Source organism: Osmerus eperlanus, chromosome 22, assembly GCF_963692335.1.
Source record: "Osmerus eperlanus chromosome 22, fOsmEpe2.1, whole genome shotgun sequence".
NCBI classification, from domain to species: Eukaryota; Metazoa; Chordata; class Actinopteri; order Osmeriformes; family Osmeridae; genus Osmerus; species Osmerus eperlanus.
Genome location: NC_085039.1, coordinates 11708546 through 11775286, shown reverse-complemented (window position 1 = coordinate 11775286; position 66741 = coordinate 11708546). Strand labels below are relative to the sequence as shown.

General features: G+C 51.5%; 8 protein-coding genes and 1 long non-coding RNA gene across 12 annotated transcripts in view; 4 read left to right on the top strand and 5 right to left on the bottom strand.

Moving 5' to 3' along the window:
* The window catches only part of adcy9 (adenylate cyclase 9), an 11380-nt gene extending 9653 nt beyond the window's left edge, over positions 1-1727 (top strand). Inside the window, exons 11-12 of the mRNA XM_062448227.1 lie at positions 100-373; positions 562-1727. Of these exons, the coding sequence (XP_062304211.1) occupies positions 100-373; positions 562-1620 (1333 nt within the window). The 3' untranslated portion in view covers positions 1621-1727. The remainder of the gene's footprint in view (positions 1-99; positions 374-561) is intronic.
* A 4307-nt stretch (positions 1728-6034) lies between these two features.
* crebbpa (CREB binding protein a) lies at positions 6035-34144 on the top strand. 3 transcript variants are annotated; one of them, XM_062447816.1, is made up of 30 exons: positions 6035-6882; positions 11858-12507; positions 16444-16741; positions 17538-17651; positions 19430-19660; positions 19838-19940; positions 20123-20260; positions 20405-20522; positions 20623-20803; positions 21035-21097; positions 21218-21339; positions 23041-23208; positions 23701-23814; positions 24607-24774; positions 24928-25099; positions 25291-25409; positions 25503-25742; positions 26023-26111; positions 26554-26634; positions 26804-26860; positions 27144-27221; positions 27706-27773; positions 28267-28417; positions 28756-28902; positions 29326-29439; positions 29692-29857; positions 30016-30183; positions 30412-30573; positions 30834-31115; positions 31354-34144. In XM_062447816.1, the coding sequence occupies exons 1-30, from the start codon at positions 6795-6797 to the stop codon at positions 33592-33594; spliced, it is 6891 nt and encodes a 2296-aa protein (XP_062303800.1). In that variant the 5' UTR covers positions 6035-6794; the 3' UTR covers positions 33595-34144. The 3 variants fall into 3 exon arrangements, with proteins under 3 accessions (XP_062303800.1, XP_062303799.1, XP_062303801.1); XM_062447815.1 differs by having other exon boundaries at positions 30409-30573; XM_062447817.1 differs by lacking the exon at positions 23701-23814.
* Positions 34145-35440: 1296 nt separating this feature from the next.
* Positions 35441-44582, top strand: slx4 (SLX4 structure-specific endonuclease subunit homolog (S. cerevisiae)). Its single transcript, XM_062448001.1, is given in 14 exon segments — positions 35441-36363; positions 36554-36737; positions 36979-37188; positions 37479-37714; positions 37812-37932; positions 37934-38123; positions 38332-38545; positions 38749-39020; positions 39319-39465; positions 39683-39852; positions 40092-42790; positions 42999-43098; positions 43584-43892; positions 44028-44582. Coding segments are annotated over 14 exon segments (5724 nt in total). The 5' UTR covers positions 35441-35861; the 3' UTR covers positions 44398-44582.
* A 115-nt stretch (positions 44583-44697) lies between these two features.
* mcrip2 (MAPK regulated corepressor interacting protein 2) lies at positions 44698-48993 on the bottom strand. Of its 2 annotated transcripts, none has more exons than XM_062448004.1 (5): positions 48559-48993; positions 48273-48342; positions 46984-47117; positions 45995-46120; positions 44698-45326 (listed from the first exon to the last, which is right to left on the bottom strand). In XM_062448004.1, the coding sequence occupies exons 1-5, from the start codon at positions 48611-48613 to the stop codon at positions 45280-45282; spliced, it is 432 nt and encodes a 143-aa protein (XP_062303988.1). In that variant the 5' UTR covers positions 48614-48993; the 3' UTR covers positions 44698-45279. The 2 variants fall into 2 exon arrangements, with proteins under 2 accessions (XP_062303988.1, XP_062303987.1); XM_062448003.1 differs by having other exon boundaries at positions 44698-45341; positions 48559-48992.
* A 560-nt stretch (positions 48994-49553) lies between these two features.
* Positions 49554-52535, bottom strand: gde1 (glycerophosphodiester phosphodiesterase 1). The gene is made up of 6 exons (XM_062448002.1): positions 51936-52535; positions 51545-51720; positions 51227-51332; positions 50655-50747; positions 50213-50424; positions 49554-49945 (listed from the first exon to the last, which is right to left on the bottom strand). The coding sequence occupies exons 1-6, from the start codon at positions 52203-52205 to the stop codon at positions 49798-49800; spliced, it is 1005 nt and encodes a 334-aa protein (XP_062303986.1). The 5' UTR covers positions 52206-52535; the 3' UTR covers positions 49554-49797.
* A 253-nt stretch (positions 52536-52788) lies between these two features.
* On the top strand, positions 52789-54570 carry tmem186 (transmembrane protein 186). The gene is made up of 2 exons (XM_062448316.1): positions 52789-52926; positions 53157-54570. Exons 1-2 carry the CDS (start codon positions 52876-52878, stop codon positions 53853-53855), a joined length of 750 nt encoding a protein of 249 aa, XP_062304300.1. The 5' UTR covers positions 52789-52875; the 3' UTR covers positions 53856-54570.
* On the bottom strand, positions 53993-60543 carry LOC134008786 (4-aminobutyrate aminotransferase, mitochondrial-like). Its single transcript, XM_062448315.1, has 16 exons — positions 60515-60543; positions 60027-60103; positions 59293-59390; positions 58991-59020; positions 58058-58175; positions 57844-57893; positions 57658-57738; positions 57340-57432; positions 57013-57075; positions 56662-56725; positions 56362-56510; positions 55879-56016; positions 55586-55753; positions 55303-55449; positions 54897-55008; positions 53993-54579 (listed from the first exon to the last, which is right to left on the bottom strand). The coding sequence occupies exons 2-16, from the start codon at positions 60094-60096 to the stop codon at positions 54458-54460; spliced, it is 1503 nt and encodes a 500-aa protein (XP_062304299.1). The 5' UTR covers positions 60097-60103; positions 60515-60543; the 3' UTR covers positions 53993-54457.
* A 1456-nt stretch (positions 60544-61999) lies between these two features.
* On the bottom strand, positions 62000-63833 carry LOC134008697 (uncharacterized). Its single transcript, XR_009928175.1, has 3 exons — positions 63443-63833; positions 62843-62960; positions 62000-62429 (listed from the first exon to the last, which is right to left on the bottom strand). It is a non-coding gene; the product is annotated as an uncharacterized LOC134008697 (long non-coding RNA).
* Positions 63834-66270: 2437 nt separating this feature from the next.
* hmox2a (heme oxygenase 2a) overlaps positions 66271-66741 on the bottom strand; it is a 2872-nt gene continuing 2401 nt past the window's right edge. The window contains exon 7 of the mRNA XM_062448194.1: positions 66271-66458. Within this exon, the coding sequence (XP_062304178.1) occupies positions 66331-66458 (128 nt within the window). The 3' untranslated portion in view covers positions 66271-66330. The remainder of the gene's footprint in view (positions 66459-66741) is intronic.

Below are 66741 nucleotides of genomic sequence, written 5' to 3'. Positions count from 1 at the left end.
TCTCTATTTCATGACCCACTCCTGATTCGTTCTCATTCTCCCTCCCTCCCTCTCTCCCACACCTTTCTCCTCCCTCCCTACCTCCCTCCATCCCTGCAGTAATCTCAGTTCAGAGACCTGGCCCGCCCCCCCCGCAGGCTGGTCCGAGCCCGTGACCCCGGTGGATCTCCTGCTTCAGGAGGCCATCTTGGCCTTCTTCCTCCTCCTCCTCCTCGTCTGGTTCCTCAACCGCGAGTTTGAGGTCAGCTACCGCCTGCATTACCACGGCAACGTGGAGGCCGACAAGCATCGCAGCAAGATCAGGACCATGCGGGACCAGGCCAACTGGTTGCTGGGCAACATCATCCCCATCCACGTTGCCGAGCAGCTGAAGGTACCCGATTGGTTCACCGACTAACGAATGAAGTGAACACATTCATCATTATTATTCACACTCGTCCTTGTAGCAACGCTGCTAGTGAACCGGGCATCGAGAGGAACAATTCAACGGTCGAATCCTGTTGGCCCGTCACCTTATCTTTCCCCCGTTTCTCTCCTCCTCCCGTTCCCTCCGTCCGCCAGGTGAACCAGAGCTACTCCAAGAACCACGACGACGTGGGCGTGATCTTTGCCAGCATCGTCAACTTCAGCGAGTTCTACGAGGAGAGCTACGAGGGGGGCAAGGAGTGCTACCGCGTCCTCAACGAGCTCATCGGCGACTTCGACGAGCTGCTCCACAAGCCCGCCTTCTCCAACGTGGAGAAGATCAAGACCATCGGCGCCACCTACATGGCAGCGTCCGGCCTCAACGTCCAGCGCTGCTCCGACTGCGAGGACGACGGCTGCGGCGGCGGAGGCGGCGGAGGCGAAGGTCACCCTCTCGGCCACTTGAGGGCGCTGTTCGACTTTGCCCTGGAGATGATGGGCGTGCTGGACGACTTCAACAAGAACATGCTGGGATTCGGCTTCAAGCTGAGGATCGGGTTCAACCACGGGCCGCTGACGGCAGGGGTCATCGGCACCACCAAGCTGCTGTACGACATCTGGGGCGACACGGTCAACATCGCCAGCCGCATGGACAGCACGGGGGTGGAGTGTCGCGTCCAGGTCAGCGAGGAGAGTCACACGGCGCTCAGCGCCATGGGGCTGGAGTTTGACTACCGTGGTACCGTTAACGTCAAGGGCAAAGGTCAAATGAGGACCTTCCTGTATCCACCAAGTATAGAGACTGGGCTGTCAGGTTCTCAGCCCCCATTGGCTGTCTCGCAAGGGGGCGGGGTGGCTGCAACCTCGACCGTGACGGAGGTGGCCAATGAGGCGTCTGAGTCCGCCGCCAAAGCGCTGGCTCCTCCCATTTCTTCATCCTCCTCTTCCTCTCGTCACGCTCCTCCTCCCCCAGGACAGGGGCTAGATCTGGGCACAGACGAGCCCGCTGGGGTGAAAGCCGAGGGGTATAGGGACGCTCCCAGGCCCTCTGGGCCCACGGACCCCCAGCCACAGCCCCAAAGCCCTACCCTGGACTCTCCCCCAGACTCCAGGGTCACACAGGCGACCTCTCTGCCTCTCAGACTCGAACGGGACGAAGAGGAGGAGGTGGACGAGCTTACAAAGCTCAATGAGGAGTTCTGCGAACGTCTTTGATCCATGGCACCCGTCCTCCATTTAGAGTCTCCCAGCCTCCACCCGAGTCTCTGCCTCCCCTCAGGGAACCCCCAGGTGTGTGTGTGTGTGTGTGTGTGTGTGTGTGTGTGTGTGTGTGTGTGTGGGTGGGGTGGGTGGGGTAGGCCCATCAGGTTTCACAATGTGTCTTATGACACAGTGACACAGATACAGGGTCGAGGCTTTGACTGCAACAAAACAATTACGGCTCAACTGTTTTGTATTACAGTTGGAAGAAGGGGTGGGGGAGGGGTAGGGGGGGATAGGGGTGGTCTTCTCTTTGCTGTGTTGAGCACCGCAAAACCCAAAATGGAGAGATGGCAGGAAGATGGAGATAAAAGGATAGTTTGAAGTATTTTTGACTGTTGATAATGTTGTTTTCCTCTCTCATGCTTTTTCCTTCTGTGATATAAAAAGTGCCTTTAGGACTAGCCTGTTGAAAGAACAAAAGATGATTCGTTCACAAGCGGAAAAAAATACAAAAAAACTAACAAAGAGTTGACAAAACTAACCAAAAAAAAACAAGAAAACTAATTGTTAGTCAAATCTCGGTGCGGCTGTTATTTTTGTATTTTATTGTTAACATTTTGGAAAGGCTAAACTAGGGATAATGCTGTGGTTTCTTTGTGTGTTTATTTACATTGCAATAGTTTGAAATAAGATCAATATCTGTTTTGCTTATCAGTATGTTTTCACTTTCTCAGTCATATAATAGAAGGGACATTGATCAACTTGTCAGAGCGCCAATGGTATTCATTTACATTTTACATTTAATTCATTTAGCAGACACTTCAATTCAAAGCAACGTGAGAATTGAGATTATAACAGAAGTCGGATGATTTGTACGAGTAGAATTGAACAAAATAAATGTTCACCTGATGTATTTTGCTTTGCAACCAGGGCTTATTACAGTATATAGTATTCTGCTAAAATCTTAGGCAAAAGTGGAAAGAAAAAAGGCTAAAATATGATGAAATGAAGATTGAACAAAAAAAGTATCTAAATATTACTCTTTCTACTGACTCACTAATTCTTTATGCAAAGAAAAGAAACATCTAAAACAACATTTGTGTGAAGGATCTGGTACAGGCTCTGATCTGTGTCTAACTTTAAAAACATAAAAGTATGAATGGATCTGTAGAATTGCTCTTTTAAAACCTCAGACAATGAGCAAACTAGTTGGCTTATAGGGAAGAGATGACTTTTTGAAAATAATATTTTCTGTCTCTAACACACACGTGCTCAAAGCACACATTTGAACCAGTTAAGGTAGATAAGGGAGTGATTAGTTTCGAGGGTCAATGACGCTGGTTATAAATGAAACTGGACGGCAATCAACCCCCCATTTATTTGTACAGGGTTCACAATTGCCATGGACAAAGTCAGCTAGCTAATGAGCGATGTTGTCCAAGAGGGGAAGACTACACAGCCAAATAGAACTTGTAGTTCATGTATTATAGTGTGGAAGACCTCAAACCTTCAATTATAGCCAAGTGCCATCAAATGTCTTCAGCCACAGAAACAATTGAGTTGACCGGCACCTGACTCAACCAATAGGGAATCATAGCTGCCTTTAAGGTTTTTTGAGATGCTGGTTAAAAGGGCGGTACATCTGACCTTTTCACCCTATCACAGACTGCATTACGGGGCTGTACTGTATTAATGATTTAACTTTACATGTGCCACTTTAATTGAGTTTTTATGAGTGCAATGCAACTTGTTTTGTTTGAGGTTTAATCTTTGTAGTGCCTAAGGAAGTATGAAAAAACAGTTTTTACTTTTTTTGTGTGTATGATGAAGATGATGATGATTGATTGAGGTAATGAGCTTAGTCATGCGGGATTGACTGTAACTCCTGTATGAGATGACTAATTCCTTTCTATTCTTCCTTTCATCCTTATTTTCTTCCTTCTATTTGTCACCGACTGGTTTACTGGAACGTCTGTGGTTAGAGTTGGTGTTTCCACTCTCTCATTTCCCCCTCTTCATCTTCTTACCTGGGGCCTTACCTCCAAAAGAGCTCACTTTTAATTTTTTAATTTCTTGAGTCAGGGTGGTGTGTGTGTGTGTGTGAGAGAGAGGGAGAGAGGGAGAGGGAGAGAGAGAGAGAGCGAGAGCGAGAGAGCGCTGATCCTCAAACTGAGCAGTGATTGGTCACTTCTAATTGTAGCATCAATGAGAGCCCAAACGCCTACAGGGCCAATTAGGTAGAAAATGTTACGTGTAATTAGTACCAGTGCTGTTATAATAATAGATAACTTTTCCATGACAACCCATATTTAGGAATCACAAATCAGTGACAAACCATTGTGCCTTCAGCAATCTTGTTTTCCACGTCAGTAGGTCTGCTTTAGATGTTTTTTGTTCTTAATTACTAGTTATTTGATTGTAGATACATGCTTTTAAAATGTTGACTTTATATTTGCTATATTTTTCTGCAAGTAGATTTACTATCTAAGCACATTTATTTCCACGTGTGTGGAAACGACTACTCGTGTCACTGTGTTGAACTTTGTGGTGGATAAATTGAAATCATTATCACTGTGGAACAATGGTAGAAAGGTCTACTACCACAGTATTATGAAAAGGGAACTACTCAGATTGGGGAGGAGGGGTTGGGGGAGAAGCACACTAATACACAACCCCTGCCACACACACCCTTCACCAATCTGAAATAAAAAAGGGAATTAAAAAGATGTGAAGAGGATTCTGCTCTCTGATTGGTCAAAAAGCAGGACGTAAAGAACAGGGAGATTAACACCCTCAGTATCTTCTGAGCAAGTCTTTTGAGTGTGTTCATCACTCGTATGCCATCACTGTGTGTGTGTGTGTGTGTCTTAGAGGATGGCCACTCTGTCTGTCCCATCCAGTGGTACTGTCAGGCCAAATAGTGTCCTAGGGCCAAATAGTGTCCTAGGGCCAAATAGTGTCCTAGGGCCAAATAGTGTCCTAGGGCCAAATAGTGTCCTAGGGCCAAATAGTGTCCTAGGGCCAAATAGTGTCCTACCTGACGTCACAATGCCGTTCCGATGCAAGGACGCGTCCGTCGCTATGCCGACCTTAAATTCCTGAGATATCTACGCGTGCTAGCAGGAAACTGTCATGGTTGCTATACTGGTTACTAGGTACGAAGTTTTGTATTTAGGCTTATTTAAACCAGTTTATTCTACTCTACGATTTAAAGTTTTCACTCCTAGCACGACAGTTTCCTGCTAGCACGCGTAGATATCTCGGGAATTTAAGGTCTGCATAGCGACGGACGCGTACTTGCATCGGAACGGTATTGTGACGTCAGGTAGGACACTATTTGGCCCTAGGACACTATTTGGCCTGACAGCACCATCTGTAGTGTCGTGTTTGCTTTGCTTACTCTCCATCTTGGTTTGAGTTTGACTTTATGACTTCATGCACTTCCTTCAAACATGTGCCTTACTCGTCTTGAGATATCCCGCCTGACGGGGTCCGACGTATTCATGTCAACCCGTAGCTCCAGTCACGCTGTAGGAATCATTTGGTCGAGGGAAACTGTGCGTATCGAGCCCACATGTTCTGTGATGCCATCACTCCATTCAGCACAAGTGTCAAATGTATTTGAACTCTTAGATTAAGATGTTAATTTTGCTGAGGATATGCAGTGATGTTGTGTTTTTCAGAGGAAGGCATTGATGACATGTTAGTGGTAGTGTATCTAGCACTCCTTCTAGCGTCAAAAGATGCTTAAATTAAGATCACTCACTAAAGGGTAACTATTGCGCACACATTAATTAATTCACTGCACATGATAAATTAGTCATTACAATGTCCGGTTTGTGTATTTCATTTGAACACGCTGGGGCAAAGGATGTGACATAAGCCAAAGTGTTAGCATTTTGATTTGAGATGTATGTTTTTCCTTGTCTTTGTCAATCAGTTGATAATGTACTATTTTAGTTTTTGTGCACATTACCCATTGAGTCATTTATAAACACATGATCATAATCTGTACACATTTGCACAAAGCACTCACTGTGTTGTACATATGCATAAGTATTGTTTTATGTCACATTTATGATTTTTGTTTTATACTTGTGCATGTGCCAGATTTTGACGTTGTGAAAAACAATGAAAAAGACACTTAATATCAAAATTGTTCTTCACGTTGAGTCTTGTTTCCTTCCAACCTACACAAACGTTTTGTGAATTGACAAAAGGGGTGAGACAACACATACTCTACTCATTTAATCAAGTTTTCCCATAGATATTCGACATCAATTTAGGCATAATTGATTAATTTTAAGCATGCACTGCCCCTAGTGGCATTTTATTCAATGTGCGCACGCCATAGGTTTACGTAGGGCGTGATTGAGCGACCCCTCCCCCCTCCACAGTCTATCTGGAAAAAGAAAAAAAACTTTTTGTATCGAAGGAATCAACAGCCGCCATCTTGTCGTGGCTCGGAATTAGGATTTCTGTTGAGCACTATTTTTAATTTAGAAACGGAGCTTTCGAACCAAGGTTTGACAGCATTTTCCCGTCCGAAAAGAATTACTCATATCATTTCGGAATTATTTTGGGCGAAAAAACGGGGATTCGATCGATGTTCGTCGGCCAGAAAACCTCAGAATATCTGATTTCCCCTTGAGTGCGGCGCTTCACACAGCCCCTATCGCCGTTCCGAGCACTATTGTTTACCGTGAGCAATCGGAGACAAGACAGCGACTTGCAGACACATTTGCTCAAATATATCATTTTCTTGCAGTTTTGCATTTTTATGGAGCTTTAGGTGATTTTTGCATGAAGGAATTTGACGTCACTAAAAACGGGTTGTTTGAACATCCAAAAATAACGACTTGTTGACAGGACTGCAAGAATCCATGTGGATAATTTTAGTTTGAATTTTAACGTAAATTTTCGATGGAAAATATTTTTATTTTATTAATTTAACGATAATAATGTGGGTGTTGGGTGTTGGATTATCATGGGGTGAATGGCGGTGGCGAAGCGGGGCGCTATTGCATCTCTTTTGAAAGACACTTCAATGCTAGCAAGGAGTTAGCAAGCAAAATAGCCAGAGTAAAAAAAAAAGTGGATGCAACGTTAGTCCAAAAAAATTCCTGCAGTAGGATTTCTTTCAGTCTTTGTTCACACAAAATCAGAAACGACTACAAAGTACCACCATGGCTGAAAACTTGCTAGATATTGGACCCCCGAACTCCAAGCGACCAAAGCTGAATTCACCTGCGCTGTCAGCTTCTGATGGACCAGGTAAGGCCTCACCAGCGATATGTCAGCGACAAAGTTGCACTTGAGTCTGTCATGTGATGTTGAGTAAGAGTGGCGTTTGAATGATTCCCCAACACTACGCAGTAATTTTACCAGCTAATGTAGTCTAACATTTTATACCTAGACCAACCTAGGACGATACAGTTGTGGTGTCAAAACTCTGGTTGCTAAGATTCCAGTTTTGTTATGCTAGTTGTCACTAGCGGGAAAGAGCATCATCATGGTGGGTTAGCAAGCTAGCTTTCATAAATGGCCTATGTTTGCAGTAATAATTTATCGTTTTGAGGATTTGGGGCCAACGTCACGTATACTGCTCTGAAAGGCGTCTGAATAGTTGCTGTGTTGCTAGCAACTGTTAGCTTTTCTACAGCTATAACCTACTTTAACTTACGCTCGGTCCGATATCCTATACTAGTCGAACAACTCAAAATGAAACATCCTCTCATGATATATACCTAAGATGCACATGCACCAACTCAAGATTTTGGGTTCAAACGATTGCAACATCTATACAGGATTTGTAACTATACCGTATCAAGCCCCCCTGTCATAGACTGTCCCTAGAACTGCCCAACTGCTGTCAGACCGTGCAAGACGGTTTGGTACATTTAGATTTAGTCATTTAGCAGAGCTAAATTCATCGTTTTTATCCAAAGCGACTTACAAGAAGGAGCAAAAGGTGCATAGGTCAAGGATCATAAACAACGAGATAGCCCCCAAAACAATGTGGGTAAAGTGGCTAAATCAGTTACAACTGGTAGCGGTATTGGTTGTAAATGACAAAAGGGTGTGATTGGTCGCAGAGGGTCTGCATTCAAGCCTGCAGTATCAAACAACATTCTCGGATTGACCTTTAACTTCTGCCTTCTGCCATTTCAGACACAGCTTGGGTTAAACACAGCTGTTCGGAAGGTGTGTGTGTGTGTGTATCAGCTACGCCCACAAGCAAAACACAAAACTTTAGAAAGTGCGTTTGTCTTTGCAAATTCGTTTGTGAACGTGTTCACTGTAGCGAGGGGAAACTTTCTTTGAAGTGACAGGGCAAACACGTGCCCTGTCTTGCTCGTACTCGGACCATCTGTCACCCCAGTAGAGTCTGTTTGCCCCATGACATCACCTCCTACCTCCCATCCCCCTTTTCTTACTTTCTCTCTCGCGCACGCACGCACACTGTCAATCGATATATACTACCTGTAAGCAGTCTCCTCATCAAACCCTTGTCTAGAACCCAACCCAGCGAATCTTCGTTCCCAAAACGGCCCTCGTGTCTGGAAGCCCTTTGTGACACCTCAAGACCCCTTTAATTGAGCTCTTAAGTGCTCGACCCCTCCAGGCTCTTTGAACAAAAAGCAACCCTGAGAAAATGGGTGAAGGGAAGACGGAGGGGCAAAGAGGGTGCAACCCCCCCACCTCCCCCTTCCTCCCCCTTTCCCCTTCTCCAAACACCCTTCCCAACAAAGTGCTCATGACTGCGTCTTTTCCCCAGTTAAGCCCATAGTGGCTTAATGGCAGTTTTTTTTTTTTTTTTCTCGGCTTCCCCTAGTTTTTAATCCAGTCTGGCCCCGTTAGCTCATCTTGCTGTCTGCTACTCCGACTCCCAGCTGTCAGCACTCTCTGGAGGGGGGGGGGGGGGGGGGGGGGTGGAGGGAGGGAGAAGAAGGGGGGGGGTTGGGGGGGGGGGGAAGACTGCTTTTTTTAAATGGATTTTTCTGCCTGTCATAAGAGCAAGATATGCAGGACAACAACAAACTGCTTTTTTCTCATGTGTTTTCTGCTGCCTACCTGGAACCATTTTATTTCTTTCTCCTGATATTTTCAGCCTTTCCCGCCTTTCCGCTGCTTAAATTCTGTTCCCCCAAAGTTTGAATCTGTTGACAGAGCCCCAAATTGGCTCTCGGTCACCCCTCGGGCAAGGAAAAAAAAGAAAAAAAAGCTTGTTTTCCCCCACTAGCTTAAGTCCCGAGTTGTCCAAATACCCCAGAACCTTGAGCCTAGTACAGCCTGCCCGAGGGCGTTTAGAGGGAGAAGTTGTGCATGACTTATTTTTTTGCTTTTCAAGCTTGACATCTGGTTTTGCTGGGTCATTAGCCGTCTACGTGTTTGAATGGACACATGCTCGCTCGCTCTCTCTCCCTTTCCCTCCTCTATTTCTCCCCTTTCCTCCTTCTCTCTCTCCCTTTCCCTCCTCTCTTTCTCCCCTTTCCTCCTTCTCTCTCTCCCCTCCCTCCTCTCTCTCTCCCCTCCCTCCTTTCTTTCTCTTTTGAATGATATAATACAGAACGACTGATGCATGCATGCCTTCCTCCAAATCAGCGTGGAGACTGTAATGGCCCTGGCTGGCTGACCCTCTCTCCTTTTAAAACTGCATCATTGCCTTTTATTGACTCCCCACTCCCTCCAGACCCAGACAGACGCTCTAGACATCAGCATTAATCCTATAGCGTTTCATAGTCTTTACAATTTCCACAACACTTTCGAAGGATGTCTGCAGGCCCTGGCTGGATGTTCTGGCGGAGAGACCCCCCTCCCCCACCCCTGAATCCGCTGGTATCCTCGTAGCAGGAACCCCTAACCAGCTGTGCTCCTCATGACACAAGAGAAGGTCTGGGATGTGTTGAGCCCCACGTGGCGTGCTAGCACGCGTGCTGCGCCGTGGGGAGGACAGTGAAAGCACCCAGCCCTCTAGGGGAAAGACCAGCCAGGGCCATGCTGCACCTGTCTTCCCCTGGGCCTGGGCCAAGGGACGAGGCTGGGACTGGAGGCCAGGCGCTGGGTCTGTGGACAGGCAGAAGGACAGCCGTGGTCTGGGCATGCCGGAGGGGCTAATTATAGTCCCAGACCTGAGCTACGAGGAAAGGATAGCTCTGAGAACGGAGAGCTGAGAGGGAGGGAGGGAAAGAGAGCAGACTGGTATGGGCAGGAGGAACAGGGGGTGAGAAAGTGTGTTGGGATTCTAGGATGTCGAGAGGAGTGGGAGGGCGAGCGAGAATGCAACTAAGGAAGGTTTGTAGATGGGGAAATGGAGAGAGGGGGATGGGAAGATCAGAGGGGAGAGTATTCTTGGCAAGACGAGCCCCCTTGTCGGGGTCGCCTACCCCCCCCCCCCCCATCTACACAGCACTCCCAAATCAAAACGATGATTTGCATCTTGGCCTTGTGCCGAAGACTTAATGTGTGTGTGCTGAATTTATGTTCTTGGCTTGTTTGTGACTGTGCTTCTTTCTCACGCACACACACACACAGGCACCAGGGTCAGTGTGTCAGCGTTTATGGTAAAGCACCCCTGCTCTGTGGAAGAGCGACGGGGGCGAGAGGCCTTCACTGACACCACTAATACGGCGGGATGAAAAGAGAGCGAGGACGCGCACAGGGAGCGGGTCCCCGGCCTCAAACACATGTCCTCCTTCACAGGGAGCACCTGCTGGCCCTCTGGAGGGAGGGAGGGAGGGTGCGAGGGTATGGAGTACATCAGTGTTTACTCAGGGCAGTGTGCAAGCCAAGTGGGCTCATTAAAGGGCAGGACCCTGCTTGCTAACACGCCCTGAATCTCAATGAGGAGAGGGGCAGGACAGGCGAGGGAGAATAGACCAGACTAGGCAAGCAGGTGAACGATTTAATCGCTGTATCGATCCCAAAGAAAATTCAAGAAAACTCCTGCCTCTTATCAACATGGGCTGTACTAGTGGCACCAGCAGGCTGACATGCACGCAGGAAGGACAACATGAAGATGCAAAGGAAATGAGGAAGGAGTTGGACATCCATGGTTCATAGACTGGCGAACGCGTTTTCGATTTATTTCTACTTCACACGCAACGCTGCAATTCCCTGGGTCCTGAGCTATACACTTGCTGAATTGCAACTTTATACAGTTCCCTGTTCTGGAGCTAATCTAGCCACAGACACACACACACAGATACACTAAGATTTATGGTAGTTAGATGTAAAAGACTAGGTCAGGGCCGAGGCTATAGCATTAGGACTAATCCACTGAGAGCATTATGGGTTCAATTATGGGACTCGTACAGTGACAATTAAAACTGGCATTTCTCCACCGCAATTGGCCTCGACCACCAGACAATTAACACCCCCTATGTGGAGCACGCACACACACCGGCATTCTTTCAAATCTTAATCACTCTCTCATCCCTTCCAAACCACAGCTCCCTGCTGTGCGCTTTACATTCACACTTCCTGGGGGCGAGATCGTAATTCCCTCCCTCCCTCTCTCCCACACCTTTCTCCCTCCCTCCCTCCCTCCCTCCCTCCCTCCCTCCCTCCCTCCCTCCCTCCCTCCCTCCCTCGTCCTGCCAAAGGCAACCACAGGAAGTTACCTCAGTGTTTCTCACCCTCATTAGTTTAGTCTGCCGGGGGGACTTAGCAGGCAGGGCGCTAGGCTGGTTAGCGGCAAATTAGCGCCGGCGCGCGCCGCAGTTAGCGTGTTAGCCCCCTAAGCACAGGCGGACACAGTGTGTTTAGCGCATCAGCTCATTAGCACAGATACACAGACTTAGTTACAGCGTCCATTAGCGTTAGCGGAGGGGTTGCTGTGTGGCGCGTTAGCGCGTGATTGATGGAGGCGTTGGCATGTGGGTGAGCAGGTTGTGTTGGAGGGTGCATTAGGGGTAGGTGATACCGGCTGTGGTATGGACCTCTGCGTATGGGATTTCATACATCAGTTGGTTCACACGGACCAGGACAGACTACAGAAATGGTGGCATGAAATCGTTGATTTGCATGCTTCTCAGTGGTGGTCGAAACTGATTTAAAAGACATTCCAGGTTGTAGTTGACGGTGACATTTTTTGATGTTTTTTTGCATGCGTGTTGTGGTCTTAATACTGTGAAATAACCCTTTCTCCCCTCCCCCCCACTTCTCATCCTCCCTTCCTCCTCTCTCTCTCCTCCTCTTCCTCTCCTCCCCTCCTCTTCCTCTCTCTCCCCCCCCCCCCCCTCCATAGACCTGGGTTCCCTCTCCTGGGACGACCTGGAGAACGACCTTCCGGAGGAGCTGAAGAACCTCCCCAACGGCGGCGACCAGGGCCTGACCACCTCCCTCTCCTCCAACGGGGGCTCGGCCCCGCCCACCGGCCCCGGAACCCCGGGAGGCCTGGGCCCCGGGGGGGGCACCGCCTCCCCCAGCCTCATCCTGGAAGCCGCCGCCAAGCACAAGCAGCTGTCGGAGCTGCTCCGCGCCGGCAGCGCCTCCAGCCTGGCGTCGGCCAGCGTCCAGCCCGGGGGAGTGGGGGGTCAGCTGGGCCTGGCGCTGGGGAAGAGCCCCCTGGGCGTGGGCCAGGGCTCCCCCAACCACCAGTCTCCGCAGGCCCAGAAAGCGAGCACGCCCACGGGGGCACAGAACAACAACAGCACGGGCGCTGCCATGGGGCTCGGCGCTGGCTTCAACCAGGCCATGGGGCCCCACTCGGGACTCCTACCCCAGGGAGGGCAGCCCCAGGCCGGGCAGGTGATGAACGGAGGCCTGGGGGCTGGAAGGGGCCGGGGGCAGTACCAGGGGCAGATGCAGGGGGCCCCAGGCGGGGGCGGAGGAGTGGGAGGTTCATTGGCGGAGACGCTGGTCCAGGGGGGACAACAGGCTGGTGGCATGAACAAGGTAAGTCACAGAGAGGGGAGAGACTACACACTCCCACTCACACCCCAACAAACAACATCCGCTGTTAGTCAGACACCCAGAAAGTGTGAGAGAGAGAGAGTGTGTGTGTGTGTGAGAGAGAGAGGGGGAGAGAGAGAGAAGGTGCCAACTGGTCAGTGGGAGGCCATAGCTGTCATATCTGGCGCTGGCTGCTTGTTAGGCAGGCTTGACTCATTGTTTGGTTGGTTCCCTTCTGGAGGCTCAACGCAGCAGGCCAGAGCCTGGTGCTTGTGATGCTCCCAGACTAGCATCTTCTGAGAGGACGCCAAGCGCCATTTGGAAGGACACGCACCCCTCCCTGACAGCCTCCCACTGTGGCACACGGTGGGGTGTGTGTGTGTATACATGCATGTACGAGCGAGCGAGTGTGTGTGTGTACATGCATGTACGAGTGTGTGTGTATGTACATGCATGTACGAGTGTGTGTGTGTGTGTATGTTGCTCCTCGTGCGCGAGGCTGCGGCGCCCGTGCCCTCGGCGGCGGCGGCGACGCTCGCTCGCGTGTTTTCGAAGCTCCGCGAGTCTCAGTTGACTGGAGCCAGCGGTGCTTGGTCGGCCGGTTAACAAGCTGTAACGAGGTCCGGAGCTGGTCGCAGGTCATGGCACACTTGAGATGGCGTGTGTGTGTGTGTGTGGCAGGCTAGTTGTCTTATTGCCCACAGGTCTTTGTCTGAGTTCATTATAGTTTGGACACTGTTGTGAGGCTGGGTAGAAGGCAGCTGGTGACAGGCCAGTCACTGTTGTCACACATTCAGTTATTGTCAAAGGGGATTCTCAAAAGTGGATTTGAAGTGTGTGTGGCGTGTAGTCAGGGATTGTTTGTCTAAGCCACCTGACACTACTGTGGTTCAGCAGGAAATCAATAGGAAACCATCCATTCTGCTGGCTGGCATTCAACACACACATGCATGCATACGTACGTACAGGAAGAGCTGTCCAAAACCACAACACGTGCGCACACACAGGGCAGTCCAAAACCGCAACGTAAAAAGATAAAGTAGGTTTTGTGTAACGTAACCAAATCTGGCAGTGTGTCAGAGAGACTGGCAGTGTGTCAGAGAGACACACTTGTATGTGTGTGTTTTCTCTTTGGTTCACGTTGTAAATCTGTCTCTGGCTGCACGTGTGTGTGTGTTCTCCCCCCTCCCCTAGTGTGTGTGTGTGTGTGTGCTCCCTCGCTTGTCTTCTTCCTGACTGGCTCTGTGCCTCCCTGTTGTAAATCACATTACCAGAGGCCGCTCTAGGGTTCCAGTGTGAAGGGTGGGCGTAAAAGAGGAAGATGGATGGAGGGAATGAAGAGCCTGAATGTACTCCTCTGGTCTGGAGGGAGACGGGAGGGAGGGGAGGAGCGAGGGGGAGGGGCAGGGAGGGAGGGAGGGGAGGGAGGGGAGGAGCGAGGGGGAGGGGCAGGGAGGGAGGGGCAGGGAGGGAGGGAGGGAGGGGAGGGAGGGGAGGAGCGAGGGGGAGGGGCAGGGAGGGAGGGGCAGGGAGGGAGGGAGGGGAGGGGAGGGAGGGAGGGAGGGAGGGAGGGAGGCAGGGAGGGAGGGGCTGGCCGGCAGCCATACAGCCTGTCGCTGTGCGGAGTGTGTCAGGGAGAGGGGGGAGGAGTGAGTGGGGGTATGTGGCTGCGTGTGTGTGTGTTGGCTGCGTGTGTGTGTGTTGGCTGCGTGTGTGTGTGTTGGCTGTGTGTGTGTGTTGCCGTGAGCGCTCAGCTGTGTGCTGCTGGTCCTTGGCTGTCTCAGCTGGGTGTCTTTATCTGGTCTGTTGGAGCGCTGTCAACGACCCTGGAGGAGGGAGGAGGAGGGAGAGGGGGAGAGGGGGGGAGAGGGGGAGAGGGAGAGAGAGGGGGAGAGACAGGAAGACTAATTAGAGCTGAGCAGGACCTGCAGGCTGCCTCCCCTCCCTGGCTCTCTGACACGGTGGCCGTCCGCGGCGTCACCAGGGGAACCAAGGCGGGATTTGTAGTTTTGTAGTTCTTCCTGTGGAGCGGCTGGGCCCGAGGAGGGGACTCGACTGAGATGCTCAGAAGGGGACTTTTTGCTGCTTGGATATTGAACTTGATTTTGATCAACTTTTCTCTCTCTCCCTCCCTCCCTCCCTCCCTCAGATGGGGCTGGGAAGTAATGGGGGTCCGTTCATGGGGGGGCAGGGGTACGGGGGGCAGGGGGCGGGGGCGAGCCCCCAGCACCTCCAGAACAAGGCGGCCCTCTCCAACAGCTTGCCTCCCTTCCCTACCGAGCTGAATGGTGCTGCCGTCACCAGCCTCCCTAACCTGGTGAATGGTGCTGCCGTCACCAGCCTCCCTAACCTGGTGAATGGTGCTGCCGTCACCAGCCTCCCTAACCTGGTGAATGGTGCTGCCGTCACCAGCCTCCCTAACCTGGTGAATGGTGCTGCCGTCACCAGCCTCCCTAACCTGGTGAATGGTGCTGCCGTCACCAGCCTCCCTAACCTGGTGAATGGTGCTGCCGTCACCAGCCTCCCTAACCTGGTGAATGGTGCTGCCGTCACCAGCCTCCCTAACCTGGTGAATGGTGCTGCCGTCACCAGCCTCCCTAACCTGGTGAATGGTGCTGCCGTCACCAGCCTCCCTAACCTGGTGAATGGTGCTGCCGTCACCAGCCTCCCTAACCTGGTGAATGGTGCTGCCGTCACCAGCCTCCCTAACCTGGTGAATGGTGCTGCCGTCACCAGCCTCCCTAACCTGGTGAATGGTGCTGCCGTCACCAGCCTCCCTAACCTGGTGAATGGTGCTGCCGTCACCAGCCTCCCTAACCTGGTGAATGGTGCTGCCGTCACCAGCCTCCCTAACCTGGTGAATGGTGCTGCCGTCACCAGCCTCCCTAACCTGGTGAATGGGACACACACACACACACATATATACACACACACACACATATATACACACACACACATATATACACACACACACACACACACACTAGGTGTGGAACGGCACACTGAAGTCATGGTTCGGTTCATACCGCGGTTCAGACATCACGGTTCGAGTTCGGTACAACGGAGGGAAAAGCAAAACAAACCAGGTTCCTCTGAGTGAATACGGCGCATTGAATATGACATGTAAATTCTTATTGCTTCAGTGATTTTTTTGGGCCCTATTTGTATGTGTATCTAAAGGCTGGCTAAGCACTGTAGGGAGGAGAAGTTGGACAGTTATTTTTTTTTGTCTCGTTCCAGTGATTGGCACACCTGGGTGATGGCGTCGGATATTTGTAGTCATTTAGTACACGCTCTTATCCAGATGCGTTAGCATGTTAGATGTTTTCCACTCACATACCCCACAACTGCTGAACAACGCCGACACAGTGCTTGTCCTATCCACCACTCTCTCGCCTGTACTACTGTAACTGACTGGGAAACCGACGTTTTCACAAACTTGCAATCTTAAAGAGGCCGGCGGTGCCTCTATCTCTCGTGGGTCGCCAGCACTCGCCATACTCGTCCTTAGTGCTGCTAGCTATCTCTGACTCACGGCGGCGCCAATCAGAGCTTCAGAGCTAAAGCGGGGCAACAGATAAGGTGTCCCTAAAGGACACGAGTATCTAACAGTAGTTCCGCATTACATTAATTAATTTGCACGCAAGTTTTATTTATTTTTATACTGTGTATTCTCCGTGTAATTTCAGGCACCGAACCGTGACGCCAGTACCGTTTCGATTCAATACGAATACATGTACCGTTCCACCCCTATCACACACACACACACACACACGGAACTCTTCTTCAAGAGGCGAATTATTCGATTTGTAACTTCTCCTAACCTTATGTTTCCCCAACTTCCTCTGTTTCTCACCGCTCCCTCCTCTACCGCTCCTCCCCCCCTGCTTCTCTCCCCTCTTTCTCCCTTCTCTCACCCCTCCATCCACCACCCCCCAGGCCCAGCTCCAGCAGCAGCCCCAGCAGCAGGTGCCCTCGGTGGGCACGGTCCCAGGCGTACCGGCTGGCGTGGTCCCCGGGGCATCCCTCTCGTCTGCGCCGGCGGCGGGACCCACGGCCGATCCTGAGAAGCGCAAGCTGATCCAGCAGCAGCTGGTGCTGCTCCTCCACGCCCACAAGTGCCAGCGGCGGGAGCAGGCCAACGGGGAGGTGCGGGCCTGCGCCCTGCCCCACTGCCGCACCATGAAGAACGTCCTCAACCACATGACCCACTGCCAGGCCGGCAAGTCCTGCCAGGGTCAGTCCACTTTCTCAATCTCTCCATCTCACTTTCACTCTCTCGCTATCTCTCTCGCCCACGCACACTCTCGGTCGATCTCTCTCTCGCGTGCGCACACGCTCTCGGTCTATCTCTCTCGCGCACACACACACACTGTCTCTCTCTCGTCCACACACACACTCAGTCCACCTCTCTCGCCCTATCTTTCATCCTTCTTTACCAGTCGACTTCCTTCCCTCCTTCTCTAGACGGTCTGATGAGAACCTGAGGTGGCTCATAGCCAGCTCCGCTAATGAGAAATCCCCTCCAGACACTCATTTTGATCTATCTCACACACACACACACTCTCCAGCCAGTCTCATTTAGATCTGGCCGACAAACCGGGTTGTTCTTGGAATCTGAATGCCTTAGTTTAATTTCAAGCCAAACACACAGAGGCCAAGTCGAGAGAGAAATGTGTGTGTGTGTGTGTGTCGGCCAACTCATTTCCTCTGGTCCTCTGTGCCACCGAAATAACCAGAGAAAGTACTGTTGCTCATCAGTGATTGCTATCGGGTTTGCAACATAGTTGTATTTTTTTACATGTCTAGAGATTTGAGTTTTCCCTGGTGTGTGGGGGAGTTTAGGGGCTGTTTCTTGGCCATGCTTGAACACGCCAGAGTAAGTATCTGAATTCTCCTTGCCTTTAGAAAGTGTGATGTCGGCGTTGAGGCTTCCAGCAAGGCATTGTTTTGCAGCAGCTTCTTGCCCCAATAGATCAAAATATTGTGGTGTTTCAACCTCTCCTCCCCCCTCCCTCCCTGTCTCTCTGCAGTGGCCCACTGTGCCTCTTCCAGACAGATCATCTCCCACTGGAAGAACTGCACACGGCACGACTGTCCCGTCTGCCTGCCGCTGAAGAACGCCAGTGACAAGAGGACCCAGCAGCGTGAGTACTGCCTCCTCTGCCCCCACACAGCGCCCCCTGCTGGGGTACTGCCTCCTCTGCCCCCACACAGCGCCCCCTGCTGGGGTACTGCCTCCTCTGCCCCCACACAGCGCCCCCTGCTGGGGTACTGCCTCCTCTGCCCCCACACAGCGCCCCCTGCTGGGGTACTGCCTCCTCTGCCCCCACACAGCGCCCCCTGCTGGGGTACTGCCTCCTCTGCCCCCACACAGCGCCCCCTGCTGGGGTACTGCCTCCTCTGCCCCCACACAGCGCCCCCTGCTGGGGTACTGCCTCCTCTGCCCCCACACAGCGCCCCCTGCTGGGGTACTGCCTCCTCTGCCCCCACACAGCGCCCCCTGCTGGGGTACTGCCTCCTCTGCCCCCACACAGCGCCCCCTGCTGGGGTACTGCCTCCTCTGCCCCCACACAGCGCCCCCTGCTGGGGTACTGCCTCCTCTGCCCCCACACAGCGCCCCCTGCTGGGGTACTGCCTCCTCTGCCCCCACACAGCGCCCCCTGCTGGGGTACTGCCTCCTCTGCCCCCCACACAGCGCCCCCTGTTGGGGGCTCACATGCTGCGCTGTGGGCCAGATGCTCGCTGTTTAAACTGACACTGGTGGAGAGGGAGGGAGGACTGGGGAGAAAGATATGAGAGGAATGGAGGGTGGTGTGGTGGTTAGACTGTCAGGAGGGAAAGAGAGGAGGAGAGGGGAGAGAGGAGAGGGAGAGAGACTGTCAGGAAGAGAAGAGAGTGTCAGGAGACTGGGTACACTGGCATGTCATGCTGAGCGATTGGCTGCTGTATCGGTGACTCAATTCAGTCCCCTGCTGCTTGACTTGACTGACTGCCTGGACCAGGGCTTTCTTCCTCTCTTGCTGCCTCTCTCCTGCAGCCTCTCTCTCTCCTGCTGCCTCTCTCTCTCCTGCTGCCTCTCTCTCCTGCTGCCTCTCTCTCCTGCTGCCTCTCTCTCCTGCTGCCTCTCTCTCTCCTGCTGCCTCTCTCTCCTGCTGCCTCAGCTCTCCAGCTTTCACTCGCTGCATTTTTCTGTTTCTGTTTATTTCTTTACCCTCCCACCTTCTGTTCTTACTTTCCTTCCACTTTCCCTCTCTCTCCGTCCCTCTCTCTCTGTCCCTCTCTCTCCGTCCCTCTCTCTCCGTCCCTCTCTCTCCGTCCCTCTCTCCGTCTCTCTCTCTCTCTCTCTCTCTCTCTCTCTCTCTCTCTCTCCACTTTTCTTTATCAGTAGTTCTATCTCTGGTTTGACTTTTTCACTCTTTGGATTTTGTTACATTTTCCCTCTCTCTCTCTCTCTGTCTCTCTCTCTCTCTCGCTGTCGCTCTCTCCCTCTCGCTGTCTCTCTCCCTTGAGTGTGTGCATGCTGGAGAGCCCAGCGCCATGGCTGACTCTACTGCTGCCAGCACAAACAACACACAAACAACACACACACACGCATGTTTAGCCCTGTCAAATGGCCCGACCCAGGCTTGAACTCACAGCCACACGCACATCAGAAACATCACCCCCCCCCACTCCCCTGAAGGGATTAATGTATTTATTCAGTTCAGCTGTGGGTGAAATACCCAGATTAACACACTAGCCGTTGGTTCACACTGATGTGCTATGCCCTGTGACAGATATCTCGCTCCTGTGGCATTGTTGCAGTGTGGATTCATTCATGCTGTGTCTACGAGCCTACGACCTGTGTGAGACATATGAGTACTATGTGTCTTAACTCTCCTCTCTCCCCTCCCTCCCTCCCCTCCCTCCCTCCCCCCCACAGCCCTGCTGAGCCCCCCCAGCTCCTCCCTCCAGACGTCCCTGTCGTCCTCGGCTGCGTCGGGCCAGCCCGGCGTCTCCTCCCTGGGCACGGTGGCCCCCATCGACCCCAGCTCCATGCAGAGGGCCTACGCTGCCCTGGGGCTGCCCTACAGCAGCCAGAGCCCCGCCCAGAGCCCCGCCCAGCAGGGCGCCTCGCCGCTCCCACAGCAGATGAGACCCCTCAGTGCTCTCGGTAAAGGAACCCGTGGCTCCGAGGCAGCAGGGGGATCTGGGATGATGTTTGATAGACCGGTTGCAGAAATGTGCTTGTTAAAGGGACAGTCCCCCCCCCCCCTCCCCAAAAGAAAAAGATACAAAATGAAAAAGGCTGTAAAATAATGAGAAATGCTTGTTTTCTTTCCGCTCCCAGGCAACCCGATGACCCTGGGGGGAGGGGCCTTGGGTGTGGCCTCGTCAGAGCAGAGCAGCCTTCACACAGACTCCGCCCTCTCCAACACGCTCAACGCCAACAAGTGAGTCAGGGTGCCGGTGGTGCTGGACTGGGATCAGAGGACGAGCTCTCAGCAGCCGTGTGACCGGACAGCATCACACCTGGGGCTCCATTCACTCCACAATCCAACTCATCGTCATACAGGATGAGGATGGTGGTTAACCTTAATCTCCATGTTCCCTCCACCCCCCCCCCCCCCCACAGTCAGCTGCTGTCAGAGGGTCCGGGGCTGGGCTCTGTGGGCTCGCTGCCCACCGCCGCCCCCCTCTCAGCCGGCGGCGTCAGGAAGTCCTGGCACGAGCACGTCACTCAGGACCTGCGCAACCACCTCGTCCACAAGCTGTACGTGTCTCTCTCACACACACACACACACTCGCCTGTATCCCCGGACTGTGGGATTGAGTCTTTTCTATCTTCCTCCCGTCCTTACCCTCATCCCTTTTTTGTAATCCCTCCATCCCTCCCTCCCTCCTCTCCCGTGTGCAGAGTCCAGGCCATCTTCCCCACCCCGGACCCTGCAGCTCTGAAGGACAGGAGGATGGAGAACCTGGTGGCCTACGCCCGGAAGGTGGAGGGAGACATGTACGAGTCAGCCAACAGCAGGGTGGGCGCGCGCTCTCTCTCTCACACACACACACACACACACACACACACACACACACGCGCACACACACACTGACAGTCCTCCACCTGTCCTCCCTCAGGATGAGTACTACCACTTCCTGGCAGAGAAGATCTACAAGATCCAGAAGGAGCTGGAGGAGAAGAGGAGGTCTCGGCTGCAGAAGCAGATCATCAACCAGGCTCCCCTGGCCGCCCAGGCCCAGGCCCAGGCCCAGGCCCAGGCCCAGAACAGCGCCCTGGGGCAAGCCGGCAGGACGCAGAGTGAGAGGGACCAGACGTCTGGGGAGAGGGGGAGGGGGAGGGGGGGTTCCATGAGCCAAACACACACACACACACACAGTGTGCACACTCGTCCAGTCATACGCAGTGCTGGACTGGAAGTGCTGCTGGAGCTTCGGTGGTGGGCAGTGTTCTTGGCCCTTCCCCCCCCCCCCCCAAACTATCTGAACTTGTATTTAGTGTTTCCTTTATCCCTCTCCCCTCCCTCCTCAGATGGACCCGTTCCCATGCCCAACGTGCCAAACCAGATCCTGAGCCGTATGCAGGTCTCTCAAGGTACCGTCCTGACCCCTCTGACCTGCCCCCTCACCTCCGCCTCGGAGGCTTGGTAGGACATGTATGAGCCTGGTGGAGTTCTGGCTTTCTTTCTGACTGTATGTGTGTGTGTGTGTCCAGGGATGACCCAGTACGGCTCCATGGCGCTGCCCAGCGTCCAGATGTCCCAGCCCCCGATGGGAGCCCGCGCCGCCTCGCCCATGACCCACCCACAGCACCTCAACATGGGCTCTGTCCCCTCGGTGAGGCACGCACACTCACACACTATACACACACCACACACACACTATACACACACCACGCACACTATACACACACCACACACACACTATACACACACCACGCACACTATACACACACTATACACACACCACGCACACTATACACACACCACACACACACTATACACACACCACGCACACTATACACACACCACACACACACTATACACACACCACGCACACTACACACACCACACACACACTATACACACACCACGCACACTATACACACACACTCACACACTATACACACACCACACACACACTATACACACACCACACACACACTATACACACACCACGCACACTATACACACACACACACACTATACACACACCACACACACTATACACACACCACGCACACTATACACACACACACACACACACACACTATACACACACCACACACACTATACACACACACACACACACACACACACACACACTATACACACACCACACACACTATACATTCACACACTATACACACACACACACACACACACACTACACACACTATACGCACACACATTACTCCACTTTCAATTATAATAGCCTGGCATTGAAAGTACCTCTCAGCCATGAGTCAGCAGATGGACAAAGGGAGTATTTTTAGTGGCCAATTTGTTGCTGAGAGCAGTGGCCCTTTGTGGAGTTTCTACAGGTGCCCCCCCCCCCCACCTCACAGAGGGGGGCCTCTCTCCCTCCTCAGTGGCTGCTTCAGGCGCCAATCTACCCCCCGCCCTCCTATGAAAACCCCAGTGTTGTGGGAGGAGGGATCCGCTTTCAGCACGTCGCCGCTATTATTTTAGTTTCCTCTGTGACGCCCCCAGGTTTCTACAGGTGCCCCCCCCCCCCTCCTCACAGAGAGGGGCCTCTGTGACGCCCTCCCCCACTCCCCAGGTTTCCAGTCACAGCGCATTGTGTGTGTGTGAGCGTGTCGAGAGATGCTTGTGGTAATTGATGAATTCCACTTCCAGCTGACCTCTGAGAAGGGGCATGGAAATGAGTGACTGGAACAGCGAGCTAGCGCTGCATAGCTGACTGGTTCCTGCCATGCTGTTTTCTAACTAATAGGTTCTTCAGACCTGTTAAACCTGGTGAATAGTCAAGTGAAGTCTTAAGTGGCATCGCTAAATTACTTAGTATGGATTTTCTGTAGTACACTTTTCTACAAAGCAACTGCCACCTAATTACCACCCTCCCTCTCCTCCATCCCTCCCTCTCCTCCATCCCTCCATCCCTCCCCTCCATCCCTCCCTCTCCTCCATCCCTCCCTCTCCTCCATCCCTCCATCCCTCCCCTCCATCCCTCCCTCTCCTCCATCCCTCCCCTCCATCCCTCCCTCTCCTCCATCCCTCCCTCTCCTCCATCCCTCCATCCCTCCCTCTCCATCCCTCCCTCTCCTCCATCCCTCCCTCTCCTCCATCCCTCCATCCCTCCCTCTCCTCCATCCCTCCCTCTCCTCCATCCCTCCCTCTCCTCCATCCCTCCCTCTCCTCCATCCCTCCCCTCCATCCATCCCTCTCCATCCCTCCCTCTCCTCCATCCCTCCCTCTCCTCCATCCCTCCCTCTCCTCCATCCCTCCCTCTCCTCCATCCCTCCCTCTCCTCCATCCCTCCCTCTCCTCCATCCCTCCCTCCCCCCCCCTCCTCCAGATGGGCCTGTCCCCGTCCAGGATGCCCCAGGCCCCGGGCCTGCTGGGGTCCAGCATGGTGGGCCAGACAGCCGGCCAGGGCCAGGGGGGCCAGTTCCCCCCGGGGACCACCTCAGTCACCCCCACAGTGGGGCCCGGACAGTCCCCAGCCCAGGCAGCTGTCACACAGGTGAGACCTGGAGGGAGAGGAGGGAGGGAGCGGAGGGAGAGGAGGGAGCGGAGGGAGGGGAGAGGAGGGGGGGAGGGAGGGAGGGGAGGAGGGGAGGGGAGAGGAGGAGGGGGGGAGGGGAGAGGAGGAGGGAGGGGGGGAGGGGAGAGGAGGAGGGGGGGAGGGAGGGAGGGAGGGGAGGGGAGGTCGCCACCACTAACCCCTCACACTCAGGCTACCTCTACCCTGGTCTTCCTGTCTGATCTCTCTGTGTGTCTCTGTCTGTCCGCTGTCCTCCATGTTTGTCTCTGTGCTTCTCTTTGTGTGTGTGTGTGTGTGTGTGTGGTTCCCTCTCCTCAGCAGCAGCCCAGCACTAACCTCCCCATCACTGCGCTTGGTCCCTCCTCCTCCTCTTCCTCCTCCTCCCAGCCCTCGCTCCACCCTACACCTCCGCCCTCCTCCTCCTGCTCCTCCTCAGCCGTGGGGCCCACTAACCTGCAGCCTCCTCTCCAGTCCTCCAGTCGCAGCTCCACCCCCACCCTCCCCTGCCCCGCCCCGGCCCCGGGGGGCACCCCGCCCCGCCCCGCCCAGCCCCCTCCGGAGACGCTCCTGCCCCCCACCACGCCGGTGAGACTGAGACCGCATGCCCTCTCATCCCCCCCTCCACCACCCCCCATCCCTCCTCACGTCCACCCCGACCGGGTCTCCCCCCATCCCTCCTCACGTCCACCCCGACCGGGTCTCCCCCCATCCCTCCTCACGTCCACCCCGACCGGGTCTCCCCCCCCCCCCATCCCTCCTCACGTCCACCCCGACCGGGTCTCCCCCCATCCCTCCTCACGTCCACCCCGACCGGGTCTCCCCCCCCCCCCATCCCTCCTCACGTCCACCCCGACCGGGTCTCCCCCCATCCCTCCTCACGTCCACCCCGACCGGGTCTCCCCCCCCCCCCCATCCCTCCTCACGTCCACCCCGACCGGGTCCCCCCTTCCTCCGAGTCACCTGACCGTCCATGTGTCCGTCTGTCTGTCTGCATCCCAGCGCTCCGCTAAAGGAATGATGGGACTTGGAGTTCCTCAGGACCAGGTCACCTGCTCTGTTCTGGCCTGCAGGCGAGCAGCCTGACGGTCTCCTCACCGCCATCCCTCCTTCTGCCCCTCGTTGTGTCCGTTCTTCCTCTCGTTTTCACCCGTTCTTTCGTTTTCGTTTGTTCTCTCATTCTTCTCGTTCTTCCACTTGTTCGTTCCTCTCGCTTTCTCTCGTTCTCTTCATCGTCTCGTTGTTAATCCCTCGTTCCGTTTCTCTCCCTCTCTCTCTCTACCTACATCTCTCTCTCTCCCTCTCTCTCTCTCTCTCTCTCTCTCTCTACCTACATCTCTCTCTCTCCCTCTCTCTCCCTCTCTCTCCCTCCCTCCCCAGCTGTCCCAGTCGGGGGCCAGTCTAGATAACCGTGTTCCCACCCCGGCCTCCGCTGCCAGCGCCGACCACCTGCACTCCCAGCATGCCCTGCCCGACCTGCCGGGCCAGGAGCCCAAAGTGGAACGCCACGAGGTGGCCATCGGGGGCAAGACGGAGCCCAAGATAGAGGTGTGTGTGTGTGTGTGTGTGTGTGGTCTGTGAACGGATTCATTTAAGTTCAGGGAATTCAATCAGTGTTTTTGTTGAGGCACCAGGTGTAGCTCCACCCCCTCCTTAACCACCGTGAACACCGGACCCATCATCTTCCGTTTGTTGTTTCAGACGGAGGACGACTGCGGTTCCCTGTCGGTCAAGAAGGAGGAGTCTGAGGAGAAGCAAGAGCCAATGGAGGTGGAGGAGAAGAGAGCGGACACAAAGGCAGAGCCCCGAGAGGAGGAGGAGGGAGGAGCCAACGGCACGGCGTCCTCATCCCCTCCTCTGTCCCGGAGGAAGAGTGAGTGTGGGGGAGGAGAGGGGGAGGAGGTGGAGGAAGAGGGGAGGATGATGTTGTGACTAACCAGCTTCTTCTCCCCCTTGTCTTCTTTTTCTCCTCTCTCTCTCTTCCTTCTCTCCTGTCATTCTCTCCTCCTCTCCTGCCCCTCCTCTCCTCCTCCTCTCCTGCCCACCTCCCCTCCTCTCCTCCAGTCTTCAAGCCCGAGGAGCTGCGCCAGGCCCTGATGCCCACCCTGGAGTCTCTGTACCGCCAGGACCCCGAGTCCCTGCCCTTCAGACAGCCTGTGGACCCCATGGTGCTGGGCATCCCGGTGAGGACACACACACACACCCTCACTCACTGTCACACACCCCTCACACACACAGCAGTACAAACGTTCTAACCCTTCCCCTCCCCTCACCAGGACTACTTTGACATCGTGAAGACTCCCATGGATCTGTCCACCATCAAGAGGAAGCTGGACACGGGCCAGTACCAGGAGCCCTGGCAGTACGTGGACGACATCTGGCGCATGTTCAACAACGCCTGGCTGTACAACCGCAAGACGTCGCGCGTCTACAAGTACTGCTCCAAGCTGGCCGAGGTGTTCGAGTCCGAGATCGACCCCGTCATGCAGGGCCTGGGCTACTGCTGCGGACGGAAGGTGAGGGAGGGATGAGGGGGAGGGAGGGAGGGATGAGGGGGAGGGAGGGAGGGAGGGATGAGAGGATATGGATGAGGGAGGAGGATGGGGGGGATGAGGGAAGAGAACACTGTTATGGGAGGAAAGAGGAGTCTGTAGAGGACAATGAGTGACCTGCTGTCCCCTCTCTCTCTCTCTCTCTCTCTCTCTCTCTCTCTCTCTCTCTCTCTCTCTCTCTCTCCCTCTCTCCCTCCTCTCTCTCTCTCTCTCTCCCTCCTCTCTCTCTCCCTCCTCCTCCCAGTATGAGTTCTCCCCCCAGACTCTCTGCTGCTACGGAAAACAGCTCTGCACTATCTCCCAGGCAGGGACCTACTACAGCTACCAGAACAGGTGTGTCTCCGTGTGTGTGTGTCTCTGTGTAGGTGTGTGTGTGTCCTAGTCACCCAGCCAGCGTGCCTGTAGACAGCCCCGGCTGTGCTGCTGACTCGGCTCCCTGGCGCCCCCAGCAGGCCGAGGCCTGGTACTGCAGCCCAGCATGCAGCATGGACACAACTGTTACACACCTTAGTCCTGGTCCGGCCCAGCCCAGCCTGGTCTAACTGGGCTAAACCTGGTCACACCTGATCTAGCCTGGTCTCACCTGGTCTAACCAGGCTGTTCCTCCTTCCTTCATATATGCCCAGTGCCGGTCCTAGCACATTTGGTGCCCTAGGCAAGGTTTACCTACCCCCATGACAGCACACACACCACTCCATGCGTCTGTGCTGTTCTCCAGTCAGTATGTGAAGGTTCTGAAGTGTGTGTGTGTGTGTGTGTGTGTGTCCGGTTGCAGGTATCATTTTTGTGAGAAGTGTTTCAATGAGATCCAGGGGGACAGTGTGACGTTAGGAGACGACCCTGCACAGCCCCAGACGTTAGTATCTCACACACTACACTCTCTCTCTCTCTATCTCTCTCCTCTCACCCTCACACAGTCTCTCACTCCAACACACACACAACATCCACTCCCTTCTGTAACTCTGTGCTAAACAGAAATGTGGGTGTCGTCATCTCACTAGTCCTTCTTGTTTCTGCCCTCCCAGGATGATCTCTAAAGACCAGTTTGAGAGGAAGAAGAACGACACGCTAGACCCTGAACCGTGAGTACCACACACACACACACACACACACACACATACTTGACCAGTCATAAGTTCTGTAGATCTGTGCTCCCAAGCGCCCCCTGGTGGTGGTGTGGCAGTGCTGTCTCAAGAGAGACATTCCTGTACATGAAGATGCTCCTTATACTCAGGATTCGGACTCTCCTTGTTCTGTTGGGAACACTTCAAATACCTTTCATCTCTCTCTCTCTCTAATACACTTTCCACCCCTGTTTCTCCACCTCTCTCTTCCACCGTCTCTCTGGATGGTGTTTCTCTGCAGGTTTGTTGAATGTAAAGACTGTGGAAGGAAGATGCACCAGATCTGTGTCCTGCACTATGACGTCATCTGGCCGTCCGGGTAACGACTCCCCCACCCCCACCTCCACCTCCACCCCCACCACGATGGAGACACAGCAACACTTCAGCTGGTGGAGTTAGGAAAGGGACAAGCTTTTTAATGGGTCTCTTGCTTGCTCTCTCCTATCTATTTCTTTCTTTACTTCTCTTTCTTTCTTACTCTTTCATTTCATTTTCCTTCTTTCTCTCTCTGTCTCTTTCTCCCCCCTCTCTCTCTCTCCCCCTCCCTCCATTTCTCTCGCTGTCTCTCTGCCTCTCTCTCTCTCCCCCTCCCTTTCTCTCGCTCCCCCTCTCTCTCTCCCCCTCCCTCCCTTTCTCTCTCTCCTCTCTCTCTCCCCCTCCCTCCCTTTCTCTCTCTCCTCTCTCTCCCCCTCCCTCCCTTTCTCTCTCTCCTCTCTCTCCCCCTCCCTCCCTTTCTCTCTCTCTCTCTCTCTCTCTCTCTCTCTCTCTTTTTTCTTCTTCTTCTTCTTCTTCTTCTTCTTCAGGTTCATCTGTGACAGCTGTCTTAAGAAGTCTGGGAAGACCAGGAAGGACAACAAGTTCTCAGCTAAAAGTACGTTCTCCTCCCAACATCCACGTGTCGCGCTCCCCCAGCTTGGGGTCTTGTCACGCAGTTCGGAACGACCAAAATACCTTTTTAAGTTCAAACAGAATGGAGTTTCATCAGCTTTTCCTGTTAACAGAAGCTGTGTTTAATATCACAAACCATCTCCATATGCTAGCGCCACACACAAGGCCTGTCTCACTGGCTCTCCATGAAGCAGACCCTTATGCTCAGCCTTGTGGTTTTCCATGGCATTGGCCTCTGGTATTTGTAGTCCTCGTTTGGTATTTGTAGTCCCAGAGATGCCTGACCTTTTCAGCCTACCCGGCGTAAACTTAGATTAGAGCCGCGGTCTTGAGTTCATACATAAAACATGTGGCGAGCTAAATAAAGGCTTGGTTTGTGACCTTTTTTTGGTTTTGTTTCTCTCTTTCAATCCTTCCTTCTTCTGCGTGCGTGCGTGCGTATCTCTCTCTCTCTCTCTCTCTCTCTGTGTTTGCAGGGCTGCAGTCTACCCGGCTGGGAATGTACATAGAGGACCGTGTGAACAAGTACTTGAAGAGGCAGAACCATCCGGAAGCAGGCGAGGTGTTCGTACGGGTGGTGGCCAGCTCCGACAAGACGGTGGAGGTGAAGCCTGGCATGAGATCCAGGTAACCACTCAGAAGTGTGCACTACCTAGTACACACTTTACAGGCTAGATCCAGGTAACCACTCAAGTGTGCACTACCTAGTACGCACTTCACAGGCTAGATCCAGGTAACCACTTTCAGAAGTGTGCACTACCTAGTACACACTACAGGCTAGATCCAGGTAACCACTCAGAAGTGTGCACTACCTAGTACACACTTCACAGTGCACTCTGCTGGTACGGGTTCACAGCTACATCAAGAGACTCTGTTTCCACGGCCTGCGCGTATGTGCAGCTCTCTAGTTCACTAGTGTCTATTGCTTCTAGCCCGGCTAACGTACGTGTGTGTGTGTGTGTCAGGTTTGTGGACACAGGCGAGATGCCCGAGTCCTTCCCCTACAGAACCAAAGCACTTTTTGCCTTTGAGGAGATCGACGGAGTGGACGTGTGTTTCTTCGGCATGCACGTCCAGGAGTACGGCTCAGAGTGCTCCTTCCCCAACACCAGGTCTGCAACGCCCCCCTCCGCCCCCCTGGCCCCCAGTCAGGAACACCACACCATGTGGTAGACCAGGGGTGGGCTACTCCGGTGGCCCCTGTCCTGCATGTTTTAGATGTTTCCCTGCTCCAACACACCTGATTCAAATGAATGGTCGTTACCCGGCTTCCACAGAGCTTGATAACGAGCCGATCATTTGAATCAGGTGTGCTGGAGCAGGGAAACGTCTAAAACATGCAGGACAGTGGCCCCTGAGGACCGGAATTGCCGCTTTTACCGAGGCGGGGGGTGGGGGGGGAATATGAATCCAGGGACCTCTTGATCTGCAGTCCAAATTCTCGACCACTGAGCTGTATCCATCCCATAATAACAGTGTGGGGTTGTGGTGGTAACGGTCAGTTGTGTGAGGGTGCTGTGCTGGTACTGTTGCAGGCGGGTGTACATCTCCTACCTGGACAGTATTCACTTCTTCAGGCCCCGCGTGCTGAGGACGGCCGTGTACCACGAGATCCTCATCGGGTATCTGGAATACGTCAAGAAACTCGGGTGGGTCGTCTCTCTCTCTCTCTGCCTCTCTCTCTCTGCCTCTCTCTCTCTGCCTCTCTCTCTCTCTCTCTGACTCTCTCTCTTTCCTTCTCTCTTCTGCGGGAATCTCTCTTTCTTTTTCTCTCCCCATCAGAAATCTCTTCTCTCTCTCTCTCTCTGTCTCTTTCGCTCCACCCAGTCAAGCCAAACACCACCCGCGTGTCTCTCCACCAACCCCAGTATCTCCTAACCCCTCCCTCCCCCCTCCTCCAGGTATGTGACGGGTCACATCTGGGCGTGTCCCCCCAGCGAGGGGGATGACTACATCTTCCACTGTCACCCCATGGACCAGAAGATCCCCAAGCCCAAGAGACTGCAGGACTGGTACAGGAAGATGCTGGACAAGGCCTTCGCTGAGCGGATCCTGCACGACTACAAGGTGACTGGGAGGGGGAGGGGCCTGGGAGGGGGAGGGGCCTGGTGACTATGAAGTTAGAGGCTACGTGGTTTGTTTCAGGGTTTTTTTGCGTTCTAGTGCATAGTTTTTTTGTGTCTCACTGTCTCTCTCTCTCTCGTGTGTGTGTCTCCGTCTCCCAGGACATCTTCAAGCAGGCCCATGAGGACCGCATCACCAGCGCCAACGAGCTGCCGTACTTCGAGGGCGACTTCTGGCCCAACGTGCTGGAGGAGAGCATCAAGGAGCTGGAGCAGGAGGAGGAGGAGCGCAAGAAGGAGGAGAACACGGCCTCCTGCGACACCCCTGAGGTGAGGAGAGGGAGAGGAGAGGAGAGGGAGGGGAGGGGAGGAGGAGGAGAGAAACCAACCCCTCTCCTTTCCCCCCTAGTTTAACACTTCCCTGGTCACGGTTGGTCTGCCAGCGTTTGAGTTCCTTCCTCCTCAATCTGACTCCTGACCCGGTTCCCGCTTCCCCTTCAGACACATGGTGACCCGAGTGTAAACAACTCACACCTCTCCCCGCCCCCCCTTCAGCAGGGCACACCCGGAGACAGCAAGAACGCCAAGAAGAAGAACAGCAAGAAGACCAGTAAGAACAAGAGCAGCGTCAGTCGAGCCAGTAAGAAGAAGCCGGGGATGCCCAACGTAGCCAATGACCTGTCCCAGAAGCTTTACGCCTCCCTGGAGAAGCACAAGGAGGTGGGTGGGGCCTCGTGACGGAGACATGCAGTTAGTCGCAGGATTTAGAACATGGTCAGATTACCGTAACTTCGTTACTGTAATTTTACTAAACTCTTTCTCTCCCTCTCTCCCTGACTCCCATATCTTCCCCCCTATTCTCTCTCTCCTACCTCCCCTACACCCCCTCCCCACCTCCCATACACCCCCCGCCCCTTTTTCTCCTATCCCTCCCTCCCCCTCTCATACTCCTCCCCTCTCCCACCCTCCTCCTCCTCCAGGTGTTCTTTGTCATCCACTTCCACTCGGGCCCCATGGTCAACACCCTGCCCCCCATCATGGACCCTGACCCCCTGCTGACGTGCGACCTGATGGACGGCCGCGACGCCTTCCTGACGCTGGCGCGGGACAAGCACTGGGAGTTCAGCTCGCTGCGGCGCTGCAAGTGGAGCTCCATGTGCATGCTGGTGGAGCTGCACAACCAGGGCCAGGACCGCTTCGTCTACACCTGCAACGAGTGCAAGCACCACGTGGAGACGCGCTGGCACTGCACCGTCTGCGAGGTGAGACCAGCGGCCACGCGGGTCTACACACACACACACACACTTATGGTGTCTTTTTTTTGTGCTTTGGTTTGGTCTTGCTGTGTTAGTGTGCTTTATAAATACAATTTACTTACTTACACACACACACACACACACACACCGTACCCTTGTTAAACCCCTCTGTCTCCCTCCCTCTCTTCCCCCTCTCCTGTCTCTCCCTCCCTCCACCCTCCATCTCCCCCTCTCCCTCCTCCAGGACTTCGACCTCTGCATCAACTGCTACAGCGCCAAGGGCCACGAGCACCAGATGGTGAAGTGGGGCCTGGGCCTGGACGACGACAGCGGCAGCCAGGGCGGCGAGGCGTCCAAGTCGCCCCAGGAGAGCCGGCGCCTCAGCATCCAGCGCTGCATCCAGTCCCTGGTCCACGCCTGCCAGTGCCGCAACGCCAACTGCTCGCTGCCGTCCTGCCAGAAGATGAAGCGCGTAGTGCAGCACACCAAGGGCTGCAAGCGCAAGACCAACGGCGGCTGCCCCGTGTGCAAGCAGCTGATCGCCCTGTGCTGCTACCACGCCAAGCACTGCCAGGAGAACAAGTGCCCCGTGCCCTTCTGCCTCAACATCAAGCACAAGCTGAGGCAGCAGCAGCTGCAGCACCGCCTCCAGCAGGCGCAGATGATGCGTCGCAGGATGGCCAGCATGCAGGGCAGGACGGGACCCCAGAGCCTGCCCTCGCCCCCCGCCGCCGCCACCCCCAGCGCCCCCGCCTCCCACCCCCAGCAGCCCGGCGCCCCCCAGCAGCCCCTCTCCTCCAGCCAGCCCGCCACCCCCCTGTCCCCGGCCTTCCCCAACCCCAACGGCCCCGGCCGCAACGGCCAGCCCCAGGCCTCGCTCCAGGCGGCCTCCCAGGGCAAAGGCGGGCCCCAGGCCTCCCCGCTGAACCAGCAGCAGTCCCCTCTCCCCCAGCACACCCCCCCACAACAACAACAACAGCAGCCCCCCCCGGCGGCGGTTAAGATGGCGCGGCACATCGAGATGATGGCCCAGGCCCAGCAGAACTACCGGGTCAACATGAACGGCCTGCCCATCAACCCCCAGCAGCAGCAGCAGCAACAACAGCAGCAACAGCGCATGGCTGGTCCCATGCAGCAGCCCATCCAGATGGTCCCGGGTCCCCGCGGGCCCCAGGTCATGCAGCCCCTCGCCCCAGGACAGTGGCCCGGAGCTGGGGGAGCCATGCAGGCCGGCCAGCCCCAAGCCCCGGGCCCCGTGGTCCAGGGCCAGCCTCCCCAGCAGGGCCTGCCCGTCCAGAGGGCCATGATGCCCCAAGTCCAGAGGATGCTGGTTCCCCAGCAGGGCCCCAGGCTCCAGAGCCTCCAGCGGCCGGGGGCCATCGCCCCCAATGCCCTCCAGGACCTCCTCCGCACCCTCAAGTCTCCCAGCTCCCCCCAGCAGCAGCAGCAGGTGCTCAACATCCTCAAATCCAACCCCCAGCTCATGGCCGCCTTCATCAAGCAGAGGACGGCCAAGTACCAAGCCAGCCAGCCCCAACAACAAGCGGGTCAACAGCCCCAGCAGCCCTCGGTAGGGCTGCCGGCCATGCAGGCTGCCATGGCTGCCGCCTTACAGGGAGCGGTGGTCCAGAGGCCGGGCCTGCCCCCCCAGCAGGCCCCCCAGCCCCTCAACCCCCAGGGCATGGGACCCCAGGGCCAGCTCCTCAACCCCGCCCACAACCCCAACGCCAACCAGATCCAGGAACTCTACCGGCGCCAGCTTCTGCGACAACAGCAACAACAACAACAACAACAGCAGCAGCAACAACAACAACAACAACAACAACAGCAACAACAGCAGCAACAAGCGTCCTACTCCCAGCTCCGCATGCAGCAGCAGCAGCTAGCCCTGCAGGGGGCCGGGGGCGGCTCAGGGGGGCCCATGGGCCAGCTGCCCCAGATGGGTCAGCCAGGCCTGGGCATGGACACCTCCGCCCAGAACCTGCTCCACCAGCGCCTCCTCCAGAAACAACAACAACAGCAGCAGCAGCTTCCCCAGCAGCAGCAGCAGGCCGTCCTCAAGCAGCAGATGGGCTCTCCGGCCCAGCCCAGCCCCATGAGCCCCCAGAACCACCTCCTAGCCGGCCAGGCCCAGGCAGGGACACACCTCCCCGGCCAGCCGGCGCTCGCCAACCCCCTGGCCAACCAGGTCCGCTCCCCTGCCCCCGTACAGTCCCCCTGCCCGCCTCCCTCACAACAACAGCAGCTGCCACATTCCAGCCCCTCGCCGCACGTCCAGCCCTCGCCCCACACCGGCTCCCCTCGCCCCGGCCTGGGGGGGCCCATGGCGGGGGGCTCGATGGAGCAGGGGCACATGGGCACGGGAGAGCAGAGCGCCATGCTGCCACAGCTGAACACGCCGAACCGCGGCGGGATGGCGAGCGACCTGGGGCTGGTGGGGGACTCCACAGGGGACACGCTGGAGAAGTTTGTGGAGGGGTTGTAGCGTTTTTACACACGCCGCCAGTCGCTTGCTCTCGTTGTAAGATGCACCACAGTCCCCCCCCCCGTTCCTTTCCAGATCTACCATCCTCAGACTCTAATCTTCTCCTAATGCCGAGAACTTTCCGGAAAGGGGGAGGATTGTAATTGTTCTTTTTAAACGTGAAAAGAAAAACTTTTTTTTGTTTCGTTTTTTTTTTTTTTTGTACTGATGTGTAAAAAGTTTCAAGATGTGTAAAGAGAGTGTGTTTGTGGGAGAGGGAGGGTACAGATGTCCTACGCTTCTATGGAATGTCATAGTCCTTAAAATCAAGGGCTTGAGGGATATTGTTGTTAAAAAGAAATTTAAATCACAAAGAATATATTTTTTGGTTGAGACCAAATGTGCTTTGATACGTTTTATTTTGTTTGTTGGTTTTGTTTGTTTGTTTGTTTGTTATGGTTTCATGTTTTTACTTTTTTTTTGTGAAAATGTACAATTACATTATATATTATTCATACCTTTCTGTTTTGTACCTTTTACAAAAAAAAAAAAAGAAACTTTTTTTTTTTTTGAGACAGTAAAATAATTTGTCTGGAAATGTGGGTCGCTTTGTCCTCCTCTTAATGCTCTCCTCATTCCTGGAGATTGTAATCTAGCAATGTACCATTTCTTTTCAAAACGTGCGTTCGATGATGAGAGGCTTCACCTCTTCTCCATGTATGAAGAAACCTCCATTTGTATTAAAAGTAGGAATTGGACTATGGCAAGTTTGTGTACATACACACACACACTCGGGCATGTATGCAGAACACACTTGACTCACTTACCGGCGCGCACACACACACACACACACACACACACACAGACAGTCCCTCAACAGACACTATGCCGACACACACACACCACCCTTGAAGGACACCCTATCAGAGAAGGCCTCATCTTGCAGGTGTTCAAATGTTCAAATGCGTTGTTGCTTTGTCATTAAACGTTCTGTCATACAGTTATTTTTTTGGTCATACAGATGTTGTAAAGTGTAAAGAGAGAGGGAGAGGGGAAGGGAGGGGGAGAGAAAGGGAGAGAGAAGTACTCCCTGAGTAGGGGTAGAGTCCTGATCGCTTGTGCACAGGCCAGGTCTCAATATGCATGCTATTCCCTTGGTAGTACACAGGAGTATTGTACGACATGCGAAGTATGGTGCTGTTTGGACCCCCCCTCTTCTCAAGGAAGACTTTTACCTATCAACTCTCATTCCTCCTCTCGCACACAAACTGGGGATAGGGGTGTGTTTACTTGTTCTTCTATTGTAAATCATGCAAGTTATGAGGCGTAATACTATAAATATAAGGAAGAGAGAATGAAATCACTGTATAAACTGGTTAAAGACTCATTTCTTACTTATATACCATATTGTTAAAATAAACTGTGTGGAACAGACAGTTTGTAGTTACTGTTATGTCTGGAGAAACGTCTGTGGGTGTTCATCTGTGTTTCTCAGAAAATATGGAGACATGAATTATTAGATTGTTTTATTAATTGAATTGTTCTTGGTCGAGTTCTTTCAACATTAATGTGTTTAGCGGAACACTGACGTGGTGTAAAACACGTCACAGTTGGGGGTACCAGCATCGCTGTCAGGTGAGAAATATTGATTAACTAGATGAATTGTTTTCTTTTTTCACTGGCATCACAAAAGTTCGGTATTCATACTTGGCAAGAGTTTGATTTTCTAAGAGTAGGATATCAAGTCATCAATGAATTCAGAAGTTGGAGCGTGCTAAATGTATTACAGCTAGACATCAGAAAGAAACATTGTTAAAGACAACACGCAAGAGGTCTATTTGAAAATGTTAAAGTGGAATTACGTGTTTTAAGGCTTTAATATTCGTTTTGCAAAAAACAAAACGAGCCCTGTCATCTAACGACGGAGAGATTTCTTACGTCGTGACGTAAGAGGAAGTCAAACTGAGGCGGTCGAACGTAAGCGTCTTTGAAAACTTTTGAGAAAGCTTTGTCGTTTTTCGTGCAATATGCCACTTACAAGGAAACATAAAACATGTACAAGCGCGTTATGAGACAGTAACTACACATGCTTATTTTTAAGACCAAATGAATCAAGGCCACGTCTCAATTTGCCAACATCTTGGTTGCTAGCTTGGCTAGGTCTAGCATATTTTTAGCACTAGCCTACTAGGCTAGCTAACATGGACACACAGCCAGTGCAACGAGTAAAGACTAGCATACAATCTTTGTTCTGATTGCTGACAAGTCCACAACACATACAGCTAAACATGGACTGTTCAGATCAAGAAGACTTCGTTGACCTCTGCTCCAAGCTGCTAAAGCGAGTACGTAAAAAGGTGGGTGACCCCGGAGAGCAGAGGAACGCAGAGCCCCAGCCCGTCATCACACAGACCAGAGCCACAGACCTCCCCAAGAGAAGGCGGAGGAAGAACGATGTCGAGACGGCAAGCACAAGCAAGGCCACCGCGCAAACCGATTGCCCAACCGCTACTTCCGAACCTAGCCTGGTTGACGGGAACACAGCATATCAAAAGCAACACCTTACTAACGGCGGAGCGGAGCTCTGCGCTGGAGTAAGCGGTCCATCGGTGTCCGGTGCGGATGACGAGGCCGTTGAGAGTGGGCTGGGGGCTGCACAGAAGGTGGTTAGGAGAATGCAGCAGTTCAAGAGACGCAGTCCTCAGAAACTGAGCCACGGTGAGATGAACCAGTCTTCCGAGACCAGACAGCATCACCAAAGTGTTCCTACTCCCCTGCCTCTATGTCAAGGTGAGGTGTTTTAAGTGGAAATGCAGCCTCCGTGTCTTGTGATCGGTCAGTAGTTTATCTGTACTTTCATCCCTCTATTCTAACCCAAATAGCCTCACCTGGCTCCACACTGTAAATGGAGTGTATTAATTGTTCTTAGTACAGAGTATTCGTAGTTCCTCTTAAGTACCCTCCACCTCCACCCCTCCAGACCCCCAGGAGAGCGACCAGGCCCTGGCTGTGAGGCTGCAGGAGGAACTGGACAGGGAGGCACATCTCCCCCCCAGAGGAGGCCTGGCGGTACACCTGGAGGAGGGAGGCCTGTTCCTCTGTCAGCTCTGTCACCGTGACCTGTCCCACATGAGCCCGGCAGGACGCACACAGCACACCAACAGGTGTGGGGACAGGACACACACTCGCACACACACCTATACAAGCGCACACACCCCGCTGAATCCTGGTGGTCTCTCACACACGCTGGTCTGCGACGCATGAACAGGTTGTCTACCATCACCAAACCTCACTGTGGTGCTAAGCTGAAACTGCACCATCTATATTTGAATGTCAACCAAATTCTTCTGTCTTTCCTCCTCCCCCCTCCCCTCCTCCTCCCTCCCCTCCTCATCCCCTCCCCAGGTGTCTGGATGAGAGTGAGGACAGTGCCCCGCCCCCTCTCCCCGCCATCCCAGAATGCCCTATCTGCGGGAAGGTCTTCAAGACCCTGAAGAGTCGCTCCGCCCACCTGAAGCGTTGCTCCTCCCACATGGGCGTGGCCCCGGCCGTGCTTCTGCAGGCCCTGCAGAGACAGGCTGCCGAGGCGCCGAGTGACAGTTCAGCCAGCCAATCGTGAGTCAGCCTCAGCCGATACACCCGCCTCCATAGATCCTAGGCTATACAAATATGGTAAATAGGCTAGGTAAATAATAATAATGATAAAAAATAAGAATTCGCTTTTATCCAAAACAACATGCGGTACAGGGGGAATTTGAACCTGCAACCTTTTGATCTGCAGTCAAATGCTCTAACCACAGTGAGCAACACCAACAGCAGATATCTACAACTATCTTTTACGTAATCTGCGCTTTTTTATTGATCCTTGAGTACAGCTGACATGTTCCCCGTCTCCCGAGGTGCAGAGTGCAGACTGGGGGCTCCAAGAGGAAAGGCCCCAAGTCAGACCCCAGCCTCCCAGTGAGGAAGAAGCCCAGGAAGAGAGCCTCCAACCCAGATGAGGACACCATGGTGGCCCTGGCCCTCTCCTCCTCCCTCCTGGAGCAGGAGAGGGAGAGGGAGGTGGAGAGGGAAAGGGAGGTGATTCCTGCTGTACCTCCTGGTTCTGTGGCTGCTCTGTTGAGGTGGCAAGCCCACGAAGGTAAGATGACGTTTCGGTCACATCCTGACTAAACCTCACAGTGTAAAACTGCCCTTCGCTGAAACGCCTTGGTGTCTGTCGTGTCCCTCCGCGGCAGGACGCGGGGGCAAGAGGAGGAGGAGGAACGGCTGGGCCCCCCGCCCCCCTCCCCTCCTCCTGGTCCAGGACCCCGACGTGGCCCTGCTGAGGCTCCAGGACAGGGTGGCCGCCCTCCTGCTCCGCGCCCCCTCCCCCCCCCCCGACCCCCACCCTGCGCCCCAGCTCCCTGCCCGCCCGGTGCTCGGCAGGGGGCGGCGGAGGCGCCCCCCTGTGGAGGAAGAGCGCCCTGCAGGACGGAGGACCCGGCTGCACGGCGGAGTTCTACACTGCTGAGCTGAGAGAGTTCATCTCTCCGCCCGAGTCGACAGAGGTGCGAGAGGAAAAAAATAGAAAACAGAACTTTAGTACGGTTAAGAGGTGTATGAGTGTTGCTACAAGCATTTCGCTGGACGATAATATGTGTTTCCCATATATTTACTTATTTGTGGCGGCCAGCCACACATTATGTGGGAAACACTGTGTCTGTAAAAATGCCTTGAAGCTGAAAACTATCACTCACTAGTTTCTCATCTCGACAGCCTGAGGTGGCCAGCTCGGATCCTTCCACCTCCACCTCCCATACAGGCCCCTCTCCTTCCCCCTCCACCCCAGACAGCAGCACCCAGGCTGGGGCGGGGCCAGCACCAGGCGGGGAGTCCCTCCCTGTGGGCAGCCAGGCCCTGGCTGACCTACTGGAACTGGCAGAGGAGGGCATGACCCTCACCCAGTGGGGGTACTCCAGCTCTGGGAAAGGTGAGACACCAGAGGGTGGAGTAAACTGGGTCTCATAATAACTAGAGCACACTCAAAACTAAGCAACAGCGTCTGGTGTGACCGTCACTATCACACAGACGGTTAGTGGTGGTCTTTTTGCTGTTGTTCATCTCCAACACGCCAGTTAGAAACACCGTAGATGTCCTCCTCCTCTCCCTCCTCCTCTTCCTCCTCTCCCTCAGGGAAAGAGAGCGGCGTCGCCCCCGAGGCTGACCTGTGCATGTGTGGCTTCATCCCTGACGACACACACACACCCTGTCAGAGGGACGCCACACACACACCCTGTCAGAGGGACGCCACACACACACCCTGTCAGAGGGACGCCACACACACACCCTGTCAGAGGGACGCCACACACACACCCTGTCAGAGGGACGCCACACGCACTGGAAGACCCGACCTGCACACCCACGGGCCTCAGCAAAGGGCCGTCCAGACGGCGGGCCAACCTTCGGTGAGTCAGAGGGAACGTTTCGGACCTGTTTCCTGGCGATAAAATCCCGTCCCTGGTGTGTATGTGAAACCAGACCACATTTACATTTAGTCATTTAGCAGACGCTCTTATCCAGAGCGACTTACAGTAAGTACAGGGACATTCCCCCAGAGGCAAATAGAGTGAAGTGCCTTGCCCAAGGACACAACGTAATTTTGCATGGCCGGGAATCAAACCGGCAACCTTCTGATTAATAGCCCGACTCCCTAACCGCTCAGCCACCTGACGTTTGGGTGCTGACTGCTGTTCCGTCCTCTAGGTGGCGCTGTCCAGACTGGGCTCAGACCTGGGCAGCATGGTGAACAACCCCCAGCTCAGTGACGTGCAGCTCCAGGTGGACGATGGCGAGGTGTTCTTCGCCCATTCGTTCATGCTGTACGCACGCTGCCCCCTGCTGGCCCAGATGGTACGGTGCAGCTGTGTATTTCAAGCCCCGTGTTATCCTATTTTCGGAGTTCATCAACGCACAGAAATGTGATTCTTTCCCCAGTTTTCTGTTCGTCCTTTCTCTCGTCGATCGTCCTCCTGTTCCAACCCCACCTGTCTTTTTCTTTCTCTCTCTCTCTTTCCATCTCCCTATTTCTCTCTCCACCCATCTCTCCACCCTCCTCCTCCTCTCCCAGGTCCATGACAGTGGGTTCGGGGTGCAGGAGGAGGGCGTGCCGGCGGCCCGGCGGGTGCTTCTGATGGAGGTGCCCGGCCCGGCCGTGGGCGTCCTGCTCCACTACCTCTACACCGCCCACTGCCCCCTCGCACCCACCCTGCTGCCCCACCTCCAGGAGCTGGCCTGCAGGTCTGTCTGGGCGGGGGGGGGGGGGTCTAGTGTTTCAGATTGTGGTTGTGCATAGTGGTGGTTAGTCTGTTGAATATTATCAGATAGTTAGCATATACAGAGGACGTATTATCGGCCTATCTGATAGTAGCATTGATGTAAAAGGATCTCTGACAGGTTGTTTTGGTGATGTTTGGATTTGTTTCTTGATTGAGTCTCCTGTTCCTCTCCTCTGAGTCTTTGGCGTTCTGTCTCTCCAGGTTGGACCTGCCGGAGCTACAGCAGCTGTGTCGGGATCACCCAGGACCCACAGAGAACCAGGGAGAGGGGCAGGGAGAGGGGCAGGCCTGGGAAGACAACCCAGACCGGGAGCTTCCGTCCGGGGCGGAGAGCGGCGGGGACCAGGCCTTCATGGAGCTCCTCCGCTCCATGTGGAACGAAGACGAGGAGGATGACGACGGTGGTGAGGACGAAGGGGGGGGTGGAGACAGAGGAGAGATGGTGACGGAGGAGGAGCACAGAGGGGGGCGCGTGACTCTGGAGGACGGCGAGACGCGCGGCGAAGAAGAAGAAGAAAGGGTGAACGAGGAGGAGATGGAGGAGATCTACGAGTTTGCCGCCACGCAGAGAAAGAGGGAGGAGGCGAAGGAGAGCACAGGAGAAGAGGGGGGGGCAGAGAGAAAGAGGGAGGAGGCGAAGGAGAGCACAGGAGAAGAGGGGGGGGCAGAGGAAGAGAGGGAGGAAGCGGGAAGGAACGCAGGAACAACAAAGGACAAGGAGAAAGCAGCCCGACCGAACGTTTCGGGAACGGAGAATATCTCATCCGCGGTGCCAGATCCCGACCCCGAAGACCTCGACAGGAGCTACAGCCGCCTCTTCTCCGACTCCTGGGGGGTCTACGAAGACGACGACCCCCCTCCTCAGCCCCCGAGGTCCCAACCCCCTTGGTGCCCCCCTCATTGCTCCTCCCCCTCTCCCAGAGCCCCACCCTCCGTCTCCCAGCCTCCCAGGCCCAGAGCCGGGCGCAGGCAGTCAGAGACTCCCTGTCTCCACTCCTCCGTGAGCGAGGTCATAGACCTGTCCGTCAGTCCTCCGGCCGGCTGGCCCTGCATCCCCATGCCCGGGCTGTCCCCAGGGGAGATGAGCCCCGCTGGGGCGAGGAGAGGCCCCTCTGAGGGGGTGGGAGCTGGAGAGGTCGCAGAAGAAGAAAGAGGAGGAGGGCCAGATCATGTGGCTGTATCCCAGGAGAGGGTTGGTTCTGGTGAAGAGAGGCTGTCTCCGCAGAGAACGGCGCAGGGCCCTCGCAGTGCAGGCCTGCCTCGCTCGCCCCGTCCTCCTCCTCCTCCTCCTCCCAGAGCCAGCAGAGAACCAGAGTTGATAGTTCTGTCTGACTCGAGTGAGGAGGTGGAGGTCGGCCCCCCCCCGGGGACCCCCCCCAGCCCCCCCCCTCCACCTCCTCCTCACCCCACCCAGAGCCAGCAGGACTTCACCCAGATCAGACCCAGAGCGGAACCCAAGAGCCCCGGTTTGGACGGAAAGGTGAAAAGCGCTTGCGTGCGTGGCCCCAGCGTGTCGTCACCCCCTGACGGGCGTCTGGACGGGCCTGGTCCTGATCCTGCGGACCAGAGCCCCATGATGGACTTCTCTCCAGAGGTGTCCTGGCTGATCCCGGCCACTCCTCTCCAGCCCAGGACGAGCACCACCAGCTCCACCCAGACCCAGAGCAGCATGCGTCGCACTCGACTCTTCCCCAAAACCTGCTCATCTTCATCCTCATCATCATCTTCCAGGAGCAGTAACCTCCAGACCTCCATCGACCCGCCCCAAGCCTCCACGCGCCCTGCCCAGACAGAAGGCCTCATCTCCAGGGTGCCGTCCCGGGAATCTGCCCCCCAAGTTCCCAGCCTGGCTCTTGATCTCTCACCTAAGAGACACAGCGCGGGCAGTCGGGACACAGCGGACGACTCCTCCCAAGTATCTGCGGCCCCCTCCTCCCACCCCGGGCGGTCTGCTCCCCCCAGCCTGACCCCCTCTCTCCCCCCACCAGAGCCCTCCACCAAGGCAACCCCTCTCCACAGCCTCCCCCAGCCTCACAGCAGCACTCCCCTGCACCCGGATCCACCCGAGCCCCGTGCTCTGCCCTCGGCCTCCCCTCTACTCTGTGGGGGCGGCGAGAGACATGCAGAGTGGCGACGAGGGGGGGCGCACACCCAGAGCCCTGAGAGGACGGGGCTGGGGACCCTGCGCCTCTCCCTCTCCGACTCCCCCTCCTCCCCCCGTATGGGGTCTCCCAGCAGGGGCCCCGACCAACGCAGACCCCCCGCTGAGTCGGGCGATGCTAGCAGTTCGGGGAGGAGAAGGATGGGAACGGAGGGAGGGAAGGAGACGAGGACAAGACACGCAGAAGGGGAAAGGAGAGAGGAGGAGAGGAGGTTAACCAGCTGTGGAGGAGAGGAGGAGGAAGAAGGGATGGAGGTGGAAGAGGAGGTGTCTGGGGGCTACGGCTTCCATCAAAGCTTCATGGCGATGGACGAGCCCCCGATGGCGTTCGACGACTCGTGGGGGCTGAACGCCGGGGAGGGGCAGAGGGAACAGGAGGTGTGTTTCAGCCTGAGAATGGACAGCACGGGAGCCCAGTCCTACATCACCCCTCCTCCTCCATCACCCCAAATGATCCCTCCGTCCCCCTCTCCCTCTCCTCCGCCCATGACTCACGTCCACCCAGCCTCCCCTTCTACCTCAAGCACCGCCCGCACCCTCGCCATCCGTCCTTCCTCCTCCTGTTCTCCTCCACCCTCCACCCACGCCGGCCCCCAGGGCGAACCCGAGCGAGGAGCCAGCCTCCTGGGCTCCAAGATCTGGTCTGACTGGGAGGAGGAGGAGGAAGAGGCTGTCCCTCTCTCCCAGAGGGTCAGCACTGTCGCCCTGGCTCAGAGAGTGGACCAGCTCAAAACCCCAGGTGAACACCGAACCTTTGACAAGCTGAAAGGGGAAAAACAACCTTAAAAAGAGGTGTTTGTTTAAAAGCTGATTTTTTTTTCTGTCACAGCGATAATCTTCTTCTTCTTTTTTTACAAACTGTGTGTCAATGTTATGACAAATATTGTACTAATGTTGCATGTTAATGTTTTTACAACGTTGTACTAATGTGTGACCTCTGACCTCAGTGGCGTCCCGTAGGAGAGGCCAGCTCCCCCTGGTGGCCATCACCCCGCTGCCCAGCTACTCTGACATGGACACTCCTGACCTCAAGAACAAGCTCAACAGGTCTGACATCATCACGTATCTATCTCTGTTAGCCTATACCTCTCCCCCCTTCCCTCTCTACCTCTCCCTCTCTCCCCTCTCTACCTCTCCCTCTCTCCCCCCTTCCCTCTCTACCTCTCCCTCTCTCCCCCCTTCCCTCTCTACCTCTCTACCTCTCCCTCTCTCCCCCCTTCCCTCTCTACCTTTACCTCCCTACACCCTCTCATTACCTCTCTCTCTACTTCCCTCCACCCTCTCCCTATAGGTCTGGTGCAAGTCTCACTTTCACATTATTTCACCTGACTCTCTCTCTCCTTCAATCTCCCCCGTCTTTCCCTCCCCCCCCTCTCCTTCCCTCCCCCCTTCTCTCTCTCTCTCTCTCTCTCCTTCCCTCCCCCCTTCTCTCTCTCCTTCCCTCCCCCCCTTCTCTCTCTCTCCTTCCCTCCCCCCTTCTCTCTCTCTCCTTCCCTCCCCCCTTCTCTCTCTCTCTTCTTCTCTGATCCAAGGTTTGGGGTGCGTCCCCTCCCCAAGCGCCAGATGATCCTAAAGCTGAAGGAGATCCACCAGTACACCCATCAGGTGGTCAGCTCCGAGTCCGACGACGAGGCTCCTTCTCTGGGCAGGGCCCCTCAGGCGAGGCCCCAGTCTAGTTCCACGGCCTCCAGAAGGCCAGCGTCCTCGGGGGGGTTTAAGCAGCCTGGGGCGCCCCCCGCTGCCTCTCCTGTGAAGCAGGGCAGGAGGGAGGAACAGGAGGCTCTCTCTGCATCGCAAGGCTCCTCCACATCCTCCACTACTGCCAGTGAAGACTCAGAGAGGTGAGAGAAGGGGAAGATGCCATGTGTTCCGTATGGTATTTCTCAGATAGAATTTGTTACAAAGTAACCATTTTCTTTTTCTTCTTCTACACCTTCTTTCTTGTTTGTGCCTCTCCTCTTCCGTCCCTCCTCCAGGTCGAACCCAGAGCTGTGCCCTCTCTCTGACGACGGCGGCTCCGACGGCGACATCACTCCCTCGCAGGCATCCTCCCTCCTCCAGGACCGGCTCCAGGCGGCGCGCCGCTTCATCCTGTCCGACCCAGAGCTGTACGGCCGGGTCCTGCAGTACCAGCCGCTGGGCCTGGCCCTGCTCCAGGCCCGCCTCAAGGAGGCCGGCATCACGCTGGGCACTGCCAAGCTCATGGACTTCCTGGACGCCAACTGCATCACCTTCACCACCGCCAAGCCGGGCCAGGGCAGCAGGCAGCGGAGACGAGGAGGGGGGGTGGGGAGAGGAAGAGGAGGGAGGAGAAAGAAAGGCGTACCGCCCACAGTGATGGAGTGATGAGGGCAGAGGGGGTCTGGCTGCATGAACTGGTGAAAGTGTAGGTGACGAGAAAGAGACTGAATACAAAAGGCGCGGTGGGAAAGATTGTATTAAGCTGCTGTTTGGTACATCTGTGTTAATTTAAAATGTTTGCATTCACTGCGTTGATGGAATTCTGAAATTAAATGATTTGTTAATGAGTACCTTGACCTTGGGAAGGGTGATGTTGGAGTTGTGTATCTTAACAGATGTTTCACATTCATATTCAACAACCTAATTGGAGCCAAGGCCAACAATAAAAGAGAATACTGTCGCTAAATATAAAAGATCAAAGCCCATTTTTAGGAATAATTCCACGCATACACCTGTTGGATTTTTTTTTTACTGTTTTTTTTTTTTACCTTGTCATTTTGTCAACTTTTTTTATCCAAAGACCAGCCTAGAAATACAGACTTGTTCATCTGAAAACACACCATCATCATCATCATGTCACAGGTGGGAGGGGCTTGGAGAGAAACACACTCAGAAGACCAATCACTGATCATCTTTCCATCTTCTGATTGGCAGAGAGAGATCCTCATTGGTGGAACATGTCTTAGGGGGGTCAATAGTTCAGAGCAGGCCATTTTTAGGGTCGGGTGGGGGTGCGTGGGGCAGTTTAGTGTGTTGCACAGCTGCACCACACAACGCCGCAGCAGGAAGCACATTGGGGAAAAACCGCAATCACAACAGATGCTTAAGAGTCCACGGGCGACCCTGTGTGACGCTTCCCGATGTAGCGTCCTGTCCACCCAACTGCACGCTCCTCATCTCTTCCTTTCCAGCCTCCCGCCGACAGCTGCCGACCTTTGACCTCCGCCCGTCTGCTTCCCTCCGGCGCCTGAACCCGGGCTTGCCGCGTCACGACAGGTTGGCGAGAAATCTCTGAGCCCACCACTCCTCCAGATCTATGGGCACAAAGTCTGGGTGTGAAGAGAGAGGAAAAGGAGGGGGGAGGAGTCAAGGGAAGGAGACATGAGAAGGAGGGAAGGAGATGAAAAAGGAGCAGGAGGGAGGGAGGGAGGGGTTATAGGGCATCTTCCAGAATGCAAAGAACATTTCATGACTTAACATGAAATGTATATGGACAGAACATTTCATTAGTTTAATCTCTCACCATCATGAATTCATATCTGGTTACTTAATAAATGACAACGACCTACCTTTTATGAAACAAAAAAACCTGATAGGCCCCACAAAATGTTATCTAGAAGTTACATAGTCCATGAACTGGACAGGACCGGTTTGGGTGAGACTGGAAATGTTTTAGCTCTGCTAAGTTTATCTAAGGGGAGAGGACTTGGTAGTTAAAAGACCAAGACAGAGTTAAATATTAAAGCTGCCTCTCATCTGTTCTCTTGTATCTGGGCACAAGATAAGCTGGTATATTGTGTACTAGTTTATCAGGACTACCTCAAATAGGAAGAGCTGACCCTAGGACCCACTTACCACATACACCAGGTGAATGAAATGAGAAAAAAGAAAGATGGCGTCTATCGTCAAGATCATCCCACCATTTTAAAATGCACACCAATATAGCTGACGGGTGAGAGGTGCATGCTGGGTGTGTACTCACTCTTCATCCCAGGACTGGGGGCCTTCTCCCTGTACTGCACCGGGACAGGGCCGTGGCCATGGCGACCGGTTAGCTCCTCCCCCTCTGCGGCTCCACCTTCCAGCCTCTGCGCTACTTCCTGCCACGCTGCGGAAAGGAGAGAAGCTGATTGGTCAGAACATATTCCCACACAAACGTATGCATGTATATACACTCTGTACAGCAATGTCAGTGCATTTAGCAGACACTTGTCCAAAGCGGCAGATTTGAACCTGCACTTCTTGATCTGCAGTCAACTGCTCTTCCACTGAGCCATACCTATCCACCCATCCAAAAAGGTATACATTTGTAAACACTTCATATAGCTATGGATGTAGCCTACATGTTGTCTAGTTGCAAACAGAAGAGAAGCCAGTATCATTGTAATCTTTAGAAATACGGGTAATGTCCCCACGGTGTTGGCATAGCAACATAATATTGGGGAAACCTTCCCCTGCTGTTGAAATAACCTTGTAGCTGTGGAGAAGGGGACACATCCCACAGCGTCCTTGCTGTTGCCGCGAGCGACCCTTCAGAAGGGTTGCATCAGCTATGGGGGGAGGGGGGGGGGAGGTTACACACCCAGATAAGACCCCCGTGTTTCTGTGTTTGAGTTACTAGCACACTACTTTTCTCCCTCTCTCTCCCTCCCGCACACTAAGTTCAAGCCTGGACTTTACACTGTGCGGCACTCCGGGAGAAAGAGTTTAGGATTAAAATGTCTCGAGTCTGCCAAGTCTTGAGAATTGAAGAGAGAATGTGCATAGAAAGGGAGTCTTTGAACACAGTGATTCATTCACAGACGTGAAGTGTTGGTTTGTGGCTTCTTGAACTCGACGAACTGCGAGTCAGACTAAACAAGGGTTGCCGTGGCGATTGAGAGTATCAGATAGAGATACATGATCTGGGAGAGATAGAGACCCAAAAAATACATCAATATAGGACTGTAACCCGGGTCCAGTGCTTCTCACCTTCGTAAACAAAGCGGACATTCTCCTCGTGTACAGCGGTGAAGCCTTCAGCCGGGCTCTCTAACTTGGGTGTGGAGGCTGTGTGGTATCTCTTCCCGTTGAGACGGTTGAAAACTATCTTTGGGGCTCGAGAACTGGAGACCACATTGATAGAGAAATAGAGGAAGAGAGGGAGATTCAAACAACAGAATAGTACATAAACCGCTGTTTAATTTATGACAGGATGTAGTTATGGCAGGGACAGAAGTCTGGTATCTCCTCACTCAGACCTTGATTAATCTATGATCAAGAGTAAGGCATTTTTCTTTTTTTGCGTAGAAAACTGTAATATATATTGGTGAATCAGGTGCAGACAAACACAGTTTAGGTCTGTCAAATGTGCATTCTGTCGACACAAATACAGCCTCATAAATTCACAGCTGATGTAGCTTTCAGCATGCTTATTGCTACCGATTGAGCCTGAGTTTAACTTAATGTACGATTTTGTGTTCTGGACGCTGGCACAGCACAACATGGCAGGCTCGATTACGACTGTGGGCAGCTACCGTGGGAATGTAGGGATTGGTGGGTCTTCTCCGGACCCCTTCCTTACACAACCGTGTTGCCATGGGGACGTTGACTGGGATTACAAAAGCTAAACTATCGAGCCCAACCAAACAACGAAATATGTATTCTGTGTTTAGAATACAAACAAGCAAAAATAGAGCAAAGTCCATTCATGTACAGACGTATCAAACACGATTACGAGAATGGGTTAGACAGGCGGAGTTTGGGTCATGTAGGCTTACCGTCTAGCTTGCTTACTCAATTCCACGTTGCTTGCCAGCAGTGTGCTAATAAACTCGCGCTAGCTGCCCGTGTCCTTCAATGAGTGTAGACGTTTTTCTGCATGACAGCTCAAACTGGGCTCGATTTAAACCTTGCATATTGTGACCCTCGAACTCAAATCTCCTACAAGACACACGCTGTTGTTTTTAGACTCGTACAGTTGAATAGTAATCTGCACGGGTAGCATGCGCGGCTAAAAAGACAGGCGGCCAGCTAACCTTGCAAGGTCATAGACATATATGAACCAATAGACCGGTAGAAAGAAAACACATCACGACACTGGCTGATTCGATACAATGTACCGAACGCCTCTGCGTGTTGTTGCTACAGTTTAAATACACGTCCAGTCAAAACGTTTTGCGTGAGTCGTGACGTGTAATGATCCCACTTATTTACAAGCACGTGCATTAAAATGTTCCATGGTTGCGCTTCGTATGAACTGAATTTCGTGGGCTACTCACTCTGATGTAAGCCAAGTGGTCGGTCTGAGCTTCAACTCGTTAGTTTTACTCTCGAGCTGCTGCGTAGGTCCTAAACAGTGAGAGAGGACATAGTTGCATTACATGCATTTTAAAGTGCCAATGTTATTTAGACATGCCAATATCACATCGGGCTCCTTTCATCCAAAGGAAGCTCATCTGTGCACTTACCAGTCAATATCACGGTTAATGCGCACTGATTGTCAATTGATATATTGACACTGCGCTTGTGGCTTTATTTTCCAAACAACCGGTCAATTTCACTCACCTGTCCTCCGTTGAGTAACAAGTTTACTGGGACCTCTAGTAATAGTGTACATCATGTGAACGCCAGTTCCCAAAGAACTTCAGTGTAGCTTCGGCAAAATGGTGTGTCGTGTGATGCAATGTGGCGACTGAAAACTCTGTCTCGAAACGAGTATATTCCACCCTGTAGCAAGCCCCGTTTTCGGTACAGTCCCCTTGACTCAGCCACGGTGGAAACACTACAGCGGCGTGTTTTTCCAAGTCAGCTGGTCGTGCGTCTGTCCGTCTCCGGTCTCGGTGCTGCTAAGTGCGCTTTACTGCCCTCGCCTCGGCTCCGAAAACATATGTTTGGGTTGAAGCGCCGTCTGCCGTTCTTTCAATGGTAGCCAAGGGTCAACCAAGGTGAAGCGCAATACCTCTTTGATATTGAAGAAAAAAAATCTCCTTTCCGACAAAAATCTCCTTTCCGACAAATTCATTCTTTCATCTAAGGATATTATAGCCCGTAGTTGGTTTTCACATCATAAAAAGGGGAGGGGGTTTGTTGCCTACAGTACAAGTGTAAATGACACCGATCATCATCAAAGAGCACCTCACATGACGTCACTTCACGCCCCCTATTCCTATGGGAGGGGCGCCCTTCAGAATACTACCACTGACCTTTCACCTATAAACCGAACACGTGGAGTGAAAGACTTAGTCATTATCAATGAAACTTCTGTTTTTTTTTCCATTTCGATATAGATTAGGCCTAAATGCAAAACAGTTTACATCCTTCATGAAAAAAAACACAAACAGCATTATCATGAAAACACGACCATATTTCAATCACCATGTGTAAACGGAGGAGGGGGGCAGCAATTGAATAAAATAAGCGCGCGGTTCTAGGCCTGTATGTGGCAAGGTTACATAGCATTCAGGCTATACATAACACTGACAGTGCGCGGCATGTTTGGCAACCGTAGATCGACGGTGGCAAGGAGGGGGATCAGACAAGCTTAACGAGGAGGCGGGCACGAGGAGGCGGGCGCTAACCTTCTGCGTTAAATGGGTCAGCGGACGGTAAACAGGTAATGGTGTAAGTAGGTCAGAAACGAGAGGATATCCGATTTTTTTTATTTTATTCGTTTTTTGTCGCTTTGAATCATTAACTCCACAGACACATTATTGATTCCGTAGATAAGAGATCAGAAAAGACTAATGCACAAAGCATTTTAAATATTAGAAGTTCTTCAAAGTGTGTGTGTATACCAGTCCATAATCAGTAGTGGGGGTCACAGTCCTCCAGTAAACTATCAGTGATGTAGCTGACTTGAAGCTGTTCCTGGTAGTATTGCTTCTCCACGTCTGTGTTGACAGTCCAGGCCACCACCTCCACTCCTCTCTGGGCCCAGTACTGCACATAGTCCCTGAGGGACAGGAGACAAAGGGATCAGAGGAGGAAACGTCAGTAGAGGTTTAAGCCACCTCCTCTCTGGACCTAGAACTGCATAGTCCCGAGACCAAGGACACAGAAAAACGGTTTATGTAACAAAAGCAAGGTGACATTAGACATTTACACAGAAGAAATGTGCATACTAGTCTCTCTCTTTATAACAAGCACCACATTGGTGCCAAGATGGCCGACTAGTTTCCTTTGAACCTTTGTAAACCTAGATACTTTCAGAGAAACTTACGGGGAAACGAAGTTCTTCTGCACCAGGAAGGCGGAGACTCCACAGAGCTTCCACAGCAGGTGGTGATGGGCCCAGTCCAGAAGCACGTCCAATAGCTGGGTCCAATGGTGTTTCCATAGTGATGAGAACCGTGGCTTGCCATCGCCGAGTTGAGACAGGCTCCAGGGTCTGTGGGTCAAAGCTGTGACCACTTCCGGGTCAGCCTGCCTCATCTGGGGGTCGAAACATGAGGGTTTAGGGGCGAGAGACCATGGAGAGAATGAGAAAGAGAGGTAGAGGTATTAAGAGAGATGAGCATGGCAGGTGGGAGAGTGAGAGAGAAAGGGAAAGAAACGGGGAGCGAGATAAAATAGAGTCGGACCATTAAAACAGAGCTAGAAGCTAGGCTACTTCATAACCCCTCCCACTTTCCCCTTGGCAGGCCCTTTACTTCCCCCCTCACCCTGTAGATGACTTTGGGCTCGAAGGAGCAGACAATGCTGGTGTTGTAGAGGACTGGATGTTTCTGATACATCTCCTTCAGAGCAGCAGCCGACTGGCAAGGGGGAAGACAGAACATTGTACAGGGACATTTTACTGTGTGTGTGTGTGCGTGCGTGTGTGTGTGCGTGCTGTGTGTGTTTGGGGAGGGGGGGGGGGGGGGTAACATGCAGGTACATTCTACAATTGTTTGTGTGGGTTTTTGTTTTGTTTTTACTTGTGAGTTTATGTGTGTGTGTTTGTGTGTGTCCAGCTGGTGTGCCTGTTGCAGCTGTGCATCAACACAAGCCCTGCTTTGATGCCTGACCTCAAGAGGACCAGTGTCTGAAAGACCAACAAGCACAGCATGCATCTTCATTCCTCCTCTTTAGACTGTACTATGTGTGCATTTCACCGCACACAGGAAACAAGAGGACAACGATAGTGCAAACTACAGCAGGAACCGTTCTAGATTCTCTGACAGAAGCATTAACGGACAAACCAAAAGATCCAAACTTCCTCATTTTGAACAACGAACAGTGTGATTGGCTGTACCTTTTCGGGGTGACCTTTGACATCAAAGTAGATGGTCAGCTGGAGTTTGATGCATTCCAGCACGGCCTCATGCAGAGTAGGGATCATCTCTCCAGCAAACCTGTCACTGAGGGTTTACAAAAAACAACAACATCAATATTTAGCCTCAAAGAACCACCCTGGGTCACTCTCAAGTTAAAAATAGTGATGGTCCATGCCATGGACTACAGTCTCCAACGATCTGTATACCATGCGTTTCTCCCTGCCAGACCACCCCTCTCACCCTCTCTCTCTCTCATGAACAACTTTACTCGGTTTATCTGTGGGTCTCTCTCGCACCTGAGTCTGTGCTTTGTGGAGGCGTCCAGCTTCCTCAGTTCAGAGAAGGTCAGCTGGTTGAGGGGCCCTTGTCCATTGGTGGTCCGCAGCACTGTGTCATCGTGCATAAGAATGGGAATTCCGTCGGCTGAAAACTCCAGGTCCAACTCGACCCCAGTGGCCCCATTCTTACCTGCCTGTGTTGGGATCATGATAATTTCCGGGATCAGACATGCGGTTCGGGGGTGAAATTCAATGACGCACCCTCGGCATTGAATTCACACGCGTAGATTCTGCCCTCTCTTTTATAGCTAGGTGTCCTGCATGATGAGGTGAGTGTTTAAATATCACACTGGCTATAAAAGAAACAGTATTTAATGTGTTGTCAATGTGTTCATTGCTCTATAATCACCTCGCGAATGGCAGCAATAGTGTTCTCAGGAGCCTCATGTCCACCACCCCGGTGAGCGACCACCGACACTCCGCTGGACCCAACTGTCCCCCTGGTGGGCCGCAGCGCCTGCCTTGTACGGCTAGACGGGACTTGGGGAAACCGGAACATCAGCAGAAAGACGTAGAGCGAGGCGGTGAGGACAGAGGACCATAGCGGACTCCTGGTACTAAGCAGAGCCACCACGAAAACAACCGAGAATAGCGTTACTTCATCTCCAAGCTGCAGCATTTTTTTTCCGTTTTCCAATTGCAAGTCAGTTCAGCTGGCCGTTCGTACTCGCTGTATAACTACTTGTAGTTAATGAAAAACTTGAGAATGGAACCAAAGTAAGCAACTTCTAGCATTACGTTATTAATGGAAGCTTGCATTTTTCTCCGCAATTACTATTCCTCGAACGGGTTAATCAACTACCGTGTCGAAACAGATGATTCGATCAATGAATTCTTGTAAATAGGCGCCGCACAGTAACGTAATAATTACGTTGTAAAATAGCGAACACTGAAATGCTGCCCAGCTACCATGTTCACCTGACCCTGTCAACTCGGCTGGCGAGTTCAGCTGGCGGAAGGACGTCATGTACCATTCACATTTAGTCATTTATTTTATTTTAGTCATTTATGCACGCGCCTATAGTGTCCACCAGGCTTATATTGATCAAATGTTGCAAAAAATTAATAATGTATATATATTATTATTATATTGTGTATTTACAAAATATAGAAAACTTGAAAAAAATAAGACTTCTGATATTATTTTTGAACTGTCAGTTCTTAACCACTTGAGGGCGTAATTTCCTAATAGTGCAAACCTTTTCCAGCAAGTACCACTTCCTGGGGTACAAGGGCAACTTCGTGTGTCCATAACATGACCTAGCTGGCTTGCTAAATGAGCTTAACAAATGTCTATTACTTCGCTATTTTCATGTTTTCACCGGACAACGGCTGTCATGGTACGTTTTACTTTACGAATTATCTACGTTTTACAGTGTTTTCAATTTGCGATTAGTCATCTGCCAGTTAACTTGCTATCTTGCCGACTGAGAAAGGGAACTGTTTCTACAGTGGATTAATAGTTCACTGATCCCAGGGGTGTATTTGTGTGTAGGCTAAAACATGTTATTTTGCTAAACAAATATCTAACTCTAATGTAGGCTACGTCCTCTGTCCTTGTGTCTCCCAGCATAGGTCAACGCTTCTTCTACGGCTGACCCACCAAGCTTTGGCCCACCGCAGAGGGCTATGTCTAGTAAGAAGATCATCCACTCGTCTTGTCCTCAACACACAACCCCACGCACCCAATCTACCGTGCGGTGGCCGCAACGCACCCTTCCTTCATCACAGCCCCCAGGGTCTCTCTTCACCGTCAGCCCACGTCCTCTTCGCAAAATGCTCAGACCTGTCGAGTCAAAATTACACCCTCATCTACTCACTACCTCACATCATGCTGCTCAGAGCGGTATCCAGACTCAAACTGCTCCAGACGGGCATCACAGTGGTCTTACTTCCCCCTGTCTACTACATGTATCTCCAAGGAGACGCGTCGGACCTCCTAGTCGTCTACAGCACCGGAATAGCGCTCTTTGCCGGTACAATGCTGTACACCGCGAGTCACTTCTTTCGACGCGTTGTGGGGATGATGTACGTGGATTCGGCGCAGACTACGCTTAGGGTATCTCACCTGACTTTTTGGGGCAAACGGACTGACGTTTACATGCCGGTGTCGGATGTGATGACCGTGGGAGATGCGGGGGATTCTATCGGTGAACCTATACTGAAACTGAAACGCTATAGTTGTGCTGATACGCTCTATTTTTCTACCCGCCTCGGACGAGTAGTAGACCGCCATACCTTTGAGAAAGTGTTTGGAACCCTTACTTGATACTGTAGGGTGTGTGAATACAATTCTGCACAAGCAATTATGTATATTAAAATTAAAATGAATAATTGTTGTGCTTTGTCAGTTAAATAATCAGTGGCAGATTTTCAGAATACCTAATATATTGGAGGAAAAAAAAGTTTATTTAAAATTATACAGCAACTTTATTTGACCTTAACAGGACACAGCAGGACACAACAATACAATCACTGTTAGTTTAGCAGTACAATACACAAGTCAGCTAGGATACTATACTCCTACAAAATGTAATAACCCACTGACAGGAAGAGAGACCTGTACATATTAACTTGTGCAGTTACAGTTTTGCCCAGGAAACAAATGAGTGCAATCGTGTCATATGAATTTGTTGAATAGCAGCCAGTGGCAAGCATCTCTGGATGATTGGCACAGATCAGTTACATTAATATTTACAGTTACCTGAAGCGTGTTTTGATTTGCTTCACACATTGCTGGCATTGGTCTGACCTGATCTGGTCTCATTGCTGCCAAGTGCACCTGAAGTAATTCACAGTGTCTGACATCATCTGTGTAGACTTCAGACAACCAGACCGTCTCAACAACTGTTTGCGGGGCGTCACAGCCCCTTACTTTAGCTCAGCGATGGCGTCGTTGAAGATGTCCAGGAAGAGGTGGGCGTGGCGTTCCTTAAACACCAACGAGGGGCGGAACCGGATCGAGCTGGTTCCACAGCCCCCCAACACCAACCCTGCAGAACCACAGTTCGACAGCGTCAGAACTCAACGAGAACCCCTTCGTGTGGGTGTAACATATAGAAGAGGAGTGGTATTTGTCTATAGAGGTTTTGGCAGCTTCAACCACCTAGTGAAGAGTTTTAGGTATTAACTAAGGAGTTAGACAACCACAACTCGGTTACACATACACGAACGAACTCGCGTTCTTCCGAACGAGCGTCATGAATCCTCCCACTGTCTTGAGTAATGTTCAAGGACGGGTGGGTGTGTGTGTGGTCGTGCTACGGGGGTGTACCGGGTCAGAACATGGGGAGGTTGTGGTGGGAACTACCTTTGTTCCTGGCCTTTATCAAGAGGCTGTTCCGAGTGTCTTCATCCCTCACGTCGACAGCACAGAAGGTCCCTAACCCTCTGGCTCTGCTGAGGAGGTGAGGGTACTTGGCCTTGGCATGAGAGAGAGGGAGCCAGGGAAGAGAGGGATCTCAAATATGAATCAGAATCAGAATGACTTTCATGGCGAATGAATCCCATTCTGATTCTGATTCAAATATGGGATTTTCTGATTCAAATATGGGATTTTCCTCGTAACATCCACATCATCACAAATGTGACCACGTCACAAGCGCCGGTGAGCACGTGCGCGCACACGCACACACGCAGACCTGCTTGCTCCCTTTCCACGCTTCACACCGCTCTGACCGAGCTGCTGACGTCACACACACACTCGTGCGGCTCACCTGGAGCTCGTAGAGGCCCTGCAGCATGACCCTGCCTGACCTCTGCACCTCCTCCATGAGGTTCTCCGTCCTGATGACCTTGATGACCTCGTTCAGGAACAGGTTCTTGGTGTGATCTCCGAGCCAGGTGTTGAAGATCCTGAACGGCTGAACGGGAGAACACAGGGAAGGGTAGCTGAATCACTACGGCAACAGAACTACAGGGTTTCCCCGTGGTTAGTATGTTGTGAGGAGAAAACTTCAGACTGATTCTATTTCCTGACCACACATGTACAGTTGCTACCTTGTCTGGTTGGAACTCGTCCTTGAGGAAGTAGCCTCCTGTCAACATCTTCTTGCTGAAAGAGACTATATCAGCAGGGTCGTCCAATCCCCAGTGTTCGTGGGCCCAGAACTTCCCCGTGGACCCGCCCCCGGTCTGCACCTCATCCACTAGGAACGCACAACCATGCTGATGGACAGGTGACGTCACAGAGGAGTGAATTCATGGAATGTATGAATGAAAACAGCCAACCAAATGATAAGATGATTCAGCATAATACCGACATAAATACATGCAAAGTTTCCTTCCTTTACCTTCTTGGCAATCCCTCTTAACTTCCTGTAAAAGTCAAAAGAGGCGTGGTTATCCCCTCCCTCCGCCTGGATTGGCTCGATGACGACCCCTGCCACAGGTCGTCCCTTCAGGGCCCATTTCACTATCAGGTCCTCCGCCTGGACGTTCGGAAGGATGTTGGGCAACAAAAATAAACATACAGGCTTGCAGATTAAACAGTAGTGAAAGGAGAGATTGTGATGGAGAGAGAAAAGGAAAGAGAGAGGGGGGGGAAAGGAGAGAGAGAAAAAGAAAAGTCAGAGTAAAAAGGAGAGAGAGAGAAAAGTAGAGAGAGAAAAGGAAAAGTCAGAGTAAAAAGGAGAGAGAGAGAAAAGTAGAGAGAGAAAAGGAAAGACAGAGTAATTGGGAGAGAGAAAAGGAGGGAGGATGTAGACTAGCACAGAAGGAGTGCAGAGTGGCTCAGGAGGATCTAGAGAGCAGAGAGCCTCTCCTGTCGGCCTGACCTGCTCCAGGCAGCGAGCCTCCTCCTGGCTGTTCTCCCTCTGGTGCTCCTCCAGGGGGTACCTCAGCTGGGGGTACGGGGCGATGGGCCAGTCGAACGTCGGGACGTCCACCTTCTGGATGGCCTTGGTGTGGGTGGTTGCCAGGCAACCTGGGGAAGGAGAGGTGGATGGATGCAGAGAGAGATTGATACGTCGATTGAATGTGGGTAGAGTAAGTGAGTGGGTTTTCTGTGTGTAGGATTTGTTTATTAAGATCAATTCAGAATGAACTAATTTGCTATAAAACTAGAACGGTCTTACCCAGTGTTCTGCCATGGAAACCACCCATGAAGGACAGCAGAGTCAGATCGGGACAGCCAGGCCTCTTCAGGAAGACACACAACGCTCAACATATTCGACAACACTCTCCAACAACACAGGTATCTGCTACTGGGTTGTGCAACATGCAGTTGTTCCAGTGTATTTAGACTGCACAGATGGATGAGGGTTCCAGTGTATTTAGACTGCACACATGGATGAGGGTTCCAGTGTATTTAGACTGCACACATGGATGAGGGTTCCAGTGTATTTAGACTGCACAGATGGATGAGGGTTCCAGTGAGGGACCCAGTGTTTGGGGTTGAGGTTTGTGGTCGAGTAGCGTGACCTCACCTGGTTGATCACACTGGTTCTCTCCTCCTCTTGGTTGGGAATATTGTGTCCTCTCTGCTTGTTCTGGAGGTAAACACAACACAGCAACACAGGATAGCAACACAATTCAGTGTATTTAAACACAGCTATCTGACGCTTATGTTTAGACTCCGAAGGAGAATCATGTAATATGCTTCTGTACGTCCATCTAGGTACTTAAGAGAATAACGACACCAAAATTCAATTAACTGTATCGATCATGGAGAACTTTCCAAAAGGCTGTTAAATGGTGTCTGTACTGGTGTGTTTGACCCAGCACACTGTAAGGGCTGTCGTCATGGCGCTCACCCTGTACCAGATGAAGATGGCCTTGTAGGCGTTCTCATTGGAGCAGGAGCCACAGGCCATGGTCTGCACTCGACCCAGGCCCATAGGCGCCACCTGGTGGTCACACAGGGGAAACACCCCGATCGCGGCGTCAATTGGCATCCATCGTTATCCAGCCCCTATCTAATTCACACTATGATATTTGTGTGACTTATATGAGGTATGTAAAGGTGCATTCAACACATTTTACTAACAACATCAATGATGGAAACGATGCCCCCTCACACCATCAGTCATAATGTAGGTGAGAATGGGTCATAGGTCGTAGGTCATACTTACCGACATCAGACCTCCTAGAAGCTTCTCTGGGTACTTCCCAGGCGGCAGCATTCCCAGGGCTGGTCTGTTGATGAACGCACCCTGACGAACACACAAGATAATCACATCCTGTTAGTAAAGTGTGCAGTGGCATTCAGATCTGTGCAGTCAACTGTATCAAAACAAGTGGAGGCTTTTATAGTTCACCAGATTCATGGGGTCTGTCATGATTTTCGTCAGAGCTGGGTGATTGTATCCTGTGAGGAAAGGAAAACAGTTTTTAAAACCATTTGGGATTTCGGAACACAAGTTAAACACAGTTTAAAAATCAACTGAATTTTCCGTTTAGAAACGGAACGCCGTAGCTGTGCATCACTATGTTCTAATCCTCGGAGCAGGGTAACTTGGTGTGTTCAGTCACCTATGGGGATGGAGGCGATCTGGGTGTAAACGTCCAGCATGCGGTTCCCATCCACGTCCACCAGGTAGTTCCCTCTGCTCTCATCGTAGTCACAGAAGAAGTTCACCTGCAGCACGTTCTGAGGCCGGAGGGAACGGAAGAATGTGTCACGCGTGCAGGAACCGACGTTCTCCGGGAGAACTAGGCTATTTATAGAGCCGTTAAGATAAGATGGACTTTGGTTGAATCATGGATTGTGTGAATATTATGTAAAAAAAAGAAATATATTACATGAGTGGTGTAAGGATGGGTGTCAACCTGCCCCCACCTCTCATATGCTAAAATCTGGAGTTGCTCAACAGGGTCTCAACTTGATGGGTCTCACACTTCATTGTGTAACTTCCTGTAGCATTGCTAGTCATATGTTGATGAGTAAGGGTCAATATTTTGTCTGATTGGTTGTTCTTGTGTATAAAGGGAATTGTGAAGCCTTGTTCTGTGGATTCTTGATCTCCTGAGACTTTCTCCTCAGCTCTGGCTTGTCCTTGTACTCATATTTGCTCACCTCTTGCTGTCTCTCTGATTTACAATGATCATGGTAGTGTAGGTAAGAGTTAACCTTCATTTTGTAACATGTTTGCCTTTTAAATGATTTCATTCATTTGCAATGTTATTTTTTAAATGTCCCAAGAATTTCCATGCCCAGTCTGACCTTGTGTTGTTCTGTGTACCTGACAATAAAAAACTTGAACTTGAACTGTATATTTCATTTTAACCTTACTTTGACATGTCTTGCTATGATTTAACCCAAATAACTGTAATTCTATTTGTATGGGCATTATTTGGTTAATACACTGTTCAGTTTCCCTATCTTGCTATAAACCATAGGGGAATTCGTTTTGGTTGTTTGGCCAATATTTACCCCCCTACAGTGGCACCAAAATATAAACTCACCTGAACAACCTCAAGCTGTTTTGACAGACTCTGTGGACAAAGGAGAAAGTATTTGATAACTTTATAAAATGTGGAAAGAAGTTGTTTGTAGGGCAAGTACATACAAGCAGTCAGAACATCCTGGTAATACTGTTTTGGGGTCACAGAGGTCACTGGTCTAGGGCTGTGTAGCCACGAAGGTTAGATTTACTCCTGACTCCATGAAACCCCATTCCTATGGACTTCACAGGTAAAGTATACACAGTATATACCATTTGCATACAGTGAGATTTTGTCAATTTAGTCAACACGGACACTCTCACCTTCGATATGGGACCTGGAACCTCAGTCTTCATACAAGGACCAGTGTATTCAACCTCCTCCACCAGCCTGGCCACAGCTTCGCTGGCCTGTCGGCATCCTGAACAGAAAGGAAACGAGTTTGTAGTACCGGGGTCTACAGTGCTAACCCAGACAGCACTAAGAGAGACATAGAGTACTACAGTCAGCGCTGTGTGGATAGGGTAAACATGTGTGTGTGTGTTATCAAAGTAATAACTAAAAGTCAAATATCAAATAACACAGGTCTGAACAAACTACTCATTAAAATGTTATGTCAGTTTTGAGATGACACCGAGTTGGGTAATTCAACAGTGAAGGGGAGTGTTAGGGGAGGGGGTGGTTATCTTGAATTTCTGTTACTTATTCTGAGAGTAGATCTTAGTAAACAACAGTGGTAAAACCTTAGTCTTCAGAAAAATAGGATACAGCCTGTCAAAACCAGTCAGTACCAGACCATTCTATCATCTGTCCTTCAAGTTCACCTTTGCACCCATTCTTCCTCTCCTCCTCCCTATTTCTCTACCCCCCCTCCCTCTCTCTCCATCTCCTATTCATTGAGTAAATATACAACTTTTTGTTGACATATTTGTGGAGTGATGAACTGGGAAAGTACTCATAGAGCCCATACCAGTTGGCACTTAAAAATAAATAAGCAGAAAAATAACTTTGAAGCGAGATTTCTCTTTCACTATCATTCTTTCTCTCCATCTCTCACCTGATGCAGACAGGAGCGGGCTGGGTCTCAAAGAGGAAGACAGACACCCTCTCAGGAGACAGGCGGCCATGCTGCAACTGGACACGGAGACAGAGGAAGACAGAGAGAGGGAGAAGGAGGGAAGTTTGTGTAAGAGAGAGAGGACATTAAGGCAGATTGCACCCAGAAATCATTTAAGTTCTGTTCAAATTGATTGCAGATGAGGGCAGTTCTATCCCATTTGAAACATTACATTTAGTCATTTAGCAGACGCTCTTATCCAGCGCGACTTACAGTGAGTACAGGGACATTCCCCCCGAGGCAAGTAGGGTGAAGTGCCTTGCCCAAGGACACAATAAGATAGAGAATCGAACTGGCAACCTTCTGATTACTAGCCCGATTCCCTAACCACTCAGCCATCTGACTCCCTGAAACCTGAACTTACATCCAGTAATCATCACACATGATTATTTAGGCTTGCACTCTGAGCTCACAGAAGAATCACTTACTGTAGGTAGATGAGAGAATTGAAGAGTATTCAATATCACCTGAGATGGTTCACACACACACAGATCCACCTCCACCAACTACCTGCCTTACTTTATACTAACACGACAACCAATAAGGGAAGCCGAAGTAATCAACCATTTCCATCCCACCTCCCACTACTTACTATTGCTGAGTTCAGATTCTCCTCACGTGTTGTCCTCCCCTGCTGGGTGTGCAGATTACTCTTTAGTAATGCTGATTAATAACAAAGTATTAGTATAGTCGATTTTAGGGGGCACCACTTTGATATGACCTTATGGATAAAAATCTAACATGTAATATTCTGAAGGGAGGAATTATTTTTGTAGGAGTAGAGGACATTGTAAAAACGATTGGACCTAAGAAAGTTAACGTTAAAGTATTGAATATTGTATATTATTTGTATATTAGGAGGTTTACTATATTTTTGCGTATCATAGATGTAATCTATGTTCTGTGTACTTTTATGTTATGCCAGGTTGCTTTGCGTTGTCTTGTTCTAAGAATTTTCAGTGCCCAGTCTGACTGTGTTGTTCTGTGCATCTGACAATAAAAGACTTGAACTTGAACTAAAGGGGAGTGTCTTTGATTAAGGGTCTCAACAAGGCCTGTGGTTGGGCGGTGTTCTGTGCTGATTACCCAGAATTCCCAGACAGGTCAGGTATGATAACAGAGGGATGGTTGCAGCCTTTAGGAGAGCAACACCCTGTCACCTATCTACCAACATTGGATCAGAGATTCCCTCAAAGTGGGAAGAACTGGGAGGGTAGGAATGAGAAGGGCATGTGATTCTTCTAAGTCTGTCCAGTGACAAGTTTTGATTTCAGACACAACACAAGCTTGTTTTCCATTAACCCTCCAGAGGAAGTGGTTCAACCTGGTCTGGTTTAATCAGTGGTAAGGTCAGAGGACTGTTTACTGTTTAGAGGGGAGTTCAAAAGTACTAATAATATAAAACTGCATGAAGTCTCTCTCTTGGGGAGAAAAATAAACACCATCCAAGTTTTGGTTTATTAAAGGGGTGATAGAATGTTTATATAGGGTATTTCACACTGTTCCTTAAGGGCTCCAAATAGGCTATGTAACATTGGTTGGGCTGAAAATGGCCCATGCAAAGGGTCTGTCCTGCCATCATGCATGTTATTTTCAGAGGGGATACACATTATATCAGGATGTTTTTCACCTGGTATGTGTACCCCCTCCCCTAACATGCAAAGGGTCTTTCCTGCCAACATGCGTGTTATTTTCAGAGGGGATACACATTATATCAGGATGTTTTTCACCTGATGTGTACCCCCTCCCCTAACATGCAAAGGGTCTTTCCTGCCAACATGCGTGTTATTTTCAGAGGGGATACACATATCAGGTGAAAAAACCCACCTGATATGTGGTCTATAATGTGGTGATATAACAAATACGCATTCATTATTGGTTGGTTCAGCATATTACAAAAACACACGGTTGGATCAAGACAACAAAATGACAAACTTTATTTTGTTTCAACACAATCATCCAGTGTTATACTCTGAAATGTAAAAGATTTTAAAAACAAATTGTACAAAAAAAAAAGAAAAAAAGTGTGCCTTTCCACCCTGTTCTCTTTGCAGGTGATGCAGACACTTGGCCTTGTGTGAGCTGGTGCTGGGGTTTTCTTATAGGACGTGTCCAATACGATGAACTTTGCTTACGAAAGCTGAGACGATTCTGTCTCCGTGGTAACAGACTGTGCAGGATCGGATGTGGAATCTTGAAGATTGGTGACTGCAGAGTAAACATCTTCCTCCTCCTCCGATTCAAGGCGAGGTCTCTTTGCTGGCCTCGAAGATGATGGCCGAGACACTGAAGGAGCCGTTGTGCCTACTGCCACACTTTGGCATGGCACTGTAGTCTGTATACCTTCAAAGGGGGAGACACTTTTAGTGGGGTGTTTTATGGATTGCTCAGTGCCTAAAGACAATGTACTGCTGTGATACAATAGCACAAGTAAATATATTTGTATATAAACCCATTCATACCTATTGATCAAATAATTTTCACCAGCCTCCCCCACAAAAGGTAATGCAAGTGATTTGAGGTCAGACCAATCAGTGATAATACAGATGAATAGTATGAATAGTTCTATTCATACTATGAATAGTTCGTTAATTGTTGTGAATGTCTCACATAATTGATAAAAGTACCCAGTCATCATGGTAAACATACTTGGATAACACTGCCCTGCTAAATGCTACCCATTCATAATGCTACACATGTTCTGAACACACAAACCATAAGACGTCTGGTTTTGTAAGAATAATTAGAACGGTTACCTTTGCTTCGTAGGTGAGGTCCCAATGTCTTATGAGACAGTTGTGTCGCGCGAGATGCCACACTTGGAGCATCTGTTTGGCATGCTGCGTCTTTTGTGTGTCGTTCATGTGATGTACTCTGAAAAAAAAACGTGCAAATAAATCTATTGTATTTACACAACACATTTCAACAGATTGACTAGATATAATTTGAAATTATAACGTTAGTTGTTTCCACTTATGTTGTCGGAGCAAACGGGATAGACTCAAGTGGGTAACGTTACAGCTTAGCAACCAAAACTATCGTGATTCTACTCAGCTTCAGTTACATTTACATTAATGCATTTAGCAGACGCTTTTATCCCAAGCAGTTAGCTCTATCTTGCTGAAATAACATTTAAAAAATAACCTGACAAAGATACGGACAAACATGCATCGTGAATTGTAGATTTGCATGCCACCACAGGTTATGTATTAGAATAAAACAGTCAGGAAAATGAAATAACGTTAGCCCCAATAAACTAAATCATAACACATTCTCTACCTATGCTAGTGCTAGCTACATACAGGATACGTTAGCATTGCTAATAACAGTTAGCCTAGCGACAAAATCATACTTACAGCTTGCGATGACCATATGGTCGGAACAACACCTCTTTTCAGCAACAGCATTTTAGCAAATCCTGCTTTAAATTGTCCATGGTTTTCAAAACTGTCCTTTGTGAAATGGTTCGAGCAAATGAATAGCTCCAATTGACTGTCGATCTTCACAGGGATCTTATACACAAACATCAGCCATGCCCGTCTAGTGTTTGGTTCTTTAGGAAGACTATGAAAAGTGTCAGCATTCCCCGTACAGCCTGGAACACTGCATTTACGACCGTGGTTCATGTTAAATATCTTAAGAAAAAAAGAAAAAAAATTCCTTCGTAATTCCCGTGGAAGTACACAGGCAGATGCAGCTAGCAGCCAAACAACTAGTGTCTCATATTTACGCGACCTCCATTTATGTTCCGGGGCCAGAACACCATTGTGCTGGTCTGTATGTAAACTATGGGGCGTGACAAAGGGTACAGACCAGACTCAGAGCCAAATAAGGTACAGCCACCGAGTTGACGTCAAATATTAGCTTCGTTGGGATTCGCCCGTTTTACAGCGGTAGTTTCAAATTGTGAGATTTGCATATGAAAGAGGTGTCAATGACTGAGGTTTTCTGTATGTCCATTTTACCAAAGAGTTTAGAAGCACTCAATATAAGTTCATAGATTTTGCCCCCCGGACTGTCGTTATTCAACTTTGACAAGGTAAACTCGGTTTTGCATTCTATCACCCCTTTAATACATCACATCCTGTAACATAAATACATATGCCCAAGTGTACCGTTGTGTAATTGTAACCAATGGTTTCTTATATTGTCTAGACTCAGGTTTGGCTTTAAAATAAAGACACAAGCTTCCAATGCTAGAACTAAGACGGCACTGCACGTCTCACTTTATTCAACGCCAACACAGACACCCCGTCAGAACAATAACCCTTTTTAACCACTTCCTGTCTTTTTCATCACAATAAAAGCTGTTTACTGTAACTTCCTCTTAACTTTCAACTGAGAGGTTAAACAATAAAATACCTTACCTAATTATTATCCATCATTACATAAGCAGTTTACTATTCACTACAGCATGCAATGGGACTTGCAAAATGCAATTTTGGTTTCTATTATTGTCATTGGTAACATAATGTCCATTATCATGCTTGTGTTCTACTATCTGCGGAACTGGGATCCAGGGTTGTGTCCATGTGTAACTGTATCGCTACGGCAACAAACCTATTGCATTTCATACAGCATAGTTACAGAACTTTTAACAGACACAGAGATGGTACTGAACACGCAGTGAATTGAGACAGACTACCAAATAATCACACGCTGAAGTCTGGATGAAAGCAGATTAAATCACCCAAAAGATCCATCCGTTTCTAAGTCAAAGGCTTCACAGACACAGAGGCCAGACAAGGTAGATGAAGGTATCGCAATGGTCCTCTACTGGTTCCGGGGTTATATACTAATAGCTGTAGCAGTAGCTACAACCAGCAGCAGTAGCAGGAGCGAGCAGTACTAGCAGCAGTAGCAGTAGCTTACTAGCCGTACTAGCAATAGTAGCACTAGTAGTAGCATTAGCAGCAGTGGCACTGCCACCGCAAAAAAGTTTTCATAGGGGTGGCCAGGGGGGGGGGGGGGGGGGGGCACACCAAAATCAAAAGCCATAACTTTCTTCCTCTGTTATGCTGTTGAAGTATGTCAGCTAGTTGAAAACAATGTTAATATTAGAGTAATAAAGGAATCACATACTGACGTACTTTGGTTTCTTATTTTACAATTAATTTACTGTTCTCTCTGTTTTGCTTCTCAAGCGTTAACATAGATAACCAGAAAGCCAAACACCTTCTGACAAGCCAGGGAAATTAGCGTACTTGCTCTTTTAAGGGCGTCACACACTTCAGTCAACTTGACAATGTTGAATCGGAGTGAAACTAAAAAACAAAAAGATACAAAGATAAACTTAACAGACTCCTAAGAGCAACAGGGAAATGGGATTATTGACAGTAACTAAAGAAACGAGGTAAGTATGCGACAGTATTATTTGGTTATTTCAACAGCTACAACACATCAAATTACTAGATTCATACAAATTTAGAAATGGCTACAGCAAGTCAATCTCAACTGATAAACAGGTATAACACATGCCACAACCATTAATCTCTGAAGGATGCACACACCAGGTTTTGGATGAACATTAAACGGGGAGAACCAAACATTCACCATGCCGCTTTTTTACATTCTGTTTTCTTTATACTGAGTGTCAAAATGAAGCTACACCATAGTTTGAGGATTAACAAGACCAAAACATAAGTGCCACAATGAACTTAAAATTCTAGAATTGGTTTGACTTAGAATTCTAGAATTAGCACTAGTAGCAGTCGTAGAATTAGTTTATTGATCCCCAAAAAGTGCATCCAAATATGGCATGCTCAGTGACTTTTTCAAAGTGGTTTCCATGGTGACCTGACTTTAGACAGTGACCGTCTCCGTGAATTTACAGTTTTTGAGATGTCAAGACATCTGGAGTGAGACAGAGACAGAGAAAAAGACGGGGATAGAGAGACCGATGACTGAAAAAAAGATAAGAGAGAAATGGGGAGAGAGAGGGGGAGAACGGCAGTCAGATGGCTGAGCGGTTAGGGAATTGGGCTATTAATCAGACGGTTGCTCGTTCGATTCCTGGCCGTGCCAAAATGACGTTGTGTCCTTGGGCAAGGCACTTCACTCTACTTGCCTCGGGGGAATGTCCCTGTACTTACTGTAAGTCGTTTTTGGATAAGAGCGTCTGCTAAATGACTAAATGTAAATGTACAACTAGAAAGAAGAACGGGAAAGAGGTCCAGGAAATAACAAAAAAAACATTCCTTTTGTTGTCGTTCAAACCTGATTGGCTGAATGTGTCTGTGACAGGTCACATGAGGTACCAGGCAGCCAATCCCGCCACAGCAGCCACCCATGTGGCCAGCACCACCTGGCAGGTTGGGTGCTGTAGGAACATCATGGCCATCTGGCAGAGAGGGGTGGTGTTCCCGCTGGCAGCTGAACACACGGGAGGAGAGGGGACGAGTTTAAATGGTATGGTCCAAACTGGACCATACCATATACTGAGACTATGCCATTTCTACTGGACCATACCATTAACAGTATACTGGGCCATACTACTGGGCTATGCCATTTATACTGGATCATACCATTAACAGTATACTGGGCCATACTACTGGGCTATGCCATTTATACTGGATCATACCATTAACAGTATACTGGGCCATACTACTGGGCTATGCCATTTATACTGGATCATACCATTAACAGTATACTGGAC

What these genes read in the sequence shown, in the direction of transcription:
- tmem186 (XM_062448316.1), top strand. Translation starts at nt 52,876, where the DNA reads ATGTCTATTACTTCGCTATTTTCATGTTTTCACCGGACAACGGCTGTC. An exon ending in ACCGGACAACGGCTGTCATG is followed by an intron (nt 52,927 to 53,156) that starts GTACGTTTTACT and finishes TGTGTCTCCCAG; the next exon opens with CATAGGTCAACGCTTCTTCT.
- mcrip2 (XM_062448003.1), bottom strand. Translation starts at nt 48,613, where the DNA reads ATGATGTACACTATTACTAGAGGTCCCAGTAAACTTGTTACTCAACGG. An exon ending in TGTTACTCAACGGAGGACAG is followed by an intron (nt 48,343 to 48,558) that starts GTGAGTGAAATT and finishes CTCACTGTTTAG; the next exon opens with GACCTACGCAGCAGCTCGAG. An exon ending in TGTCCGCTTTGTTTACGAAG is followed by an intron (nt 46,121 to 46,983) that starts GTGAGAAGCACT and finishes TCCTTTCCGCAG; the next exon opens with CGTGGCAGGAAGTAGCGCAG.
- gde1 (XM_062448002.1), bottom strand. Translation starts at nt 52,205, where the DNA reads ATGCTGCAGCTTGGAGATGAAGTAACGCTATTCTCGGTTGTTTTCGTG. An exon ending in TCCACAAAGCACAGACTCAG is followed by an intron (nt 51,333 to 51,544) that starts GTGCGAGAGAGA and finishes GTAAACCCTCAG; the next exon opens with TGACAGGTTTGCTGGAGAGA. An exon ending in AGCCCAAAGTCATCTACAGG is followed by an intron (nt 50,425 to 50,654) that starts GTGAGGGGGGAA and finishes TTCGACCCCCAG; the next exon opens with ATGAGGCAGGCTGACCCGGA.
- crebbpa (XM_062447815.1), top strand. Translation starts at nt 6,795, where the DNA reads ATGGCTGAAAACTTGCTAGATATTGGACCCCCGAACTCCAAGCGACCA. An exon ending in GGCCGGCAAGTCCTGCCAGG is followed by an intron (nt 16,742 to 17,537) that starts GTCAGTCCACTT and finishes GTCTCTCTGCAG; the next exon opens with TGGCCCACTGTGCCTCTTCC. An exon ending in GCAAGCCGGCAGGACGCAGA is followed by an intron (nt 20,804 to 21,034) that starts GTGAGAGGGACC and finishes CTCCCTCCTCAG; the next exon opens with ATGGACCCGTTCCCATGCCC.
- LOC134008786 (XM_062448315.1), bottom strand. Translation starts at nt 60,096, where the DNA reads ATGGCCGCCTGTCTCCTGAGAGGGTGTCTGTCTTCCTCTTTGAGACCC. An exon ending in TAAGAGGGATTGCCAAGAAG is followed by an intron (nt 55,754 to 55,878) that starts GTAAAGGAAGGA and finishes CCTGTCCATCAG; the next exon opens with CATGGTTGTGCGTTCCTAGT. An exon ending in AGGGCCTCTACGAGCTCCAG is followed by an intron (nt 55,009 to 55,302) that starts GTGAGCCGCACG and finishes TCTCATGCCAAG; the next exon opens with GCCAAGTACCCTCACCTCCT.